Source organism: Indicator indicator, chromosome 19 (assembly GCF_027791375.1).
Source record: "Indicator indicator isolate 239-I01 chromosome 19, UM_Iind_1.1, whole genome shotgun sequence".
NCBI lineage: Eukaryota > Metazoa > Chordata > Aves > Piciformes > Indicatoridae > Indicator > Indicator indicator.
Genome location: NC_072028.1, coordinates 8,691,528 through 8,762,746, shown reverse-complemented (window position 1 = coordinate 8,762,746; position 71,219 = coordinate 8,691,528). Strand labels below are relative to the sequence as shown.

At 44.0% G+C, this 71,219-nt stretch overlaps 1 protein-coding gene across 1 annotated transcript; it reads left to right on the top strand.

The window, feature by feature from the left end:
* Window positions 1-11,428: 11,428 nt before the first annotated feature.
* ZCCHC14 (zinc finger CCHC-type containing 14) lies at window positions 11,429-67,782 on the top strand. Its single transcript, XM_054389790.1, has 13 exons — window positions 11,429-11,992; window positions 26,634-26,757; window positions 51,596-51,669; window positions 55,252-55,323; window positions 55,511-55,620; window positions 59,659-59,753; window positions 59,846-59,900; window positions 61,428-61,701; window positions 63,005-63,096; window positions 64,524-64,651; window positions 65,467-65,607; window positions 65,692-67,170; window positions 67,727-67,782. Exons 1-13 carry the CDS (start codon window positions 11,429-11,431, stop codon window positions 67,780-67,782), a joined length of 3,264 nt encoding a protein of 1,087 aa, XP_054245765.1.
* The last annotated feature ends 3,437 nt before the right edge of the window (window positions 67,783-71,219 follow it).

Here is a 71,219-nt window from a genome sequence, read left to right as displayed (position 1 = left end):
ATTCCAGCATGGAATTTTGGCCAAGTGTGAGTCTGCCCATTGTTGACATGGCAATAGAGTATAAGTAGGACCCATCAATCACACTCTAGTCCTTTACACACTACACCCAGAGATAAATAAAACCATTTAAATAACTGTTTCATTGAGTCAGATCTAAGTCCCAGGAAACACTGATCCATGCCAGTCTCAAAGCTCTGAATTCACTGCGGTTTGCAGGAGGTTTGCAAACTTAGCAGCACAAAAGGTGGCATTTCCCTTGGCAAAAGGCTCCCAAAAAATAATGAAAGAAAAACAAGCCTGGTGAAAGTGTCATTGGTGACACCAAGAGTTTAACACTCCCATAGCTACCTGCATGGCTTTTGTCTCACAACACAAAGCATAAAACCAGGCTGCAAAGTGGCAGATCATAAACAAAGCACAGAGGGCCAGTATCCCCTGAAGGACTGACTGAGACCTGCAGATATATTTTACCTGTAAGTTTAAGGCACAGTTGAACACCGACCTCTGGAAGTGAAAGCTAGTACTCCAATTCAGCAGGTCTCTTCTAAGATCCCTTTAAAATCCTCTTACTTTTAGAATCCCAGTTTCCACAGCAACAAGACACACAGCTCTCTGCGGAGTTTAGGGCTATAAATAAACCTGAGATCTATAGTTGTGATATTAGCTATGAGGGCTTTAAGGAACTGCATGTGGTAATGAAGTGGAAGGATCAGCGCTGAAAGGAAACAGATTTAATGAGGAAAAGATGCTTCCTAACTGGGTTTAGAGTGTGGCTTTGAACAAAGGAGAAGTGACAAGACATGTGGGCTGGTAAGATCCTGCTGATGACACTTTTCTAAGAGTCATCTCGATTTCAGATGGATTGGTGGAAAGGGTACCTCACAACCTCTGTTTTCCATATGTTTTAAACTCTCTGTTTAAGTTGTTGTGGTTAAAAAAAAAAAAAAAAAAAAAGGAGAAATGGCCATTAGCAATTGTTTTCCCAGCCTTGCTGTTTCTGGGGAAGCAATTAAGCAGCTAAGACTGGGCCAGGTTTAACAGCCCATTGAACCTTGCCTGCCACACCAGCGAGTCCGCTGGCTCCGCTTTAGAGAGCGTCTGTATTCAGAAGAGGACTTCAACATGTGCTAACTTTAAACACATATTTTTTATCCTAATTGCTCCTCTGAACTGGGACTGCCTGCAGCAGAAGATGCTGTTCCGTGAGAGGCAGTCAGAGGGCAGGAATTTGGTCTGCTGGATCTAAAGGAGTGCTGTCCTTACCCCTTGACATCAGTGTATAAACAAAGACGCAATCCCAGGAGGAAAGATAAATATTAGCTGTGTTAGAAGCAAAGAGGAAATAAAAGAGCTATTGCATGGCATAAAAACAAGCTTGTCGGGGCAGAGAGAGAACTGGTGGTTTGGAGCTTGCAGAACAGATTTGCATACAGTAGTGAGGAGGAGGAGGAGGAGATGAGGAAGGAGAAGAAAAGGAAACACAAATCAAAGAGTTATTTGGAGTTCCCTCTATTACAGACAGAAGGCCCATGTTATTCAAACAGATGTCCTGCATGTCACCAGCTTTCTGGTGTTTGTTATTTTAAGGATGATCTTAGGAAGAAAATAAATTCCACTCTGAGGCTCCTTTATATCCATTTTAGGCTGGCTGTGGAGAGAAGCCCAAAGAGTGGGGCTGTGGAGATTCCTCCAGGCTGAGCTGCTGAGACATCCTTTGCTTTCTCCCCAGCAGGCAGTTTTACTGTATCACTGGGATGGAAACCCACCAGCAGCACTGTGGAGCAGTGTTTGTACTGCTCGCCAAGGGATCAAAAAGGGAGAAAAAAATATGTCTGTTATGGCATGGATAAACTTGGGGAAAATCCAGGCCAAACTTGGATGTGCCTACATGTAAATAGGAAGCTGCTACCTGGTCAGCAATTGTCTATGGTCCCCAGTGAAGATATCTCCACCTTGGGCTGGGGGAACAGAAGGGCTCTACAGCAAGAATGGGGTAATTCATTTCAATGTGAGCCCTTCAAGATCAGCCTGGGATCTGCTGGGTTCTCCCTGGACTCAGCAGCAGCAGGAAAGATTACGTGGATGATGCTCTGCAGTTGTGCCTCTCCAAATTAGTTGACTTTGCAACCCAGAGTGAAATAGGAAGCAGAATGACATTGCAGTCTTCCATAGAATTACAGAATCATAGCAGGGTTTGGGTTGGAAGGGACCTTTGAAGGTCACCTAGTCCAACCCCCCTGCAGTCAGCAGGGACATCTGCAACTAAAGGAGGTTACAGAGAGCCCCAAACAACCTGGCATGGAATGATTCCAGGGATGGGGCATCTCCCACCTCTCTGGGCAACCACCCTCTGTGTGAAAAAATTCCTTCTTCTATCCAGTGTTAATCTCCCTCTTTTATTTTAAAATCATCAACCCATGAGCAACACCAGAATCAGGTTTTGTTCCTCTTGAAGATGCTGGCTTGCCCAGGGTAAGAAAAGCAAGACATAAAGTGTGTTATTCTGGTCACTACCACAAGTGGTGTGATGGAGAGATCAATGCAGGCAGTATTGTGTGTCATAAATCTGAAGGCAGGACAAAGCACTCTGCTATGGAGGCGAGTCTTACATCAGACAGCTCTGACAGAGGCACAAGCCCCAGTGTGAACTGATGTCTTTTTCTGACATTGCCACGTTCAGAGCAAAACTGAGCTGTAGGAATTTTTTTGCTGGGAAAGAAACATTACAAATATTATCCTTATCAAGAAAAAAAAAAACCCATAAATTAAAAACATTATATGCCCAGCTGCAAGTTCTGGGCTCAGAGTGCATATGTTTAATTCCTGTTCCTTCTGCCCTAGTGACATTTCTGGACTGATTTGTATTTTCCAAAGGGTCTTCAAGCTTCTGTGTTCCTTGTACCACATAGTTTGGATAAAAGCAAAAGAAGATGTATGAAAAACCTTCCCCTTCAAATAATACATTGAGCATAAGATACATGCTCTGGGAAGGACAGCGTGCTTCTCCTTCTGTGATTAATTGATCATCACACAGGACATTTTAGAAATAACCCTTTTAAAAGAAGACATAAAAAGTTGGAATCAATAAGCAATAGTAAAGAAGGAGGAAAAAAAAAAGAAGAGGGCATTGCAGAGGAAGCAGGCACCAGGCCCAACCTCTGAGGGCTCTGTCCTGCTCCTGCTGAAATCAAAAGGAGTTTTGGAGTTGGCTGCAGTGGGAACAGGAAGAGTCCTTAAGGCACTAATTAGTACAGCTGGCTGAATAATGCATAATGAACAGTTCATTCAGCTAATTTCACTGCTTTTTCTCTTCATGAATTGTCTGTGAACCAATCCCTGTTTTCTCATTTTGGTCATCACTCAGAAGTGATTTGTGGGTTTCTTCAGGAAATCACCCCCAGTGCTCAGTTCCAGTGAGCATCACAACAGGTAAACATTGGAAGTCTGCATAAAAGGGTTGGAAATATGGTAGGGCAGGTAGGGCAAGATCCTAGGATCACAGAACTCCAGCATGGTGGGGCTGGAAGGGACCTCTGGAGATGGTCTAGTTCAACCCCCTTGCTAAATCAGTGTTACCTAGGATAAAATTGTCCAGGCAGGTTTCAAATCTCTCCAAAGGAGACCTCTCTGGGCAGCTTGCTCGAGGGCTTTGGCACCCTCACAGCAAAGAATTTTCTCCTCATGTTCAGGTGGAAGCTCCTGGGTTCCAGTTTGTGCCCATTGCCTCTTGTCCTGTTTCTGGGCAGCACTGAGAAGATTCTGGCCCCTTTGTCTTGCCCCCCCACTGTTGCTGAGCTGTTGCTTTCCTCCAGGCTAAACAACTCCAGGTCTCTCAGCCTTTCAAGATGATGTTAACTCTCTTGCCCAAGTTGATATTTCTTGTAACCAAGTATACCATGATCTCCAAACGTTGCAAAGAAACACTGAACTTTATATTCATATTTGGTAAGTGTGCATGTTCCTTTCCTTCCTTGTGCTTTCTCCTTGAGCATTTTAAATGCCTCTGGCTGGTTAATGCAATACTGACCAAAGGCAGAGAGAGGAGGGATATGATTTGAAAACACCCCAAGGAATGTCATTGCAATAGCCAAGTAAATACTTCCAGACTTTCTTTTCCAGCTGCAAAGTGATTTGGCTGTAACAAGGAGTAAATTAACATTGTGTCATGGATGAGAGTTGGAATCAGCCCATGGAAAGGAAAGGACAAATCTACCCTGGGCTGCTGCTGGAGGAGCATCCTGCGTGTGGTGCAAACGTTGACTCCAGCAACCTGGACCCCAACATGGCAAGCAGCTGTGTTAGCTCAAGTAAAAGCAAACCAAAAATTGTTGCAACACACTCTCATTTTGTAAAGAGTCACCCAAAACGTGATTTTCCTGGGGTGAGATTAAAGTGAGGAAGAATTCAGAGCAAGAATCAAGAGGAAATAAGCTGCCCTGTGATGGGGGTGGTGGGGACAGGGACCCTGCAGCTTCACCAAGCTTCATCAAAGGCTGAGACATGCCCATCCTTCCAGTCATGGGACAGGCCAAAGCATGGGCAGGGACAGACAGGGAAAACCAAAAATGTTTCTTTTGCAGTGGTTTCTGAGGCGGATGCAAGGAATAAGAGAAAGGAGCTGGGGGAAGCGTTTTTGGCAGCCAGGGAGTGTGGATTTTCAAGCTGAAGCAAGCCCCACGGGAAACCGCACAAAGCCAGACGGTCTGCCTGGCTTCTGGGGCCAAGAAGGGACGTGCCAGGGCTATCCCGCTGAGGAAGGGACACAGGGGGGGGGGGGGGGGGGGGGGGGGGGGGGGGGGGGGGGGGGGGGGGGGGGGGGGGGGGGGGGGGGGGGGGGGGGGGGGGGGGGGGGGGGGGGGGGGGGGGGGGGGGGGGGGGGGGGGGGGGGGGGGGGGGGGGGGGGGGGGGGGGGGGGGGGGGGGGGGGGGGGGGGGGGGGGGGGGGGGGGGGGGGGGGGGGGGGGGGGGGGGGGGGGGGGGGGGGGGTGGGGGGGGGGGGGGGGGGGGGGGGGGGGGGGGGGGGGGGGGGGGGGGGGGGGGGGGGGGGGGGGGGGGGGGGGGGGGGGGGGTGGGGGGGGGGGGGGGGGGGGGGGGGGGGGGGGGGGGGGGGGGGGGGGGGGGGGGGGGGGGGGGGGGGGGGGGGGGGGGGGGGGGGGGGGGGGGGGGGGGGGGGGGGGGGGGGGGGGGGGGGGGGGGGGGGGGGGGGGGGGGGGGGGGGGGGGGGGGGGGGGGGGGGGGGGGGGGGGGGGGGGGGGGGGGGGGGGGGGGGGGGGGGGGGGGGGGGGGGGGGGGGGGGGGGGGGGGGGGGGGGGGGGGGGGGGGGGGGGGGGGGGGGGGGGGGGGGGGGGGGGGGGGGGGGGGGGGGGGGGGGGGGGGGGGGGGGGGGGGTGGGGGGGGGGGGGGGGGGGTGGGGGGGGGGGGGGGGGGGGGGGGGGGGGGGGGGGGGGGGGGGGGGGGGGGGGGGGGGGGGGGGGGGGGGGGGGGGGGGGGGGGGGGGGGGGGGTGGGGGGGGGGGGGGGGGGGGGGGGGGGGGGGGGGGGGGGGGGGGGGGGGGGGGGGGGGGGGGGGGGGGGGGGGGGGGGGGGGGGGGGGGGGGGGGGGTGGGGGGGGGGGGGGGGGGGGGGGGGGGGGGGGGGGGGGGGGGGGGGGGGGGGGGGGGGGGGGGGGGGGGGGGGGGGGGGGGGGGGGGGGGGGACACGGGGCGAGGGAAGTTCAGGGCTGATTCTCGTTTTGCATTTGGAAAGGCGGCAGATGAGACAGAGTGGTGATCGAGGTCGGGGAGAGCCAAGTCTGTCCCTTACGCCTTCAGCGGGGAAAACAGACCTGGAAAATGCTTATTAAAAGACAAGTCTGTGCCTGCCGGAGTCTATCAGCAGAGGGCAGTGACACTCGCGCACACACATCGCTGCCAGCCTTTCATCCGTCCTGCTTCTGCTGCTGTCACAGCCAAGGACACCTTCCACCACCCCTGCCCAAAGCCAGGGTCTTGATAGGGAGATTTTTAGCAGGGCCTGTTGCAACAGGAGGAGGGGTGATGCTTTGAAACTAAAAGAGGGAGATTCAGGCTAGAGAAAAGGAGGAAATTTGTTCTGCTGAGGGTGGTGAAGCACTGGCCCAGGTTACCCAGAGAGGTGGGAGATGCCCCATCCCTGGAACAATTTTAGGTCAGGTTGTTTGGGGCTCTGAGTGACCTGCTGTAGTTGCAGGTGTCCCTGCTGACTGCAAGGGGAGTGGACTAGATGACCTTGAAAGGTCCCTTCCAACCCAAACCATTCTATCATTCTATCTTTAACTGCAATGGAAGCTGCAAGCCCAACATCTGGCCCTTTTTTAATATTCCCCCCCCCTTTTCCCCAAAGCCCACATGATATTTTTCTCTGTGCTTCAAAGCTGGGGTTTGTTTGTTTTTTCAAAACCAATAGCTTCAGTTCCAGCCTCTGTGAGAAACCTCGCAGGAAACAACCCGTGAGCACACAAGGAGCTGAGGGAACATGCCACAGCAATATTAATCTTTCCCTTCTGTGTGACAGTGCAATGCTATCACTCCTGTCACTCCCTCCATCCCAGCAGAAAAGGAGATGGGGGAGTTTGGGGGGAGGTGCAGGATCAAGAGACTACACTGAGGGAGACATCCAGCAGGTCAGAACAGGCAGCTTTATTTGGAAATGGAGAGCAGGGGTTTAGAAGAGGGCAGACAAGAGGGGCATGTGGGGAAAGGCAGGGGATGATTAGCAGTGGAAATTGTGAGAGGTGGGAAAGAGCAGACGAAATGGAAAGAGGTAGTGCCAAGTAACACAAAGGAGACAGCAGCTCCAGGATGAAAGTCCACAGAGATCACATTCAAAACCACACAGAGTTGGTCTGTCAGGTTTTACATCCATTGATAGATGCTTTCTCTCAGCATGTTGCCCTGGGGCAGCATTCAGTCCTAAAAATGGAGGAGACCTGGCTTAGGGTAGAACCCACATGAGAGAAGGATGCTCATCACAGCTAACTCATACCCAGTGAGAGCAAAATGGCAGTGGATTCATCTATGGCTTAGCAAGTCATTTGTGAGAAGACTTAGAATTTCCAGGCTGAATTTCTGGCAGAAGCACTACAATTTAAGACACATTTAGGAGGCCTAAAAATACCAAACAGGTAAAAACTTCTGCCCATTTAATGACAAGTGTTGAACAGTCTCTTAAAAGAACTGGAGAACTTTTAAAAGGTGATAGACAAAAGCTCTGCAAAGGTTGCTGTGGAGGAATCCTGTAGGCTGGGAGCACTGGGCATGAGATAGACCTGGGTAATGTAACTTGTCTTTCAACCAGGAGCCTCCTAAATAAAGCCTCTCCTCTAATTTCAGTCACAGACATTCTCCTCCTGTTTGCCTCTGCAATGGATAAAAAGTGGAATAGTTCCTTGCACACAGGACTCGGTTGCCTCCCTCACACTGAATTATTTCAGTTAATTTTTATATGCTTTTGGAGATTGTGTTTCGTTGAGTCCAAGTCACATGAAGAAGAAATGAACTTGGTGGATTTAGTTACACTTGCTGTGACGTGCTGTTTAAAGGCAAAGAAACGCTTCAGCCAGGCTCCTTGGTTAAAAACAATTGAGGAATCTGAGTACAAGAACTCAGACCCTCAGGACAGCAGGTGAGAATTGAAGTAGATGTGTCCAGTGTTGAAGAAATGGACCCTCTTCTGACTGAGACATTCACTAACATCCTCTGAAAACAAAGAGGAAAACAACTGCACTCTCAGTTATTGTTTACCGATCACTCCGACAGGAGATCTTCCCCAGCTGTTTGTCTCAAACATGCACAAGGAGATGAGAGAAGATGCAGGAAACAGGAGGATCTGGGGATGAAAGAAAGGCAGTTCTGGAGTCCCAAGGGCTGTGCTCTTACAGGGAACACAGCTGTCCAGGCACCCCTGTACGACCTTCACTCACAGCCTGCTGTCTTGAGTAAGTGGTAACATGAGCTCTTACAAAGTTGATTTATCTTGCTGAGGGCAGTTCCTTGCTTTGCCTGCTGGCTAGCCAGGAATTCTTTGTGGCTTGTGACAGAATTATATGTCATGATCCTTTTGGTTTCCTCAGGCTTCACCCAAAGCCACTCTGAATCAGAGAAAAGGCTCCAAATTCATATTCTACACTTCAGATTAGAGTTTATCTTACTGTCTGGCATCAAAGACAAACAATTTCTGCTCTGGCCATAAACCACAGCAGCAAAATTCACATTCAAGCTTTCATTTGGGCTAAGGCATAGATCTAGTTCCCAATCAGAAAAGTTTAAACTTTCACCTTGCTACTGGCCAGGCAATCACCAGACTTTGATCACAGTGTAGTGTGTTCACAATGAATTAACGCTGGGATAAAGACACCACTATAAGCAGAAAAGCCACCAAAGAACTCAGTGTCCTTATGCCTGCTGGCTGGCCCATGCTGCAATTCAATGCAAACCTTTCCTAAGGGACTGAGAGCACTTCCTCTGTTCTCCACATATCCCTTCCTCTAATGGACAATACTGGGCATGGCAGGAAAAGGAAGCACATATGGTTTGCACTCAATGACGGATCGCTGCATGGAAAGGACACAGAGAGGCTGTGGGATTTTCAAGGACCCTCTCACAGCAGGAGTCTGCAGCACAGAAGCAGGGTTGTGTAGCTTTACAATATATGACATTATGCAACCCAGTAAGAGTCCTTTGGCTGCTTACTCTTGCATTTCACTTCGATAAATGCAGTTGATAGTCCACAGTCTTCCACAGGGAAATAAAAAAGGATAAACTACCAGCATTTGGAATTTTTGTGGTGCAGCAGTCCGTCTTTGCAAGGTGTATAATAAGATTTCCAATAAACCCTCACCCAGAGGAATAAGCATTTTTCTCCTAAGTGATACCAACACAAGTGTTCACAAAACTCATGTGACAGAAAGCAGCCCACATTTGGGGATCCTCTGCATCCCGTAAAGATCAGCTCCAGGCAAAATGCAATTGTGCTTCTGAAAACATCACTGTTAGCTCTTTTGTGTAGCTGTGTCACAGGAATATTGCAGTTACTAAAATAAAACACTAGGTTCATCTTCAGAGAATATTACAATCATATAAAAGTCAAGTCTGGACTCATCATGCCTAGAACTGCATTTCAAAAAGTTGTTCCTGGCCTGCTCCACTTGAAGATCTCTACCCATGTCATTTATTCAGCTGATGACCAGTCTTTCTGCTGGGTTACAAGCAAGACACAGCCAAAGCCCATGGAAGAACAGGACAAAAAAAAAAAAAAGTATCTGTTTCTAGGTTGCTTTAGAGTGCAACCCTCTGAAGACAATAAAGCTACTTCAAAATGTGCATTGCTGCATCGCTGTCAGACAGAATCCTGGTTTAGAAAGGAGAGTCAGAACTGGGGGGCGGGGGGAAGATTTACTGTTTTAAGAGGTATTTTGTGTCTCTTTTGTTTCCATGCTGTATTTAATGACAAATCTGAAATCAGCTGCCAATTTGGCTTTGACTGCAGAGTGTGGCTTGGTTTGGCCAGACCATGCAGGCAAATGCTGGTGCCAAAAGCTTTATCGAGATTTTGGCATCATGTACCCAGGAGGAGTTCATGCCATGATGCACCCTCTGCTCCATCCTGAAGGCTCTTTGCCATCCTAGAACAACAGCTAACGAAAGCAGGTATGGTAGCCATTCCCTCTTCTACTCTGTAAAGCTCCTAATGGCTGAAATGAGGATGCTTTCAACAGGAAAGTCAGGGAGAAAGGTATACATTGGAGGCAGCAAGAGTGTGTCCAGAGAAGGACAATAAAGCTGGTGAAGGGTCTAGAGCACCGGTTTTGTGAGGAGCAGCAGAGGGACCTGGAGCTGTTCAACCTGGAAAAAATGAGGCTCAGGAGAGATCATCTGGCTCTCTAAAACTCCATGAAAAGAGACTGGAGCCAGGTGGAAGTTCATCTCTTCTCCCAAGAAACAGCACAGGAAGAAATAGGCTCAAGTTGTGCCAGGAGAGGCTTAGGTTGGGTATTAAGAGAAATTTCTCCCCTGTAAGGGTTGTCAAGACCTGGAAAAGTCTGTCCAGGGCAGTGGTGGACTCCCCATCCCTGGAGGGACTGAAAAGCCATGCAGATACGGTGCTTAGGGACACGGTTTAGTGGTGACCACTGGGTTAACAGTTGGACTCAATGATCTGCAAGACCTCTTCCAATCAAAGCAATTCCATCATTCTCCAAGAGCACGGGCAGCACTCTTTGAGTCAGTGCACCCAAATGCAGCTACCACGGGAGACAGAATGAAGCTGGTCAGAAATGCTTTAGGAAGTCAGTCAAGGTAGTGCTTCAAGGTACCTCTCCAAGCTGGAAAGGGCCAACCTCTGCCCTCCTGTGGGTGGACAGGAGCCCCAGCCCCAAATTAGCCCCCAAAGCTCCTCTGCGGGCTCATCCTGAAACAAGGTTCTGCCCAGGAAGGGTAGCTGTCACTGCCTCAGGCCTGATACCTACGGCAGTGACACCACCGCGACCACCCTTTAGCCTATCACCCCCCTCCCACCCCTGCGACCGACCGAGGAGCGCACACAAAAGGCGCCTGTTCCCGCCCCTCTCCGATTTAACCGCCGTCTCCACCAATCAACTCCAGGGGAGGGACTAAGGGGGGCTTAAAGCTGGCGATTGACAAGCCCCCTCCATCCTGCGAGGAAAAGGCGGGTGGAGCGTGTCGGTAGCCAATCTCCAGGAGCGCGTAGATGGTTCGGCCAATCAGCAGGACAGTGGGCGGGGCCCGCCGCTGGGTCAGGCCGGGCGTGAAGCCCCTCCGCCGCTCCTTCTCGCTCTCTCTCTGCCTCCTGCTCTTCTCCCGGCTGCGACTTCTCACTGCGGGATCCCTCCGCCGCGGACCGGCGTTGGGCGCTCGCGGTGTTGTCCTCCTCCGCCTGCTCGCTGCCTTCCAGCGAGGGATTATTTCCCGCGGTTGTGGTGGCTCCGCTGGGGCGGCTCCGGTTGCGGCAGCGCGGCCCAGCGCGGCGGGACGGGCTTGCGCGGAGGATGGAGGTAGCTGACGGCTGGCTGAGAGAAGGAGCCGCCCCGTGAGGGAGGACGCGGGAACGCAGAGGCCTGCTCGGGGCCGCCGGGCCCTGCCGGGCGGGGACCCCGCGGCCAGGCCGCGCCTCCGCCGTTCGGGCCTGTTCCCTCGGCGCCGTCGGCGACCACCTTCGGGGAGCTCCGGCTCGGCCCTGCCCGCCGCCGGGAGCTGCCCCCCGCGCTCCTCGCCGCCGGGCCCCCTCGCCCCCCGGGGGGCGGGTTTGCCGGGGGGGCGGGAGCGCGGAGGGGGCCGCTTAGGGGGTGTTGGGGCGCCGGCCTTGAGGGCCCCCTCCGGGGCGCTGCCGCCCGCCCTTGCCGGCGCTGCCCCCCCCAGGGTTTGCTCCCTCCGGCCCGGGGGTAGGCGAAGCACCATGGTGGAGAAGCGGTGCCCGCGGTTGCAGCGGGACGGCGTGTACCGCTGGTTCTCCGAGCTGCCTTCCCCGCAGCGTGTGGAGTTCCTGTGCGGCCTCCTGGACCTCTGCATCCCGCTGGAGCTGCGCTTCCTAGGAGCCTGCCTGGAGGACTTGGCCCGCAAGGACTATCACTCTCTGCGCGACTCCGAAATCAAGGCCAACAACCCCGCCGACCTGGGGAGCCTCACCAACCTGACGGACGAGGTGGTACGCAGCAAACTTTTGGTGTCTCTCGCCCTGCTTGGCTCTGCCCACCGAGAGGCAGCCGGGGTCCTCTTCCGTACGCTCACCCACATCGATTCTGTCATTAACAACTATGGGCTACAACTCAATGAGGGCCGCACAGGGGATGAGTTCCTGTTGCTCTTCACTATGGCATCCAACCACCCTGCTTTCAGCTTCCATCAGAAACAGGTGCTCAGGCAAGAGCTCACCCAGATACAGAATATCATGGCCAGCACCAGCAAGAATCCTAGCACCTCTACCCTCAACACCGTGGCAACCTATCCTGGCTGCCATAAGGTGGGTATCCTGCTTTTGAACACCATCATGGCACTGCAGCAGGGCAAGGGGTTGTCTCCTCAATTCTGATTTGAAACCTTTCGTTTTAGTACAGGCATTGTTTGGTTGATGATGAGGATGGTCAACTAAGGACAGAAAGAGGGGGATGCAAGGAGTTTTTGGGAGCTCATGTCATTTAAATGAGAAGGGGTTCACAGTCTGATAAACAGGCAGCCCTATAAACCTTAACTGATTACTTCTGGCAGTGCATCTGCTGAGGGGACAGACATGCCAGTTGCAGTGATTTAGGAGGGGAGACACATGTAGTATCTAGATTCAGGAACAAACATCTGTTTAACAGTTTCACTGAAAGAAGCTGGAAAGGAAGATGAGCTTTGGGAGTAGCTGTCCAGTGGCAAAAGCATCCCAGTGATTCTGAGTTGTTTAAACCCATGTGACAGCAAACGCGTTTGAGTTTCTGATACTAAACTTAAAGAAACGTTGCCTGTCACCTTGTATCTCTTGGGTATTTATCTGGGTGGCAAGTGGTTCACCGTCATTAACTTGCTGTTCCTTCATTCATATGCCAGCAATGAAGCTAGACAGTAGCGTTTTCAGAGGAGCTGTCAGTAATTAGATACGTTACTGCCTGCTTAAGTGCTCTTAGCCTGCTGCAAATGAGGGAGTCCGACTGTCTTCTGGACTGAATTGAACCTGCTTTAAAGTTCAAACTAAGTACCAGCTAAGTGGGTGGATGTGATCAGTTAACAGGCTGTAGCTTTGAAGAGTGAGGATTCGGTCAGGAAATAATCTTACCTTCTCTTGGGGGTGATGATGTACACCTAAAAGCTGTGAAAATCCCTCTTTTTGGAGTAGAATCCTAAACAGAGCTGTTTCTGAGGGCTGAGCACAGATTCCACGAAGAGCGTTGGGTTTCAGACCGAGAGAAATCTATGCTTGGTCGTCTTCAGAATGCAAATTTCCTTCCGCTTTTGGTTTCTTTGAATACCGCTGCTGTAAAATTCAGATGAGCGTTATTAAACTTTATCTTTGTCTTAATCTTCCCTTCCTATGTCTTTAAACAGTGCTTATTCCTGATACTTTAAGTGGAAAGAACAGGCTATGGGAACACCTCTTCATTCACTTCAAACCTCTGTGAATAAAATATATATGGAAAGAATATTTCACACAAAGTAGAAGGCTATAATTAAAACCAGAAAAAGCTTCCTTGCAGACAGTTAACTGCTTGCAACTTCCCTTATTCAAAAGATACACAGGCCTTTGGTTGGAAAGGAAAGACTGTAAATGATACACAAGTTGTCTCAAAATAAAGTGAGAAAAAAAAAAACCCAAACAAACATGGGGAATAGCATTTTTAGAGAATGCTTTCAGAGCTTCCCAAGTAGTGCATGATTTCTGTAGCTGAAAAACTCTAGCACTATTCATGTCAACCTAAGATGGATGGAGAATCCATCCTAGCATTTTTCTTGCCAGCACTAAGGACTGTCATTGATGGTTGTTTTTTTTTCTTTCCTTCTGAACTCATTGAAGGGTTGTCTCTTTAAAAATATGCTTATTTTTGTTGTTGAGACATTGGTGTTGAAGAAAACTGGTCCCTAACAGAAAAGAGGGAACAAAACAGGTGTACTTTGCTTTCACAGTGTCTGGAAGATGCATTTTGTTTGAACAGATGAGAATTTCCTTCCCCAATGTTGATAGCTGGGTAGTTTCTTTTCCCACTTTTAGAAGAAGCATTTGGCTTAACAGGAGTTGGATGAAGGGAATGGGGGTGGAAAAAAAAGTTGTCTTTCTCCATTCAGCACTGTTTATGCACAAATAAATTCCAATGTGGTGGACTTAGCTCTTGTGATGTTACCAAGTTGTGTAGTGACAACACTTGTGTTGTAACATCTCCTAGGGAAAAAAAAACAATGTGTCAAGAGAAAGTTAGCTGCACTGGGCTACTGCCTGCCAAGAGTCCTGTACTCTCCATCCTCTTTGAAACTGGAAGAGTTTCTTCCTCAGTGTAAGCACTTTCTTGTCACTTTTGTTGCTTTGCTACACCTGGAGCTAAGCTGAACTGGTACTGGAGGTCAGTTCTGTGTTGTGTGAATGCTGTTTCTCAGTTGTAGAATCATAGTATCTTTCTGATTGGAAAAGATTTTTAAGATCATTGCGTCCAACCATTATCTAAATCTGGTGCTAAACAACTTCATTCAGCATCACGTCTCTGACGTTTAAACACCTCCAGGGATGGACATTCAACCACTTCCCTAGAGAGCCTGTTCCAGTGATTGAGAACCCTTTCAGTCAAGAAGTTTCTTTTAAGATCCAATCTAAACCTCCCCTGGTGCAACTTGAAGCTATTTCCTCTTGTCCTAATACTTCTTTCTTGGGAGAAGACCAACCTGGCTCCAACCACCTTTCAGGTAGTTGTGGAGAGCCAGATGGTCTCTCAGCCTCCTTTTTTCCAGTTGTCTCAGCTGCTCCTCACAAGATGTGTTCTTGAGGACAAGTCTCTAGACCTGTCAAGTGCAAACCTCTTTGAGCCCATCCTTGGAAAATGAGCTGGAGAAATGCTCACCATTTGAGGTCCCAAGAAACTTTTGGAAGCTGGGGGTGATAAATAATGGTAAGCAAGTAGAGAGCTCTTTGGGAGCAGGGCTAGTTATTCTTCAGTGTTTGTCTTGTGCTGAGTGTGGGGACAGGGATTAATACTTGTGGGATTTCCTGATTGTGTAGGCAAAGATCTGTTACGATTCCTGATGATACACATTTAATTTGTTTGTTCAGGGAGCTGCAATGAAAAGGTTGAGCACTGCTTTGTTCTCTGTGCAGAAACAAATGAAAGTGTTGCGACTGCTTGCTTGGTTCTGCTAAAATATGACCCAACTTAGTATTAGCTCCCTTTTTTCCAGGTGATCAGAGTTTGCAATCTTCTTTCCAGCCCTTTTCTCTCATGTCTTACAACAAAGTCATTTAAAATTAAGTTGGGTCTTATACTGAAGAGACAAAACAGTTGATAGAAAATTGCTGTACGCATTTCCTGATTCTTCAGGTTGCTCTGGGGTAGATGAACGTTTCAAGTTGCTTGGTGATGCAAGCCAGTGCTTTCTGCTCTTATCTCACTGTCTGCTGCTGTTGCTGATTACAACGAGACTCAAAACAGCTGCCCATAACTTTCTGCTGTAATTTGTGCTTTTCAAGATTGTTCTTGGATTTTGAGTTAACTTTACAGGGAAAGGTGGCTGTGGCTGGCTTGAAGTAGGTCAGTAATTATCAGGTTCATGCTTTCTACTTGATACAAAATGAACACTAGGTTTCCTTGCCCTGAGCAGGGAGAATGCTGCCCTCTCCACAGCATGCTATTGCTTTGGGCTCTGTAAAGATAATTTCTGCCCCTTGTCTTGACCTGTATTTGCTTCTGGCTTTGGTGCCAACACTTGCAGGGCTTGAGCTGTGGATTCTTCAAACGTTTTAGTGGTAGGCAATGAAATCCAAGATGATTTATATGGTTTTGAAACAATTATTTTCAAATATTTTCAAATAATTATTTTCAAATTGTTTTCAAACAAAGCCCAGACAGATCTAAAGAATCAGGTGTTTAAAGTTAATCCCAGGGACAGAAGTTTTTAATGGGCTTATTTTTAAATGGAAGTGATGCAACTGACTTTTCAGGCTGGTTTTGCATTTTAAGATGCCTATTCAGCTGTCCTCCTTTGCCACAAAGGAAAGAGAATGATGTTCTGGCCAGCACTTAGAGCCTGGCATCTGAAAGCTCATTTCAATGCAGATGTGTAGTGCTTAAAGCTGCAAACCTGCTGCTCTCTTTGTAGAGGAGGGGAAGCTGGAAGCATCAGGGCACATGAAAACCAGCAGCCAAACGTCTCCTGCTGTGCGTGTTTGCATCCGGGTGCTTTGATAGGCAAACTGCCTCTGCTGAATTTATGACCCACAGAGAAGGGAGAGATGTCTCAAAACCGTTTCCCAGAATGCTGAACCACTCATTCAGGCTTCTCTTGTGTATGACTTGTGAGAGCAAGCCTATTTTTTGCTGTGGAGGGGAACTTAATGGTTTTAGTCATTCTTTGTTGCTTTGAGGCTGTAGTGATGCTGTCCTTACAAAACCCCTTAGGCATGTGTCTCGTAGATAATGGCATAGCAGGACCTGCTTTGATACTGGAATTCATCCTGACATAATATGAATCTGCAAGGACTAAACTTTGGCTTAAGAAGTCTATATGCATTGGTAACACTGAAGGTGTAACTTTTTTCCCCTCTACTGGAGTGCTGTGACCACATCTGGGCTCCCCAGTTCAAGACAGACAAGGAATTTCTGGAGAGAGTCTAGTGGAGGCTACAAAGATGCTGAGGGGACTGGAGCACCTGTGAGGCGGAAAGGCTGAGAGACCTGAGATTGCTTATCCTTGCAGAAGAGCAGCCTGATGAGGGATATTCTCAATGCTCAGCAAGAGCTAAAGGGTGGGGGTCAAGAGGATGGGGTTAGAGTATTCTCAGTGGTGCTCAGAAACAGGACAAGGGGGCAGTGGGTAAAAACAGGAGCACAGAAGCCTAAGCAGGAGTTAAGAATCTGTCACTTTGGACTATTTCTTGGAGTTTTGTCTACTCATTGAGATAGTTCTGTAAAAACTGAAATAAGATAAGATTTGGCACCTTATCTCTGCTAGCTGGCTAGTGAGCCTGTCAGAGGCATAATCTGGTGGTGGCTTCAGCTGCAGAACCAGAGTCATAAATAGTAGGTCTGACTACAATTTGTTTGCAGCTGAAAGGAAGTAAGTCAGTGACACTGTAGTTGTGTCTGTTTCAGGTTGGGATCTTGTGAATGGGAGAGAGGGCTCTTGCCTACTCAGCTTCCAAATACTGCACCCATGGCTATTTCAAGTTTATAGCCTAAGATGCTAATTTTCACCAGTGCTAATTCTGTAGGCTCATCTAAAACTTAGAAAGAACTAAAGTTTATGTACTGGGAGCTGTGTAGGGCTAGTATTCTAAGGGGTCCTTCTTAAATACCTTCACCTTTCTATACTGTTCCTTACAAGTGATTGATGCTCCATATTCCATCTTCAGAAAGTTTTATTTATCATGGAATGATGAGTTGAAAACTATTACTTAAACTTCTTCACTGAAAGGGTTCTCCAACACTGGAACAGGCTTCCCCAGGATACTAGTTGAATCCCTGTCCCTGGAGGTGTTTAAAAGATAGAGATGTGATGCTGGAACATGGTTTAGCACCAGACTTGTAGCACCAGACTTGGTAGAGTTAGGAAATGGTTGGACTCAAGGATCTTAAAGGTCCTTTCCAACTGAAGCACTTCTATGACTCTGTTAATGCTGGGTTGAAACTGAGTCCTGACAGAGCAAGCAACCTAGCTATTAAGTGATCTGTTAGCTGCCTTTATGGCTTTTCTGCTGATTTGTGGGGATAGAATAAATCAGCCTATTTTTTAGCCTCCTTAGCTCCCTGAAAGTATTTCATAGCTGTAGTAGCTGACTGTGTTAATAGCAGTTGCTAGCTAAGATTAGAGATATTTGTGCACTGCTAGCAGTAGCTGCTATCTCAGGAATTAACTCATTTTCTAAACCACATGAAACTAACCTGGGGAGCTGTAAGGGCAGGTCTTGTAACTTCCAGCTGGTGACGTGTGCCATTCTTTGCATCTCCTTTTAGAGTTCTGAGTACTTCAGGTAACAGAGATTACACACAGTTCTTGATCTGCCAGTTAAATTTGAGGCTTCCATGTCTGGCTCATTTCTTGCTAGTATTCCTGTTTGAAAGTAGTTGTGGCTGATAATTCAGTCTCAACCCTACAATATTTTTCAGAAACCAGCTTAGTGTGAAGAAATTCTTCCCCATGAGGGTGGTGAGGTTGCCCAGAGAAGTTGTGGAGGCTCTAAGCCTGGAAGTGTCCAAAATGAGGTTGGATGGGGCCTTGAGCAAGCTGGTCTAATAGGAGGTGTCCCTGCTCATGATGGGGAGCTTGAAACTAGATCTTTAAGGTACTTTCCAACTCAGACCCATTCTATGATTCTATATAAAGGAATCCTTGAAGACAATGGTCTAGTGTAGTAACTGTTAACTGACACCAAATTCATATTGCCTCAGCATGTTACCTGATGAATTTAAGAACCTAACTCAGTTTGCTTGGGCGATGGACTGTACATCCTAACATCAGGGGCAGAGTAGCCAAAAACTGTTGAGCTAATGATGATGATTTTTCCATGAACTGTTTTCCCAGTTTTTGTGCAGGCTGAATGAAGTTTCTGTTTTAGCAGTGTGTTCACTTTTAACTTAACTCTCCTTTTTTTTTTTTTTTTTCTGGGTGCTAATCACCTTGTAACTATTAGTTATCAGTTAAGCAGCACTGAAGCAGGCCTCATCTCTTCTAGAATAAGAATACCTATTGTAAGGTGTTGGGCATTTTGACCTGTACCAGGGTTGAAACTGGTTTAATTGCATCAATGTACAAGCTGTATGGAGATCCTGCCTGGAGAGACAGAGCCAGCAGTAGTTAACCACACCTAACAAGCATTGCAGTGTCTAACTTCAAAGGGACTGAACAGCATCCTTGTTTGGAAGTGTTTAACCATTTGGTTTAGTTTTTTTTCATATTTGAGTTGCTAAAGCTCATGGTTTAGCTGGGTATATTAGGTACAGAACTGCCTCTTTCTGGTGGAGCTCTGATCTTCTGTGGACCTCAGTGCTGCAGTATCTGTGACACCTCCAAGTGTGCTTTGGTCAAGGGGCATGTTTACTTATCTTCTGTATTCAAATACGGCAATGTCCGTTTTACTATGAGCATTGAGTGCTTTTTCCCCTAAGAAAAGGGGGGGTAGGCAAATTTAGCAATGTTCTTAAGAACATCGCTAAGAGTTTCTTTGAATACACAGAATCTTATTATAGAAACACTCCATCTAATTCATCTGTTGAAATGAGGGCCATTGTCATGCTTAAGATGGAATTTGACTTCACTCTTCAGCAAAACAATTGAAGCAATTTGATTTTGTTTCCCTATTGAGATCTGAAATGGGTATTAAGCCTAGCAAAGAGATGTTGATATGGTCTGGATCTGTATTTCTTTGTATGGGTTTTCTAACAAGCAAACATCTGCATTCCTCTTTCTTGCCTCATGCTCAAATAGTATTTTTTCCTTTGGTTTTGTTATAATTATCCACTAATAAGCTTTGGAAGGGATGAAGTTTCTAACAGGTATTCTGGCCAATGCAGGGCTTCAGGATTTCTGTAAATAGCTGAAGTGATCCAGAAATAATCAGATCAATTACTTAAGAGTAAGATCTTAACTTTAATTAAAGACCTGCCAAGTCATGGTGGTAAATAGTGAAAGTGAACATTTTTTGTGCATATTATGAGTTGTTTTGCAGTGTTGCTGTTTTTCCACAGTAAGTTTTATCACACTTAAGTGGATAGTGAGGAGGGGAAGGTGGGAGAAATGAATTTGTGACTTGTCAGATAATCTGTCAACTGTCTTATGTGAATTGTTGCAGAAGAGGCTGGCAATGAACTGTTCCACCAGAAAAAGGCTTTTGGTGTCATTGCTTGCATTATACCTCATCAGGTTCTAGACTTGCTTCTTTTGACTTTTTATCTCCTGGATGTCCATACTGGCCCTGTGGGGGCAACTTCCTGTCCATATAGAATCACAGAATTGTAGAATCCTTTTCTCAAGGTTCAACAACCCAAATTCCCTCAGCTGCTTCTCACAAGACTTGTGCTCTAGACCCTTCACTAGCTTTGTTCTTCTCTAGACTTGCTCCATTGCCCCAATGTTCTTGAAGTGAGGGCCCAAAACTGAACCTAGTATTTGAGGTGTGGCAACTGAGTACATCAGTGCAGTGGTATCTCTTTCAAGATCTGGTTATATGCAGTTACCTGTTTCAATTTTGAGGTATTTTTAATGATTGGTCTGTAGACTTCAGGCTTGATTTCCTTTTTGGTTTGAAGGAAAATTAAAATATTTGTCTTGTCATCTGTCTTTTTGGAAATATGCCTGATGTACCAGAAATGTCTTGAATTAACAGTGTCAGTGAGCTATTTGCACTTGCAGCCTGACCAGTAAGCTGTAATAAGATGTGGAAGATCAGGCAGATGAAAGTCTGTTTTGTAACAGTGTATTAATATTTTTCTTTTGTTTTCGTTTTGCTGCCTTTAATAGAGTTCTTCCCTTTAGAGTTCATAATCAGGATATCTTTTCAACAGGAAATCCCACGTATTCTGCCTGTTGGCAGCTCACTTGGTTAACTGTTGGAGGCTGGTGGTAGGAAACATTGGGCTGGCTAATATTAAATAATTCTGTTCTCTTTGCAGAAAGCCTCATTTACAGAGTGAGTGCACATCTTTGCATCAACTGGAGTTGCCAGGTGTTTTCAGATGCTTCTTTTGACTGTCTTGAGTGGCAACCACTCTGCACAGTGTAATTAAAGTCCAGTTACTCTATAGTATATTTATGTTCCTAGTATTCACAAAGTCAATTCTTTAAGCTAAGGAGTTTTTAGTCTAGGAAGTACTCAATTTATAATGGAGCCTTGTAGCAGGTGTGTGATTGTCCTGTAGCATTTAAGTACTACATGCCTCATTTCATTCCAGTAATAGCCTCACGGGACAAAAGCATCTGATTTATTATCCCATTTCACTGTGAATTGCCTTTTCACCCTTTGTGTTCAAAGATGGATGCCTTTTCACCCACTTCCTATGGGAATAGGTGTTGGACCTTATGTAGCTGTTGAGAAACCTCTTGGTTGGTGCTGACATCTTTTTTTTGGTAGATTCTGGCTGTTGGAACTGTGAATTTCTAGCACAAACCAAACGCTTCAAGCTGCATTTGGACTGGGATGTGAAGCAACTAAATGTTGGGCAGATTTAAGTGTTGGATGTTGTTGAGGCTTTTACTAGGTATATGAAAAGTTTGGTGTGTTCGCAAGTGTTTCTTAAGCTTCCTTAAACTTCCTGTGGAAAAGACCAAACCTTCAAAAGGATTAGTTTTTAATGTTGTTCCACCAGTATAAGAACAGGCAGGTATTCATATACAGAAGTAAATGCAAAACTGGTGCTTGAGGCCATGGTTTCACAAGCAGCTGGGCAAACTAATGGCTTCTTGCTACTAAGAGGAAAGTGTTTGCTCAGTCTTGTTCTTCCTGCTTTTGTAATTGAACAGATTTTGAATTTCAGGTCCTTGCTCTTGTTTCAGGCTCAGACTCAGCCCACTGGACAATCTCATGTGTTGGCAGACTGGTGTCAGAGAGTCAGCAGTGTTTTGTTTTCAAATTATTTGGGAATCTGAGTTATAGCCCTGTATTGGGAAATAGCAGCTTATCTGCCTCAGCTTGCAAGGGCTGCATGCTTGCCATCAAGCTTCTGCTAAAGCATTTTTGCAAACAGGATTGCACTGTGCTAAAGACCTTGGTGTTAACCTCAAAATAAGCTGCTGTTAATACTCACTAATATGAAACTGGCAGGAGTGAATGAAGTTGACTGGTTTGTCCCTGCCCAGACTTCCTTACTCAGTTCCTGTCAGCACTCTTACATGTTATCATAGAATGATTTTGTTTGGAGGGGACCTTAAAGATCATCCAGTTCTACCCTCATGTCATGGACAGGACCACCTCCTACTAGACCAACTTGCTCAAGGCACCATCCAACCTAGCTTTGAATGCTTCCAGGCTTGAACCTTCCACAACTTCTCTGGGTGACCTGTTCCAGTGTCTTACCACCCTCCTGGGGAAAAAATTTTCCTAATGGCTAATATAAATTCAGCTTCTTCCAGTGTGAGGCCATCAACCCTTGTCTTGGCCCTACATGCCTTTGTGAAAAGCATGTGTTCTTATCTGCCTCAAGCATAGAGGTCAGCTTATGATAAGGAAAAACCTTTTTTAATGGAGGCTCCCTATACTGGCAGAAACATTTATCTGTGGGACATTCCCTGGCTGCATTTGAACCTCATGTGAAAAGGTTTTCACTGTATGATCAGTGGGGGAATGTGTTTGTGAATGGGAGAACTCATTTGTGTAGCTTTGGCTGCCACCCTGGTACTTTCTTGTACCTTCACTTCTGTATAATGCAGCAGCTAAATCTCATACCTAACTAGGTGTACAAATCAATATTTTGTTCCCTGAGATTCTATATCATTATTTCCTTAGATTTTTGAGTCATGTTACCCTTTGGGTAGTAAAATCTGTTGATTTTTAGTGTTGGCTTCACTTCAAACTAAGTCAGCAAATACTTCACTAATAAACCATGTATTTTTGCTGTTCTGTTTAGGTAATTTCAAGAGGAACATAAAATTGCTGTTTTGGTAAAATTCTTGCCACTGTTAGTTCAATTTCTCTCAGTCCTGTTATTTTTATGAAACATTCTGCTATATTAAGTATTAGACATCATCCTGGGGAGCAAAGCTAATAGTTACTGAATGTGTCTTCACAGATTGACCATTTTCCATGTTTTGGGTAGTGGCAGAGCTGCTAAAAGAGAAACACACCTGCTTGCTCCTGGTGATTTTGTTGTGTGGGGTTTTTTTTAGTGGTGGTTGTTTTGTTCTGGTTTTTTTTGATGGATCAAGAGTTTCGCAGAGCTTCCTAGAATTCTTTTTGCTGTTCCAAGATCTATGCCTGTTAGTACATTTCTGATCCTGCAAAGAAATCCCTTCACTCTGCTGAAAAAAAAGGGTCTTGTTTGCTGGCAGGTGAAAAGGGGAAAATGTGCTAATGACTAAAATTCTAGCAGTGACTCCTGATACTGTGACATGTCTGTCTTTGACCCCTGACTCAAAGCATTCTTCTCTTCCTGGTTGACTTCTGGGGTTGAAAGCCTTTGGGGTGGCATTTCATAATCCCTCTGCCTAGCTGTTGTTGGGAAGAATGAGCTTTTTGTTCCCCAACATCAGTTTTGGTACTGTCTTTATAATTCTGTGAAGCACAGAAGAATTCAGACTCAGCCTCAGTCATTAGATAATGATGGATTGTCTTTTATTTTCAGTTATGGCTACTACTTTAACTGGAAATTCAAGAGACAAGGTAGGTTTTAATCTGGAAAACAAGAAGCTCATCTGTGAGCCAGATGCTTTCCTGTTGGAGGGAGCAGACTCAACGTAAGAGTTGAGTAGAAATAGCTTAAGAATCTCTTCTGTACTCATGTCAGTGGAGCATTTCCTTAGTCATGGAATAAGCCTACAGGCTGTTTTGTTAAACCTTTTTATGAATAATCTAATGAACCTATGGGTAGGTGAAAAGGTTTTCCTTTTCCCTGGCCCTCTACTGAGTGTTGTGTTCAGGGTAAGATGAGGCGCATTGGAGAATATTTCTGTCACTCTTAACTCTGAGTTGCTGCTGTATTTGATTAGTCTGCATGGACTGCTCCTGCTGATGTTCTCAAGTAACTTCAGTTGAAAAACCCAGAGTCTCCTGTTTGGATGTTTGATGCTGTGTACTCTCTTAGACCTTGAGTGAGTCATGAATTTTTCTGCATTTATAAAATGTCACTCCTGTGGCTTGTGATAGGCTGAACACTTCTAATTTCTGTTATCCAGCTTATCCACCTTTACTGGAGACTCTTACTGCTTTAGGACTCTTACTGCTTACTTTTTAGGAAACAAGCCTTTCACTGTTCTTGAACAGCAGATGCTTATTCTTTAATGGCATTTTAGCTTTCCTTAGAGGTGTTGCTCCTCTTAGAAGGCCCAAAGCAATTAGCTCAGGACTTCTCAATCTTCTCACTGGAATGCCATGTTCTTCATTCAGAATCGAGTGACTGCTTAGTAGTTACTTTTGCTGAGCCCAAACCAGGGAGTACAGCCATGTTCAGGTATGGGAAGCATTCCTCCCAGAACTTAACCTGACACTGAATTTCTACAGCTGAACTTTGACAAGTCCTTCCTAGGCATCTCCTCCTAAGCTTTTGCCACTGTGTCTCCCAGTATCTCCTGCAGTTCATAGCTGATGGGTTATTGTTCCTCTGTTTTGCTTGGCCTGAAATTAAACCAGAAAGACTGTTACTATTTTGGAACTAAAAAAAACTTGATTTGCAAAACATTTTTTCCATTACTTTTCCTTTCTCTAAACAAATCTAAATCTTTGCAGTATTTGGTATGGTTAAACCAATCCAGTATTGTTTGCAGTATTGGGTATGGAAAAAAATAACATTTAAAATGTGAAATTGAAGCTTTAAGGAGTCTGACTGGTTCTAACACCAGTCCCCTCACTGACGAAGTGTTCCATTTGGAAATAATCAGAGCTTTGTGATTTTTTTTTTTTTTTCCCCTAGGCCAATTTCAAATGGCTCTGCTTTGATGTGTGGCTGAATCAGATTGTGTGAGCTCACTCAGTGCAGACATATGGGCTAAATTAATCTTTACCAAGTATAGAAAAATCAAATCTTTGTGGAAAAAAAATGGATATTGAGTAAACAAAATGCAAGTGTTAAACTGCACGCAATGCTTCTTGTAAAGTTAGTGGAGAGAAGGGAATAGAGCAGAGGCAATGTTTTGTGACAAACTGGAGTTGAAAGCTTCTTCTGAAGCCATGTGGCTATTTTCTTACTTGGTTTCAAGTACTATAAGTGTTTTTCTTACTTCTAAGTACTCTTCAGTGTTTTTATTTGATTGTTTTGAATATTTGGAACCTGGTTTTTGAGGATAACATCATCTTGCCTGAATCTAATTTTCTCTTTGCTCTGTTACTCAGTCTCTCTTCTGACATCTCCCATTGCCAAGAGGATGATGGTGTCATTGCTCAGTCTGCTGGAACTTCCTCTCAGCAGCAATCCACTGGAGTGAGAGTTTAATGAGCTCCAGGAGAGAGACATGTGAGAGCAGCTTTGGTGAAGGCTGGCTTTGGCAAGGAGATCTAAACTATTCCCCACTTTCCCCCCAAGTTTGAAGTTTAATGACTAGTCCTTTTCTAGTAAAACTTTGACATGGGGTTTTTATTCTTGGTGGAAAGCTGTGCTGGAATGGTAAACTTTATTTTTTTAAATCAAAAAGTCAACTAAGAGTGCTGAAAAGGAAAGCAGGTACTTGTAATCCTGCTTTCTTCTGACACTCATCTGTCTTTCTGGATTGATTTCTTTGCTACCTATCAACTTTTTGCAGATGTCAAGTATATACCAAGTCTTTCACTTGTCCTACTGCCTTAAATCTATAAACATCAATCTTAAAATGGAGCTTACAATAGGTAATTGTACAGAGTAGGGATGTGCTATTTTTGGCTTGTATTGTGTGTTCTGATTGTCAATAAGTCTAGTGGCAGGGTGAGCAAAGGATTGTTTTAAGTGTAAATTTTCCTAACTCATGGCACTGTCCCAAGTAATCAGGGTCTAAGTGAGCTTTTTACCTTATGGGGACTTGTAGTGGCTGGTATGGGTTACCATAAATAAAGGATGACTGTTTTTGTCATGTGGAGATGCATGTTTTTCTCCTGTGATTTGTGAAAAGCTAAAATTCATCTTAAATTCTAATTAGAACTCTCCATACCAGGATTTCAGGTGGATCCAAAATGTGGTGATTGAAGTAATGCACTAGTTGAGCATGAGTGCTTCTGTTAGCCTTAACTACCTCTTTAAAGCACACTTTCCTCTTTAACATACTTAGACCCTTGTGTTCAGTGCTGCTAGTGTAACACTTCACCCACTTTTCCTTCTCATTACCTACAAAACAAGCAATCTCCTTGTTTGAAGAAGGCCTTAGATGTTGCACTACAAAGAACAGATGGTTTTATGCTGCTACATGATGGTGAATGCTCTTGTGGACAGCAGCTGAAGTGGGCAGTGTTCAGTTCTGTCTTTTCTAATATATTAGGTTTGTTTCTGTAGTTTTAAGTAGTGGTGAGAATGTTGTGCTGAATGCAGTTGAGAAGGTACATGGAAGGCTGTGAAATCTCTTCAGACGATGCAGCTTTGTGCTTGGGCATTGGTAGTGTGTAATTTTTTCATTGAAATAGGTTCATGTCATCAGGCTTTGAAAAGGAAAGACAGGGAAATAAGGGGGTTTGGGTTTTGGGGGGGATTGTTTGTTTTGGTGCATTGTTTTTGTTTGTTTTAATTGTAATTCATGCCTTGTAATGTGTGGAAATACTTTGGAAATGTCTTGAGTCTGCCTGTGCATGGATGGTTTCATACCATCAGGCTGGAAAAGCTGTTTTAAGATTGAGTCCAACCATTAATGCAACACCTCTAAACCATGGTAACCACTGCCAAACCATGGTCCTCAACACCACATCTGCAGATCTTTTAAATACCTCCAGATAAGTGACAGAACGTGAAAACGATATTTTCCAAGAGCCCCTTTTGCATTTTCCCAGTTAAGAACAGCAGCAAGGAAAGGTTTTAAGGGTCTTGGAATATCTCTGTGACTGACTGCTGTGTGACTATTGTTTAAACAAGAATTATACTTTTAAGTAGCTTTATAGATTAGCCAAGATAATCTAGATTTGTGAATAGCTGCTGACTAAAACAACTTCCCTGAACTGTTAATTGTGGAGTATCAATAGTAACACCCCTGGGTTTTAAAGGAAGCAAGTGTCTCCAAAATGCCTTCAGCATGGTTCCTGTTCTCTCTGGAGGAAGGTGTGAAATTTTGTGCATTCCCTTAGTTTATTTTACTGGATTTTGGTATGGTGTGTTTTTTTTTTTTTGCAGGTCACTCCAAGGTCTGAGACCCCCATCAACAGCGTCAGTAACAGTTTGGAAAATGTACTCCATACATCAACACATTCCATTGAGGAGTCATTACCCAAGAGGCCTTCAGGGAAACACTCCAAAGGTGTGTCCTGTTCTGCATGCCTGTTTCCAGAGGGGCAACAAACTCATATCTCTTGATGGTGATTAGTGTTAGTTTAATTGTGACTGGAGATTGGAAGTTCATTTACTTCTGGGATAGTGTATCAGTGAAAAATGGTCATCGAGGGACAAGTGTGCTTATCCTTCTCATGAGAAATGAGCAGGAAGATTCCTTCTGAGTTGAAATACTGGCTTAGCTCTCATGAAATATTACATTCTCTAAGACTGAGTATCTCTGACACTACACCTCACATCCTTGTAGTAGCAGGCTATTTCTTGGATGAAGCATATGGTGCTGAGTGTTGCTTTACTGGGGAGAAGAGAAGGCATTTCAACCAGCAGTCAGGCTTCCACTTCCACCTTTCTCTTGGTTCCAAAAAATGTGTGAGTAAGAAGCTGAAGGAAGAGGAGTGGAGGATAGAGGGAGCTTCCACCATTCTCATCACACATGCATGTTGTCACAAAATAAGGCTTTATTTTTGTACTGCTATGTTGCATGCTGACCTGGGTGAAAACTGGGCTTAGCAAATTTGGGTTAATGAGTATGCATTCCATTTCCACACTCCAGGCTAAGATTACAACTATTAAAATGTCTAGGTTAAAATGTGACTAACAATATTCTTGTTTAATGTGTATAAAAAGCACTGTTAAGTGAGGAAAGTCTTTGAACTGTGAGCTGCTGTTTTTGTAGAACAGCTTTTGTGAGCTCTTTGTGGCCTTAATAAAAATAGCTCTGTAGGGCAAAACTAATGTGGGGGAAATACACCATCACATTAACAACACTAGTGAAATGCCTTCAGATGTCATTAAAAGTACTGTCCTGGACCATAGAAATTGTTTGGGTTTTTGTTTTGCATCTGGGAAGGGCCTTCAGAGTTCTTCTTGTTTCTCTGCCATTGTCTTCCTGCATAACAACACCCTAGCTAGTGTGTGGCCAGGCAGGCAAACAGTGTCCTGACTTGGATCAGCATTAGTGTAGCCAGCAGGACCAGGGCAGTGATTGTCTTCCTGTACTCAACACTGGTGAGGCCACACCTTGGGTTCAATTTTGGGCCTCCAGGAAGGACATTGAGGTCCTGGAGTGGGCCTAGAGGAAGGCAACAAAGATGAAGGGTCTGGAGGACAAGTCTTGTAAGGGACAGCTGAGGTGGCTGGGATTGTTCAGCCTAGAGAAAAGGAGGCTGAGGGGAGAGCACCTGGCTCTCTACAACTCCCTGAAAGGAGGTTGTAGTCAGGTGTCTGTTGGTTTTTTCTCTCAAGGAGGAAGTCATAGGACAAGAGGAAATGGCTACAAGTTGCACTCAGGGAAAATTTAGATTGCACACTAGAAGAAACTTCTTTGCTGAAAGGGTTCTCAAACACTGGAACAGGCTTCCCAAGGAGGTGGTTGAAGCCCCATCTCTGAAGGTGTTTAAAAGCCTCAGATGTGACACTGAGGGACATGGCTTAGCACCAGGCTTGGAGTTAGGTTAACAGTTGAACTCAATGATCTTAAGTCTTCTCCAGGGAAACAATTCTACGCTTCTGTAACCTTGCAAATACAGTTTAATTCGACACAAATGGTAATCAGGAATGTCAAAGTACATCTTCAGTCAGAGGAACTGTTACAGACTGGGAAGGGTTAAACATCCCAAGGAAATGTTCTTAGCTTGCCTCCTCCACTGGACCTCCTTTGGTCCTTTTCATGACACACTCAACTACAGTCCCAGTAGCTATAAGCAGCAATAAGTGGGGTTTTGTTGTGTTGCTGTGTTTTTTTTACAACAGAATAGTGCTGTAAGGAGCTCTTTCACCAGCTGTTAAAGCTATCAGGGTAGAAGAAAATGCACCACTAAGCAGAAGCATGGCTACATTTGTGGCTTTCATCTGATTAAAAATAGGGCAGAGTTCAACACTTTTCTACTGTATTCAATGATTGCTATTCCAGTACAATATATGCCAAGATTAGTCATAGTACACTGTGAAAATTAATTGTTTTCCTCTGTTTTTCTCTTTAGAATACCTGCTTAGTTTTCAGGGGATGAAGCTTTTAAATTTATAGATTGCCTTTGTGATAGTTGGTAAGAGAAGTTGTGGAACAAATAGTTTTCTTGCTGATCTTCTGCTTTCTGGCTCACCAGCAGCAAAGATTGTGTTGTGTTATGTGATGATCTGCCTGGTAGGGAGCTCTGCCTGCTAAGGTTGGAGTACAACTGAAGATTCCTCACTGAAGTTTCCTAATTCTCATAGCAGACAGACATGTGTCTTAATTTAGCATCACCCACTGATGTTACCATGAAATTGAGTCACAAGACTGTGGGATAGACAGATTGCTTGACCAGTTGTGTGATTTTCATATTGATAGTTTCTAGTGAGGTTTGCTTCAGACAGCTTGAGAGTGCAGGATTTCTTCTCACTTGTGGTCAGAAATAGAGAGCTGCCCCAGCTGGTCATTCATCACTTGGCAGAGTACTGGAGCTGCAAGTGTCTTGGTTAAAAAGGCTGGAGCTGAAATAGAAGAAAAAATGAGAAAGCTTGCAGAAGGTGCAGAATCCTTTGTGCTTAGTTGGATTAGAGACAGTTTGTATTAATCCAGTGAAAGGTTTTTAATCCTGATTTGTAGAAATGTCAGGACTGTAATGCTCTGCATAGCTGAGCAGTGAATGGGGTTGTAGTAGACTTGGACCTGAAGGCTATCAGTGTCTGTATTTGCCCAAATTCAGTTTGAAACCAGCTTTTTGCATGAAAGTGTCGACTCCTGTCCCTGGGGAGGAATTACCCCCTGCTACCAGTACAGGTGAGGGGTTGACCTGCAGCTCTGCAGAGAAGGACCTGGGGATACTGGTGTAGTTCAGCATTACCCAGCAATGTGCTCTTGTGGCCAGGAAGGTCAGTAGTCTCCTGAGATGCATTAAGAAGAGTGGCTGGCAGGTTAAGGGGGGCTCTCTTCTCCCTCTGCTCTGCCATAGTGATTTCACATCTGGAGTGTTGTCCAGTTCTGGGCAGAGAGACAAGGAACTACTGGAGAGAGTCTGGCAGAGACTGATGGGGGGAGCTGAGGGGCTTGGAGCATCTCTGTGAGGAGGAAAGGCTGAGAGACCTGGGGCTGTTTAGCCTGGAGAAGAGCAGCCTGGGATCTTTGCAATGCTCAGCAACAGCTAAAAGGTGGATGGTGAGAGTATGTGTACAGGCTCTTCTCAGTGGTACCCAGTGACAGGACAAGGAGCAATGAGCAGAGATTGTAACTCAGGAGGTTGCCCCTAAACATAAGGAAAAACTGCTCTACTTTGAGAGCGCTAGGGCAGGCAGCCCAGAGAGACTGTGCATCTCCTCTGGATCTCACCTGGACATTTTGATCCTGTGGGGTGACCCTGCTGTAGCAGGGGGTGTTTGACTAGATCATCTGCAGAGGTCCCTTCCAACCCCACCATGCTGGGATTCTGGGATCATATGGCTATGTAGATGAAATGTGTGCTATGAATTGGGCTTTACTCATGTGTTTTGGGGAGTTAGGACATTAAGCTTTTCACAGATGTGCAAGTTACTTTAACTGGAGGTAACTTTGGCAGGTGGAGACTTCCTTGTTCCCAGGGACTGGCTATTGTGCCTGTGAGCTGCAAAGAGGCTTATTTACAGGTTTTCAGGTATTGACAGGTCTCACTGGTCAAGCAGAACAGAGGCAAGTACAGATTCCTGTTACATGTAACTCCAGGAAGAGTGTGCTGTTAGATCTTCCTGTCTTTTTCCACTGATTTTTAGAACATAGTCAGGTTTTAACTCTGATCTGAACAAAATAAATCCAAGTGAAAGTTGGGTGTTTTTCATGTAGGGCAAGGTAAGTTCCAGAGTTCCTGTGTTGCCCTCAGTGTTTTTTCCACAGTACTACAAGAACTGAACCAGTGAAAATACAGCTCTAGAAGGTGCTGGAGTCAGAAATGTTGATTCCAGTTTCAAAGATGAGATTTTGTGCTTGCAAATACTTGCCTGATAGCAATAGACTTGAGGAACAGTGCAGCTGTGTAGTGATGGTGCCTTCTGTAGGCAGGTTTGTATTTCCCAGCAGAATGCCAACAAAGGAAGCAATCCTTACTTAGAAGAATTCTGAAGAAGTCACTGAGGCTGTCTTCAGTTTAGAACATTAGCCTGTATTTTTTTGGGGAGCCACTTTGAATCTTTTCCCAGTAGCAAGTGACCCAGGTGCTTAAAGGGAAGTCACTGGTTAAAAGCGGTATATTCACTAGCAGCTTTTGTTTTGCAGGCAGCCCTGTGCTAGTAGCTGGGGGGGAACTCAGTTGTATCAAAGTCCAGAAAGTTATGTGACTGTGGGAAGTCCCACTTACAGAGCTAATCTGTAACAAGCCTGGGGATGCAGAGTTACTTTGACCTGGTGTGGCAATTCCCAAAGGAGAGTTGCTAGGATTAGCAAAACTGAATGAGAAGTTCAGCTTCTTTTCTGGTTTTTAGAGGGGAGGTGGAGGTGGGGGGGTGGGGGAAGGCACTAGGAATTTCCTGTACACCAGAGATGTTACTAATTACTCTTACAGTAAGGTTGAGCAGGGGGGCTTGGCCATAGCACTGTAGGCAAGGAGTGCTCTGTGCATGTGACATTTTAGCAATGTATTAAACATGGTCAGTGACCACAGCATATTTTCCAAAAGCACAGAGGAATAAAGTACGTTGGACCAGATGGTGAAGTGCAGAACAAAAGATCTTTATAATAAAGGCAGTGTAAGTTGCAAAACATTAGTGTGAAGACTGCTGTCTTCATACTGTAATTTCTCATAATGCTGAGTAAAATTGTGATTTGCCACAGTCTGTTTTACATTTTCTGCAATGGAAGTTGCCCTGTGTTGGTGTTTTTAAGATGTTCATTGCTGCTGGGAGGCTTTGCAGGTGCCACTTACTGCTGTTTTCCTCCGTAAAGCCGTCTGGAAGATGGTTTGCTCAACCGAACAAGCCTCATTTTCTGCAATGTGACAAAAAATTCCCCTATCCCTGTGTTTTCCTGTGTATTTATCTTGCCTTTCTGCTGTTGCCACACAAACCCTCAAAATTGTCTCCCAGCCAGTCTCATTTCCAGTGAAGCAACTGTTGAAAGATGATCCTTATATAGTGAGGCTGAATCACAATTCCTGCAACACATGCATCTAAGGATAGGCACAAATGCTTTCTGTGGAGAGCATAAAGCTTTTAGATGTAAGCTGGGTGCAGTGGGCTTTATTCTCTGCTCTCTGCTTCATTTAGTGTTCCTACTGAGCACCTTAAAACTGGTTGATTTGAAGGTAAGCTATTAGTCCTCATACTGGGTCCTGCAAAGCCTTGATGTGTCCCAGGCTGGAATAAATACATGGAGTAGCATGTGACTGACTGGCCAAAAGGAGCCTGGACCTGAGGGAAGACAAACTTTAGAGAAAATGCATCTCAACAGTGTCAAATTTAATTTTGGACTAATTTGGATGTAAAATACTTCCTTGTCTGCAGTAATCCTGTAGAGCTCTGGTAGGATACAAGTTGAAAGCTAAACTGAGCGTGGTGCGTAGCAAGTTTTGGTGTCTAAGTTGCATTGCAGTAGCTAGCAGAAAAATAAAAGCTATCCAGAACCACTATTTTCGCTACCCAATTATTTCCCTTGGCAAAATGTGTCTGTATGGTTTTGTACTCTTTTTTTGTCTCCTGCTGCTTGACTCATCCTTTTTCCACAAGAAATTAGACTGCAGGAGCTCTCTCAGTTAATGGCAATCAACGGTCTCTTCCTTCTGAAATATTAGACACCAGTTGTTCAGCCTGTTGAAGGCAGGGAGAAAAGACAGAGGCAGGAAAAAAGCTCTGAAATCCGTTTGGTTCAGGGTCCAGACTTCAGAATGCCTTGTTCTGCATCAGTTGTGTAGCTGGATTATTCTATTTTTAAGTAAATACATCATCTCCAATATTGGGTCACCTACTGGTAGGGTAGGGCTTAAAGAAATATTTAGGCTATGATAATCCTTCAGGAAAAAATCTCCCTCTACCAACTGTATATAATTTTTCAGCTGTTTGTATATGTCTTGGTTCATTTTATGCCTGAAGTAGAGCTCTGCTTCTCCACTTCAGCAGTGTTGGGTTGTGAGATCACACAATGCACTGCATTCCCCCACCAACGGTCTCTAATGCACTGTGTTGTTCTGTGACTATCAAGTATGTAGATTGATTCTAGCAATCAAATCCAAGGATTAGTGTATTTAAAAAAAACCCAAACAGTTTTGATGGTGCATATTTCCCCCCCTGTGCTAGAAGATTATTGTATATGAAGAAGTTTCTTGAAGCCTGTTTGTTGCCTAAATCATGCAGCTTGAAAATTGGTGGTTGGGGTTCAGTTAAAGTCGGAGGCTTAACTTTGCAATAAAGACAAAACTCATGGGGGTTTTAGTTAAAAAAAAAAAACCCACACATTTTTTTTACTGATCATGCAGGTATGTGCTGTGCTCATGCAGGCAGATGTAGAAACCTATTTTGTCACCACAGCCAGAGGCCAGGTTAAGCAGCTCATCCCTTGTACTGTCAGAGCTGGGAGCAGTTTCCCACTCCTGGGGTCACTTGGACTCTGGCAAATTTATGTTGTTAACTGTTAATAAGTTAACTTTTGTACTCTTCAGAGGTTGGCATCAGTATTTCTTTGTCATTCTTGTTACATTCCCTTTTCACACAAGACTTCTCAGGAGAGATCTGGGATTGCCATGACAAAGATACAAAGGGAAAGGAGGGGAGAGCAGCATGTGGACTCCACTGAATGAGAAGCAGACTTTGATCTGCTTCCTCATGCAAGAACTGTAATAACCTTTGTGCACATACTTACAGGTGCTTTTTACTGATGTTTGTCACTCATGGCCTAGATTGCTTCTCAAGGGCAGCTGTTTGTGCTTTGCTGGATTTTGACATGACTGAAATGTGTACCCCTTAGCCAAGAGCTGCAGTGAGTAGACTTCTGTTTTTACGTGGCTCTTGTTTCCAGTTCATGACAGGAGACTCCTTATAATGTACATTTCCTATAGGCAGATTTAACTGTGTAAATTTTTTTGTATATTTGGGGTTTGGACTACAAGTCTTGTGAGGAGCTGAGGGTACCAGGGTTGTTCAGCCTGGACAGAAAAAGCTGAGGGCAGACCTCCTGACTCGCTGAGGGGAGGTTGGAGACAGGTGAAGGTCTCTTCTCTCAAGGAACAAGTGACAGGATGAGGAAATTACTTCAGGTTGTACCATGGGAGGTGTAGGTTGGACATGAGGAACATTCCAAGACTAGGATGCTGGTTAATTGGGCTATGCCAAGGAGTTTACCTCCTCAGGCAGATTCCTGATTGTGTCTAATGTGAGACAAATTGTATTTAATATTAATTTGCCTTTTTCTATGGCTCTTCAGAAGTACAGGAGGCAACACTTAAGGATGCACATGCCTAGAAGGACTCTTTTATTGCCAGCTTGTGTCTCAAATCCTGGAAGTGATGGCACATTGGTTGTGGCACATGAGTTGTTAATGCAGATGAAATTGGTAGCCATCACTTCAACAGCTGTGGAAGCAATAGCATGACCTTCTGCCAGTAATGGAAATGGCATCAGCAACTTCAGCTTTTAATTAGAATTGCATTAAATGAGCAAAACCAGTGTTTCCTCAGATCTTTTGATAATGGCTTCACACAGCTCACCCTCTGCAAAAATGTAGCAGAGAATAAAATGAGTTGTGAAAACTTTACCTGATGTACGGCTTGGTGGAACTAATGCCTAAACCTGCAGAAAATCTCTTATAAAGGCAGGGGAGGAAATTTGAAATTTAAAAACTTATTGAAGGATAGAAGACATGTCATGCAGGACTTCAAGAAAAAACAAAGGTGAACAGAGATTGTCTCCTAGCAATTCCTGCTGTTACCCAATGGCAAATGGCTCACTAGGAGTGGATATTTCTGCATCTGCTGCTTGAAGATTGAGGAAGGGATGTGTGAGATGTTCAGAAATGCTCAGCTGTTCATTGCATCTCTTTAGAGCGTAACACCCTTTAACATCTGGAAATATCTGGGTTGAAATAACTCATCTCACTGCCATCTTGAACAGAGGGATAGAAGAGTTGAAAACAAATGGCTTGCTTATGCTTCCCCTGATCTAAATTGGACAAATATCACTTTAAAGAAGAAAATAGGAGTGATTCACTTGTGTTCCTAGAAAACCATCATGTCCTTGCCTCTTCTTGTACATGCTGTCACAAGCATACTAATGACTAAATAGCAATTTTCTTGTGTGTGGTGTGCCGAAGAAGCTTTTGTGGCTGGTTAGTTGTTAGCTAGGAGATGTTATTTCCATTCCCATACCAGTTTATTGTTAAATCCCCCATTTTCAAAAGCACACTTTTCCTGCACCTCTATTTTCTTTTCTTTTCCCCAAAAGGTGACTTCTTGAGGGTAACAGGCTTAAAGCACAATAATTTTATCAATAGGTGGCTGGAGCTTTTACAGGCAGCTGTGTGTACAAGCTAGAAATGTTATGCCTCAGATTTTTGCATCCAGACTTGAAAATTCATGAGAACTTAATCTTAGGGTTTTTGCTTGACTTTTGATGTCAGGATTAGGAATCCCACAGTGGGGTTTTTCTCTGCAAGCTGAGAGGTTGGTAATTTCCAAAAGAATCAGGTACAGCAGGAAAAAGATACTAGACATTAGAGAAATTGGTGATACTGGGAATAGGGAACAATAATTTCTGGTTTCAAGTAGAGCAGTAAATCACAGGAGGAGATGCAGTCTCCTTAGTACTGAGCACTGGCATGACATACTGGTCTGGTTTGAAAATAAGGAGGTGGGTGGAGAGGAAGGATGAGAACATACCATCAAAAAGAGTTGTTTACTTTGCCAGCAGTTCTTTGCTTCTCCTACTACTACAGCAAATATTTCTTTGCTCTGCTTCCCTCCTTTCTAATCTGGAAGTGACCTTATTTAGTAAATGACAACACTTCATTTCCATGGAAGTGATGATGATTTCTCACATTCAGTATCTGGCACAAGGGAACAGATGGACTGCAAAGAAGAAACAACAAATGTAATAATAAAAGTGAGATCTGCAAATGGTAACTAACTGCAGGAGGGGCAGTTGGAGGGGAGGAAATTTGTTGTGGTTTTTAAAGTGTTCCCCTGATCTTTGACTACCAGCTGATGCCAGCCTTGATTCCCAGGTCAGAAGGCAGTGGGTGATTGTACTGTTTATTCCAGACTGCAGATTCAAACTGGTAAGGAATCAGTTCCTTGTGCTCTTTCAGGATCACTGTGCAAGAAGTACTGGTTCTTATGTTCTAGATACAGGTCCCCTTGTCACAGACTAGAATCATGGAATGCTTTAGTTTGGAAGGGCCCTTTTGAGGTCATCTAGTCCAATGCCCCTGCAGTCAGCAGGGATATCTGCAGCTGGAGCAGGTTGCTCAGAGCCCCAGATAACCTGAGCTGGAGTGGTTCCAGGGATGGGGCATGTCCCACCTCTGTGGGCAGCCTGGCCCAGGGTCTCACCACCCTCAGTGGGAAAAACAAAACCAAAAAACCTAGTCTAAACCTCCCTCTTATTTTAAACCTATCACCCTTTGTCCTGTCACAACAGGCCCTTTCTTCATCTTTCTCATCAGCCCTTTTAAGGCCCCAAGACGGTCTCACTGGAGCCTTCTCTTCTCCAGGCTGAACAACCCAAACTCTCTCAGCCTGTTCTCCCAGCAGAGAAGTTCAAGCCCTCACATCATTGTTGTGGCCTCCTCTAGCCTAGCTTAAACAGGTCCATGTCTGTCCTGTACTGAGGGCTGCAGAGCTGGCCCCAGCAGTGCAGGTTGGGTCTCAGCAGAGCAGAGGGCCAGAATCCCTTCCTTCCATCTGCTATCCACACTGCTGGGGATAAACCCAGGAGACTGTTGGGTCTGGGCTGTGAGTGCAGTGATTTACTGTAGAATATTGTTTACCTATCTATCAAGCTAAGGTAGCTCTCACTTCAGGGCTGGCTTAATGTTTATATAGCTTGCTCAGGAAAACTTCGGGTTTGTGTCAAAACACTTGGGTTTTTCTAATGGATGATCAGAAAGGCTCTTTGGCCATTCTGTGTGAGCAGAAACAAGTTCATCCCCTTTGTTTTACTTAATTTCAGAAATAACATCTAACTGTATGTGCCATGACTAATTTGTATCTCCTTTTGCTAATAAGCAAACAAGAAAATGGTGCTTTTAGCACTGAATTCATTATAAATAAATTAAAATGGAGAGAGAAGGGAGTTGGGAACAGTTGAAGCAGTGAAATTGTCTTGAATGAGTTTTCTTCAGAGTTGTTTAAAGGAAGCTGGATTCTTCTGTTTAATGCAGCCTTAATGGAGTTTTCATAAACTGCATCTGTTGAAAAATGCCAGAGTGGAGCCAGATATTGAGACCTGGATTAAAAGATTTGCCAACTGTATTGGTAATGAAAGCAGCTAGAGCTGTTTGTGGGTTGATGCTAAGGAGTAAACTGAGAATAAAATCTCATTTGGGGATTCGATGTTTGGGGGACTGGAGTATCTCTGTGAGGAGGAAGGACTGAGAGACCTGAGGCTGCTTAGCCTGGAGAAGAGCAGCCTGGGAGGGGATCTGATCAATGCTCAGCAAGAGCTAAAGGTTGAAGGGCAAGAGGATGGGGACAGACTCTTCTCATTGGTGCTCAGCAGACAAGGGACAATGGGCACAAACCAGGAGGTTCCATCTTTGCTATGAGAGTGCTGGAGCTCTGGAGCAGGCTGCCCAGAGAAGTTGTAGAGTCTTTTTCTCTTAAGAGGTTTCAAAGCCTCCTAGGCAGCCTGCTGGGGGTGATCCTGCTTTAGCATGGGGGTTGGACTAGATGCTCTCCAGAGGTCCCTTCCTGACCCCCCATGGTGGGATTCTGGGATTGCAGATAATGAAATTTGGGAGATTAAGGGCTCATACTGCCCCAAACCTGTGTAGAGCATAGTCCCCTTATGCATTTGATGGCAGTGCTCTCAAAGGTGTCGCTGCAGTAGCAGAACGGTGGCTCTGATCCATGCGGTGTATCTGCTACAGTGTGCCACACGAATAGAGGCAACCAGTCAGCTTTGGCATTGTTGAGGAGCTTTGTCAGGTTTCATTTCTGGTTTCATTTTCTCTGGCTCTTTTATGCTGGCAAGTCATAGGCTGTAATTATGCAAAACAACTGTTTTGCTTAAAGTAAATTTTATTTCTTAGGCGCAGGGCAATGCTAAGCGGAGAGGTTAACATTCCATTTGCTTTCTGACTTGTTCTTTTATTTCCCTGGATAAAAAGCAGTGGCCTGTGGACTTGCTGCAGTACTTCACTGCCTGGAATGGATGCATTTCATCAGTATATGGTACAGATGCTATTTTTAACAGTAACTCAAAGGGGTAGCCCTGCTAAAATTACATCATTAATACACACAGCTGAAGGGAAATGGCATAAAGCACTACAGTGCCTTAGGTAATTATCTCTATTGTGTTTTCCACTTGTGTGGATGAATTATTCCATGTGTGTCATTCAAACAGGGATACATTTGGACCCACCATATTTGCAAAGCATTGAGATGTTATTTTCTTGTAAGCAGCACTGTGGAAGAGCATAGTAAGTGAACTCTGGCTGCAAAAATAGTAGGTATGAAATAGATATTAGTGGCTCAGGGAGCTCAGAGTTTGTGTTCCTTCCTGTCCCTGTTGTTAAATAGTTCAGGGATTTGATAGTTATTGCAAAAGACAGTGAGGGACTAGAGCTTTAAACTCTGGTTTTGCTGGAAGTGTGTTTTGTTTCGTTCTGTCCTGCATGCTGAAGAATCCAGTGGCAAGTGTGGAGATTCAGAGCTGCAAGACTGAGATTTCCAGTCGAAGGGGATTTGTTTCTGTGCTTTTCCCCCTTAGTTCCTGGGCATTCTCACTGCCTTGGCAAATCCTAATAACATCTACTTTGGTCTTCTTGTCCCTCTTGTATTTGCCTCAGATGTGTTACAGAAACAGTCATCTAATAGTTATCTCAAAACAAGCTTAAATGCTGAATTAGAACTTCTTTTTTGAGCCTTCTTGAATTGCTGCTCAAACCTTGTCTGGGATCCAGAATGAAAGAACAACGATTTTTACAAAAGTATAAAAGGGAACAAGAATATTAAAGCCTGAGACCAGAGACTTGAAAATGTAGGAGGACGTAATTGCCAACAAAAGGAGAACCTCACAGAAGTGGCTGTGCAAGGGGATATTTGTTTCTCACTGAAGCAAGCACTTGAATGTGTTTGTGGCTCTTGGCAAGACTGTATGTACTCAGGTTTTGCCTATTCTAGATCAGTCCTTTAGTCTGCTGTTTTTACACAGTCTGCTTACAGAATATTTTGGGTTTTTTTTCATTGTTAAAAAGGTTTTCACGCTGTAACTCTTCAGGGAAAAAAGCCTGAAGCTGCTATAAAACTCCTTAGTCTTTACTGCTCCCGTTTGCCTGTTGTTGCAGCCTTAGTCATGAGTTTCAAGATGCTGATGCTGTTCTCAAAAATGCAGAAAACAGCACGTGCTTATTTACACGACCATTAAACTATGCTGCTCTGGAGGAGCTGCCTTTCACATAAGGCTGGCTGCATGCATTCATCTGCCTTTTGAGTTTGAAATTCACATTTCTGCTGTATTTTTGTTTTAGAGCTGGAAACTTTGAAGGTAGTAGAAATCCTTCAGCCAGGCTTGGAGCAGCCAGCTACCTGATCTCAGCTCTCTGGTGTTTTATCACCAGATTGCCCTTCAAGCCAGGGCATGCTGGCTGAGCAGCTGCTGCCTTATCGTTGCGCTGACAGGGTCTGTCCGTGCTGGTATACAGTTACGTGCTGCAGCCCACAGTCTGGGCAAGACTCTGCTGTGGAAAACAAAACCCAAACCAACATAGCTTTATAGAATGCCTATAACTAATGTATAGATACATGCAATGGTCAGGTCCTGACTTGGTGGCTTTAAGCTTAAAGTTTTCCTGGGCAAATAAATCCTCATTGGTTGTGTGATTGATTACAACTTTCATTGGTTTTATGCAATGGGAACTGGGTCTTTTTAATAAACTACTGATTATAATTAAGTGGGACCTGGAAGACTTAAACCAATAAAATCTAGTATGATGTGAAGGAAAACTAGCTAGTTTTAGGCAACCTTAATTCAATTTCTGTTCTCCTCATCCCTCTGGAAAGGTGGTTTTAGTTCATGCTTCACTCTTGCACTATTTCATTGGTAGGTTAGTGTGAGAGTGGATTTGTCCATCTGTGTTTAGGACAGTGTTCAAAACTTCAAAGTGCCAGCACAGATTCCCAGCTGTGGTGACTACCTGAATGTGTTATGTTTTTCCCATATGGTTTCCTTTCAGGGAGCATTGATGAGGTTTTGTTTGCTTTCTAATCTCCGTGTCTGTTCCATGCACACATAGGAACTTCAAAGGCTTTGTCTGCCTTGGGTTTGTTTTCTCAGGGAATGCTGTAGTGAGGTAGGGGTTGATCTGTTCTCCCAAGCAGCAAGTGGCAGGACAAGAAAAAACAGCCTCAAGTTGCACCAGGGGAGGTTTAGGTTAGGTGTGAGGAAAAAAAAAACCTTTCTTGAAAGTGTTGTCAAGTGCTCAAAGAGGCTGCCCAGGGCAGTGGTGGAGTCCTCATCCCTGGGGGGCTTGAAAAGACATGTTGATGTGGTGCTGAGGAACATGGCTTAGCAGTAGGCTTGATAGTGTTGGGTTAACGGTTGGACTTGGTCTGAAAGGTCTTTTCCAGCCTAAAAGATTTCATGGTTCTGAGTGTGGGATTTAGTGAAGCCTGGGGTTTCTGGGGTTTGGTAAACTTTAGCAGAAAACCTGTGGTTAGGCAAAGGGCCTACACTAACAAGAGTTTTCCACGGAAAACTGACTTTGCATTTCTCTTCTTCTTTTTAAAATATGAACATAGGGTTTAGATTGGAACCAGTCATCTGGGTTTGGGGGGGTTTGCTCAATTATGTGCCAGGCAAAATCTTTTCTAGGGAAGCATGAGACTTCTCTAGGATGAGCTAACCTTCTCTTCAAGATAAGAAATGAAGCCAATGTTTTGTTTAAAAGTTATCTGAGACCAGTAAATAAAATAATCACTTGAACAGATAAAACCAGACTAAATATACAACTGCATGTTACTTACCCACTAAGTAAAAGTATTTCTATACAAAGCTGAATGTTTCTCCTGATTGCAAAGATGTTTTTCCTAGCTTGGGCTGTGTAATTAGATACAGGCAGCCTGCTTATTTTAATTGCCTATACAAGAATGTATATTTGTAGTTCCTGAAGTTGTCTTGGAACTGAATGTTGGGGCTTACGGTCACTTTTGCAGGAGTACTTCCCAAAATGAGCTGCATCCCTCTGGGAGAAGTCTACTCCAGTTAAACCACAGAAGGAAGATGAGTCATTGGGCTGGATTTCTAAGCAAATGAAGTATAGCAGCTGCATTCAGATCTTACACGTGCTTTGCTCAGTTGTATGAAAATAGTTAATTAGCTGCAGTTACATGGAGAATTAGCCAGCTTAGGGAATTAAGCAGCAAATATATCTGACAAATTAAATTCTTTTAAAAACAAGCAGTCCCCCAGCCCCAAAGCAGCAAAATCTGAGCACATGCTTTATCTCAAACACTGACTAGTGTCTCTCAATTGGTTGTATGATACCTTCAAGCCTTTAGTACTGCAAGTGTTTACCTAAAATCATGCTTGAAAATGCCAAAGTGTTTCCATGGTGTTAAACATAGTTGATTCCTTTTTGGATATGTTCTGCCTGACATTAGAGAGATGCATCTACAAAGATGCTGAAAGGACTGCAGCATCTCTGTAAGGAGGAAAGGCTCAGAGACCTGGGGCTTTTTAGCCTGGAAAAGAGCAGCCTGAGAAGGGATCTTCTCAGTGCTCAGCAACAGCTAAACAGGGCATAGGGTGGGGTCAGACTTCTCAGGGGTGCCCAGTGAAAGGACAGGGGGCAGTAGCCACAAACTGGAACCCAGGAGGTTCCATCAAACCGAAGGATAAACTTCTTTGCTGTGAGGATGCCAGAGTCCTGGAGCAGACTGACCAGAGAGGTTGCAGAGCCTCCTTCTCTGGAGAGATTCCAAACCCACCTGAACATTGATCTTGGGCAAGCTGCTGTGAGTGACCCTGCTTAGCAAGGGGATTGGATTAGATGATCTCCAGAGGTCCTTTCCAGTCCCTACCAGGATGGGATTCTGTGGTCTTTGCTTGGGTAGAGCTACTAGAATTACTGAATAGGTTTTACCTGTTACTGAGTTGTCCCTAACTAATACCAAGCCCCTGCAGCCTTTCCTGGCTCTATATCATAGCTCTTTTTCTTTCCAGAGCATCATTATATACATTTCAACAGCATATTCTTGGTCTGTCAGTATGTTTCAAGGCACAGCAGCTGTTTAGTGACATGTGTTGGTGCTCAGATTTAGTAAGGCAGGGGAGCTGTTACCCAAATATGTCCAACACGGCAGCCCTTTCTGGATAATTTATTCTCTAAAAGCTTTTTTTCTGACATAAAGGAGAAAGGTAAGTTGTCCATGCAGTGGCAATAGCAGGCAGCTCAGCAGCAGTAATGCAGAAGTTAGTTCTCTTGGCCTGAAATCTTGGGTAAGAAGAACCTTCAAGTTAGTGTTTGAAGCTGTATCTTGATTTTTGAGAACAGCTGACTGCAGGGACTGATTCTGCAGGGTTTCACATTTTCCTGTCCAGATGGGAGTCTTCTCAGTGCAGCTTTTTGTTTTATTTAAGCTTTTGAATCCAGTGAAGTTGAAAAACCATTCTTTAGGTTTGATGAGCTTTTTGTGGGTGGCTAAGGTGCTGACAGTATCATTCAGTATTACTCAAAACAATGTATGAATTCAATTAAAATCTTACAAGCTAAGATGTACAGGCATTTTAATATGTCTTTTGTGCAGAAACAGAGAAAGGTCACTTAGTTGGCAAGTTAAATAAGCCGAAGTGAGGAAATAGCAGGAACATGAAAACTACTGGTCTGACTGGGGGCGAGTGATACAATCCCAGCATGTTATTGCTTCCTATATGCTGCCAAAAGTAAGCTAATGTCCTTGATCTTTAAAAAAAGCTGTGTAATTATTTCCTGTGGAATATTGCAGTTCATAGTTTTCAAGTCTTGCTTTTAAATTAAAGCAGGATTAACTTGTCACTTTGGCTCATGTTTTATGTGTTGTTCCTGATCTTAAATATTCTCTAAATTGGAAGAAATCGTTTATTTCTTACCAAAAAAATGGCAGTTCTAAGAGTATTTCTTTTGCTAATGTTGCTGCTAACAGAAATTTTTCGTTATGCTCATGAAGCTTTAATTTCCAGTGTCTTCCTGTGTTTGTAGAGGCAACAGCCAGCCAGAAGACTTTCTTGTTAACTAATAAAATCGTTCTGTTTGGTTACTTTTTTGTTTAGCTCGCTGTAGCTTCTTGTTTGAGCAGACACCAGGGAGAAGCTGCTGTCTGCTCTTCTGCTTTTGATCCTTAAGAGATAGCAGCAGGAAACTGGATGATAGGACTCAGTTACGAGGCTGAGCTGGCTCCTGATGAGTCCAACATACTTTAAACTTGAGTCCTGTTTTCTCCATTTTCCCCCACAAAACCATCTGTCTTACAAAGAGAAAATCAGCTTAGCACTGAACCTTTCAGATTAAGCATGTGGCTTCTTAAGACAAAGGCCAGAAAGTGGCAATGCAGATGTGACATGCTCAATAACTGCTGGCCAATAGTTCTTGGATCCCATACTATGCCTGACTCTATCATTCACAGGAATGGGTGAGAAACAGAGGCCCTTTTTCCTTTTTTTTTTTTTTTTTTTTGTCCTCTGCTAATTTTTCACTCCTTGTTTTGTGTAAATGAAAGCTGTGATGGTCATTAGTCCTGTCTCCTGAGTTTGTGTTATCCAGGCAGAATTAGTTCCTGCAGGATATGTGGTTTCAAGGATTCGGTAGTCAGAAAATAACTGCTCCATTTGGAGGCTCAAGTGAATGTATGGCTTCTTTTAAGAGTATTTCAATTATTTTTGTGTTTCTGGGGTCATCACTAAGTTTCAAAGACACTGTAAATGTAGTGTTGTTCTCCCCTGGAACACAGTCTTTGATGTCTTGGATGGGCCAGGCTTCATGGAGTGTTTTGAAGATATTTGATGTGGGGAGACTAAGCCAAGATTTTACTGTGCTTTTCATATCAACCACAAATTTTTCTGTCCTTTTTGGCAAGGGGGGTGTAAATGCTGTATAACTTATGGCTCAGTTTAAATATTTCTTAGCAATCAGCAGCTTTATATTTGCATAAAGGTTTGGGGATCACTTAAGTGTCCTGATCATGCCTCTTGACATGATGTTGTCTCCATCCATAACCACTGTTATATTATTAAGCTGTTTTCACCTAAATTAACCTGCTGTGTCTGGAGAGTTCTGGGGATGAAATGTCATTTCTCTTCACTACTAATACCATAGTGAAAGGTCATTCTTACACGACAAGGCAATGTAGTGGACTGTAGAGAGAATTGCTTTATCCTTTCTTGTGTCTGACTTTTTCTGGTAGTGAAATAAGGTCATTTCCAAAAAGAAATAAATATTTCTTTACCTGTTTTCCCTTGCTTTTGAGAAAAATAAACACAGTTCTTGATAGTCTTGTGTGGGAGCTTTTTGTTCTTCTCTAGAATTGCTACAGGCAGACGATCTCATAGCTGAGTGATAGGCACTTGTCACTTAAGCTGAATTTACCTCTGAAGCTTCTTAATTGTTTGTTGCAGTTAAATTTCAAGCATGCATTGTATAAATTGCCTTTCCATGTTCTTTCCCTCTCCAGAAGCACAGTTCCTGTAAGCCCAACCATTACATACCAGCCAGCAGCTATTGTTACTCCATGATTTGGATACTGGCTGTCAATTTTTTTGATGCAGATTGGATATCTCTTGAATAGTTTGGGAGTTAGTGTCATGAAAATATCCAAAATGTGGTTTTGCTGGGTGTTGAATAGGGCAAAGTTCAAGTTGAAGGGTTTCAGTCTCATCCTCCTAGTATTTAGTGATTCAGAACCTGTTAGGTCCAAGTTCAAATTGAGACTTCAAGGAATACTCTTCTAGTGAAATCTTCCTTAATCTCCCTCTGAAGAAGACTTGAGGACACATCAACAGGGCCAGATCTTTCTTGGCTTTAATGACAAAATTTACAAGTTACTGTAGTTCTGATTTCATTGAAAGGAGTTTCAATAAATAAACATGAGACCTGTTTTAAAGTCATGAGATGTATCATTAGCAGAGTTCTTGGCAACCAGAAAGATGCTGATCAATACCTGAGTATTTAGATCTCGATTCTCACTAATCTGTTAATGAATCTGGCCAAACATTTGTGTGCTTTGAAAACCTAATATTTGATTCTGAGTTTTCTTCAGGCCTTCAGTATTTCCAATTAATGAATAATTTAAATTTTGAGAAGCAGGAGGATAAGGAAATAAATGTAGCTGATGATAAAACTTAGTCTTGGTTGTGAGAGAAAAGGATCAATGTTTGCTGTAAGAGTGTATCTTAGGTGTTTTGTTTTTATTCTGCATCACAACAGAGAGAAAAAGCTTAAGAAGATCAGAAAGCAGGAACCTTTCTGAAAAACAGACAAACCCCCTTCTCTTGAGCTGATACTTTTAAGCAGTTTTTTTAGCTTCAGAGCAATAGATCAGTTGACCTTTTTGCTTAAAGAAAAAAACCAACTAACCAGACACCCCACCCCCAATTTGTAATCTCATGTGCTTTTTGTTGCCATAAATAAGCTTTGCAACTCACAAATAAGCCATTCCTTCTGATTTCCCTCTCTTCCCTGTATGTATGGGAATATAAATAGTTTGAGGGTTGAGTGAGGAGATTCTGTGGGTTTTTGTTTCCAGTTTTTGCCCAGTCACTTGGGATTACCTTCTGCTCTTTAATGGAGGACAGTAATTGAGTAATTTATGCTTGGAAGGCTTTCTTTTAGCAAAACAAGAGATGATAGCATGTGAAAGTCTTGGTATTGCATTTTTGGTTACCACTTCTGTATAAACAAGGATGTGGAAAGTAATTTATTAGTTCCTTTCTTTTTAGGTAGACCTCTTCAGCAAAAATCCAGCTGCTGTAATTGTGTTTGCTTGGTTCTGTGAATTTAAATTTAAATCTTTAGATCCAGAAGCATCAGTTATGAGTTATGTCCTTGGTCTTCTGTATGACTTGAACTAAAGGATTTTACATATTTTTTCCTACTTACAAATAAACTGGCATTCCTGCTTTTTTTGCCAAGTAACATCTCAAGAGCTGTACAAGTTCATGACACTCAAATTTTACCACCTGAAGGCTAGAGAACAACATTTCCATGCTGCATGCCACAGAAACTGAGCCTGCATGCAGTGATTGAATAAAGAGGAAGATGACTAGCTCGGTCTGGAGTAGAAATTACTTTTTCAGAGTGGGTGTGATAAATTCTTCCTAGTAATTTCAATGTCATTCACTTTACCCCTGTTGCTCAGTTCTTGGGATACACTCTTGGCTTGCAGCCTTATCTCTAGCTTTCACCTAGTGTTGTACAAAAAAGAAAAAGCTGTAGACTCCTGTATGTTTTATTTAGCTAAAGAAAAGTGTTTAAGAAGTGCTGTGTAAAGCTATTGATGAAATCAAAGGGAAAAATATACTTGTACAAATTATGCTGATGGGGAATTCTTAGTGTGGATTGAGACTTTGATCTGTCCAGTCCTTTTCCTGTTTAAGAGGGCCTTGATCCAGAATTTGGGAAAAAGGAGTTGGGTAAAATGCAACCTAACAGATGTGATTTCCAAAAATGATGACTTTTTTTTTGTTTCTTCTTTGCCCACATGGCTGTGTGTTTTGCCCTCACCTTGACCTGCCAGTCAGAGCTAGTCCTGAAGTGTTTGAGTTGATCTTTCACTTTATGTAGCTGCTGATTACTTGGGAGGAGGGGGGCAAGATCCTGCTCCTTTGGAAGGAGAAACTGATCAAGGGCTGGCACCAGGAAGGCTTAGAGGGTTTAATACCTGATGGTGAGGAGGGGGAAGGAGCTTGTCTCTGCCTTCACAGAAGCACTCAACTGGTCAGATGCCAAATGCACTAATAGCAGCTGAAGGGGTAAAAATCCCAGGTTAGGAAAACAGAACTAAATAAAACATCTTCAAGTTTTATCTGGCTATTTTGAAAGTGAGTTGAAAGATGACCCTGTTTGAAAGGGAGAAAAGATGACTTAGTTCTTCTAGTGCATGTGGTTTCTGCCTCTCTCCTGCAGTATTTCAAATGCAAGCCTCTCTTCTTGATACAATTCTACAGACAATTGAAAGTGTCATAATGTGTCTCTCTTGTGATTGAAAGAAAACAGCAACAACTAATAAAAAAAAACCCCAAACACTTAGGGAATTTGATTACAGAAAATCTCTGAGTGAATGAGGATGTTTTCATGCTGTCTGCTGCCCTTTCAAAGTTAAAGTTCAGCAAAAGACCAAAGGTTCAGCTATTGGAGAATGTGATTCCTAGTGACTGTAAGGGCATGCTTAGGGTTGTTTGGGTATGCCCCAGGACACAAGCCACACAGACTGCCTCGGTCTTGATGGGAGCCGCTCCTGCAGCGCTGCAATTCTGCAAACGACCTTTGTATTCCTCTACTCCTTTCATATGCCATTTGTGATCTCATCCCACTGTTTCACTTCCCTGCCTTAATTTCCCAGATAATTATAGAACTCATTTTGGTTAGAAAAGACGTTTAAGGTCATGAAGTCCTGCTGTTAAGCCAGCACTCCCAGGCCACCACTCAACCCTGTCCTTCAGCACCATATCTACACAGCTTTTCCAATCCCTTCTGGGATGGTGACTCTGGGTAGCCTGGTCCAGGCCTTGACAACTGTCAAGGGGAAGAAATTGTTCCTCATGTTCAACCTAAATCTCCCCTGGTGCAACTTGAGGCTATTACCTCTTCTTCTCTTGCTTGTTTCTTGACAGAAGAGACCAACCCCTAGCTAGCTCCAGCCTCCTTTCAGGGAATTGTAGACAGCCAGAAGGTCTCCCTTCAGCCTCTTTTTCTCCTAAACAATGCTAGTTTCTCAGTCACTCCTCACAGGACTTTTCTGTTATGGATAAATTTCTATGACAAAAAGTCTTCTGTGCCCCTCTGCCAATGCAGCAGTGAGGGAAATACCTACAGATACACACACACTGCTCTTGGATCATTTCACAGAGAAGGGCTGGAGAGAAGAACAGATAGAAAGGTTTGTCTCTGAGATCTTGTATCCCGAGTGACACCCTGCCAAGCTGCCCTGCTTGGTGCCTGCCCCATGACAACAACAAAGCCTGACGTGGAGAATGTAGCTGTGCTACTTGTGGATGAATTCCTATTGATTAGTTCCAGACCTAAAGCCCAGATTTAAAGTAGTGCAAATAAACTTGCTTTGGCTATCTCCTGATTTAGAAACATTAGCTGCCTTTTTTTTTTTTTTTTTCCCTTCATTCCCTGGGTTGGGAAGCTTGAGTTTTGCTGAATTCAGCATCCTGAAAAGACAACAGTATCATGTGTCCTTAATTCCTTACAAAGGTTTTTCTGGCCATGGAATCATTTCTAGTGGTATTGAGTAGAGTCAGCTCTTGGAGCAATTTCCAATGCTTTTGAGAGTAAATAGATTTTAAATAAAATAAACAAACTATTGTTAGATAGCAAATTTAATACCCACTTACTCCTGCTTGCTGGATGGCATCCTTTTTCTTCCTGGGTGTTTTGTTTGTTTTTTTTTTTAAGATTGATTGCTCATTCAAAGTTAAGCTTCAAGGTGGGTTTGGAAAGGTTATTTTAATAGAATTAACCACAAGCTAAATAATATGAAAAGCATGTGAAAGGCTACATAACTAAAGCATACGACTGAACAAATTAAACTAGAACTCTAGAAGTGTTGAGACAGATGGTATTTTCCACAGTATCACCTAGTTGGGAGAAAATTACTGGAGAAATTTAGGTACTGATTGTGTAACGTTAGAAATTACCCAGTCAGTTGGCCCTGGAAGCATATTGCTGCTGCACCATGAAGTATATTTCATGCTGCAGAACAGCCCTAATCTTCCAAGATTCAGTTCAGGATCACTGCAGTCAGTGCAGAAATATTTACCTGATGGTTCCTTTGCTAATTGCAGTCATTTTCCAGAGGATAAATTCATGGCAGCAGATGGTATTAACTGGACAAGTTCAGAGCAGAACTGTAGGATGGAAAGGTCAGGTAACTGTCAGCACAACAAAATTCTCAAGGTGATTTAAGGTTTATTATTAACCCACATAGTAAAACAGAAATAGCTTTATTTTATGTTCATAGGTAATCCTCTTTTTGCTTGAAGTACTGTAGAGGGATAGTGAATAGATAGAGGAGATGAGTGCTGTAGAAATGCCAACGATAAGAACAGTTTCAATCAAGTGACACTGGATTTGCTCTGGATGACAAATGTGAAGAAATGCTTGCTCTGGCTTTCTGTGCCCTACTCCAAAAAGAGATGTTGCAGCGTTTGGCACTTGGCTTTCTACAAGTTAATTTGCTCATCCTTTAGCTGTTTCACCAACAGAGTGGGGATAGCCCCCTCAATGTCCACTTTACAATTTTTTTCTAATTCAGAAGCACATGTCATTCCAATCAATATTCAGTACATTTTAACTATGATCACAAGGAAGAGTGCCCTGAATTCTCCACAATAAGTGTCCTGTGGTAGTTTTTTCTTCAGATGGCAAGAAAACCTCTGAACCACTTGCCTGTTTAAACCTCTGTGCTGCTTTTTGCTATTTTTCAGATAGCTCATCAATATCTGGCTAGAAGATTTATTCTCAGCATGTGGTGTAACAGTGCAGTAGGACTCTAGAATTGTGTCAGAGGCATGGGAGGAACCCACTGAAAACTTTAAGAGGAGCAAGTCTCTACAAAAAGTGTGGTATGCAGGAGCAAGTAATAAGTAATGAATGGTCATCGTTTATAAGATCAGGGATAAGCTCACCACAGCTCCCTGAAAGGATGCTGGAGCAAGGTGGGTGTTGGTCTCTTTTCCCTAGTAACAAGTGATAGGACAAGAGGAAATGTCTTCAAGTTGCACCAGGGGAGCTGTTTAGGTTGGACATGAGAAGAAACTTCTCTACTGAAAAGGTTCTCAAACACAGGAACAGGCTCTCCAGGGAGGTGGCTGAATGCCCATCCCTGGAGGTGTTTAAAAGAAAAGAGATGGGGTGCTGAGGCACATGGTTTAACACCAGAGTTGGTAGAATTAGGTTATGGTTGGACTCAATGATCTTAAAGGACTTTTCCAACCAATATGGTTCTATGATTTATGCTATTTTAATTGAGAATTACCTGGAGAAGGAATGGTTCAGCTGATCACTAAAGGAATATTTGTTCTGTAAGATAAAGACAGCCAGGAACATGTGGAGATTGATTTAAAACTCGCCAGTTCTAAAATTTTCAACTGCAAATAAATAGAGAGGGTTAAAAAGGAGGTCTTTAAAACAGCCAAGACTCAGGTTGTAAGACATTTAGACAAACAAGGCACAGCAAAGATGTATTTAAATGGCCAGGCTAAAGAGTTAAGGTCATGATTGTCTTAGGTGGAGGACATCAAGCTCCAGACAGGAAATAATCCATTTTGCCTTGGCCAAAGCCCCACCATGGGGAGTAAGGAGATGTGAAGCTGATGGAACAGGTTGCCTGTTGTGATGCTGTCACTGTGACTTTCACATTGCAGCTGTTTTCTCATGCAGTTATCTTACAAGGAGGTTATCTGTGATTAGCACAGTTTGGAGTCTTCCAAGTAATGTAGTGTATAAATAGTCTTGAAAACAAGTAAACATCTTGTCAGGGGTGATCCCTCAGAAACAAAATGGTAGGGCTCTGGCTTTTGCTTGCTAGAAACACCCAAAGAATACAACATACACACAATAGGCATCTCTTCAGGCACCTGTTGCTTGGAGGTGAAGTTCTAGTGACTTCACTTTAGTATAATTGCTTTTGAATTTTTAAGCTGGTGTACATTGGCTTTTTAGAAGAGAAATTCTGTGTGTATATCCCTATGCATGCAGTCAGAAGACAAGAGACATTTGCAAGAGGAAAAAGTCAGTAAAATCATCTTCATAAAGTTTAGCATAGTGGAATTTGTGATCCCTGTGTATTGGGAAGTAAGTGTCTCCAAAAATTTAGCATAGCAAATATCTGATGCATAAGATCCTGTCTTTAAAAGCAACATATCACATGAGGAGGTGGAAGCAGTGAGCTGTGCTGTTATTCAGCCCTTTCCACAGTAAGATCCTGGTTTTACTTACAACTTACTCCAACTGCAGTCACTGAGGATGAAATTTTCCATGAAACTGCAGTCAAGGAGGCGTCATGATGTCAACACAGTAATAAAACCACACTGAACTCCTTGCAAACTCAACCCCTGAAAACATGGAGTCTTTTGCCCATCTATGTTTCTCTAAGCACCAGTTTTCCCTCAGAGGGATGATGGAATTTGTTACTTGATGTTATTGGGATCAACCCATGCATGTTTGTGTAGGGTTGATGAGTGATATGGTAAGGCCATGAGGAAGTGAAGAACTTTGCACTTAGTTTGTTGTTTGGCTTTTGGTTGAAAGGAATTTTTGCTAAAGCTAGAATTGAAAGCGTGATGGAGTAGTGTTAACAGCCTCGCTGAGTGAGGTGAGCCTGAGCTGTGCACCTGAAGCACCACCACAAGTCACCAGATATTCTCAAAGCAAGTCCTGGCACTACCAAGGAGTCATCACTTTGACGTGCATTTAAGAATATCCTCCTCATTCTCCTTATCTCTTTTGTTTTTTGTAGTGAGTGTTGAAAAAGTGGAATTGAAGGGACTGGCACAGAAGAAGAATGAAAGAACTGTGGAGTATTCCTTTGAGGTAAGTTTTGGTGGTTTGGGTTTGGTTTTACTGTGACAGAAGGGAGGATAATGCTTAAGGAGGAGTTATAGAAATTCTCAAACTTCATTGTTAGACCCCAGAAATTGGTCTAGGGGATCTCCTTTGAGAGAGATGATAGTCAAGTTTTTTAACCAATGATTTGGAAACAGTCAGATGGTTGTTGATGAACATCCATGAATGATGCAGAGATTGGTAAGTGGGACACAGACCAAAAGAAAATACTCACTCTAATGCAGCAAGTTGTAACATAGGATATATTTAAGGGAAGATATCCTGGTATGCTTACAGAATGGTTACATGTGTGCTGGGATGCAGAAGCTAGGAAGAATTCAAGTGTCACTCTGGACAAATTAATCTTAATTTGGACTGTCTCCAGTCTTCTTCTCTGGAGACTTTCAAAACCCACCTGGGCATGATCTTGGGCAACCTGATCTGGGAGAACCTGCTGTAGCAGGAAGGTTGTACCTCCCCAGATGTCCCTTCCAGCCCCCACCATGCTGGGATTTAGTGAGATGAAAACGTAGCATCTTGGAGCACTGCTGAACATATGAGAAAAGAGGTAGGATGGTCATTTATCTTTGTGTTGAGCCTTGAGGGGAGTGCAAGGCTGTGGTATATGGCTCAGGCATTGCTGGGTTTAAAAACGGTGTTGGAGAGTGCAGAAAATAGCTATGGAAATTAGTCAAGGCTTGAGGAAAAGGCCATGTAGCGAGAGACTTTGAGAACTTGACTGCAAGATGACTTTCAATATCATATAAAAGCGTTTTCAAAGGGAAGAAAATATTTTACAGTAAAAGGGGGTGTTAATCCAGCAGGAAAAAAGGCACAACAGGAACCGTTGTCTGAAAATTGAAGCCAGACTAATTCAAACTGGAAGTGAGACTAGTTTGTTTGGAATGAGAGCGGTTAGCCACAAGCTGCTGGGAGAAATGGCTTCCCCCTCCCTGTTTTTACGCAGCTTTTGGAGATTGAGGCATTGTTCAGAGTTTCTGTGGAGGGATGACTTCATTCTGCAAACCTTGGGTGAAGAGTGGAGACTGGATTCTGGGCGCTGGCAAAAAGAATGACAAACTGCTTTTCTCCCGTCTAGTTGGAACAACGTATTCCAAACTTGAGAATGCAAAGCCCAGAAAATGTCTTTGGTTTGCTTAATGAGGCAACGGAGCCAAACGGTTGGTGAGAAAAGGAGAATCTGAAAGAAAATGGACAGTAGAATATCAATTATCTACAACTTTCACAAAAAAAAAAAAGCAGAAGTTACTCTTTAAAACTGCAAGAGAGCATCAGTTCAGCATCTCGTGATGCTGATGGCGTTAACCTCTGCGTGATTTGATTCATGGATGATGTTCTGAAGTTTCCAAGTCCCATCATTGTTCCAAATGTCACTAATATTGCAAAGCATTTTTTTTTTTTTTAATCCCAAGGGGTTTTAAGAATCTCTATGAAATTTTGCAGTTGTCTGGACTCCAGCTGCTTATTACTTTGTAAAGCGTCTTTTTATCTTAGAAATTTGTCTATAAAGACTAGAAATTTTGTAACTGAAAGAACAACTGAGCTGATAAAGAGCTGTTTGCTGGGTTAGAAACCCAACTATTAAATGTTTTGTTGAGTAGCTGGGGAACAGAAGGTCAACAGATAGAGAGCAGTTCAGTGTTTTCAGAGTTGCTTCACCATGCTATTGTTCCCTGCACTTACAGCTCAGAGGATTGTTCTTTAAGGATTGAAAATTAGAAGGAGTCGGCAAAACCTAGGTCGTAACAAAGGTTGGGTTATTATGAAACTAGAAAGAAAGATAAATGTCTTCTGTGTTTTCTGAGATCTCTTATAAATGTAAAAAAAAAAAAAAAGTTTAAAAAGAAACAAACAAAACCCCTTCAAGCTTTGTAAAACCAGAAATTACTGAAGTTTTCTACTTTTTTTTTTTTTTTACCTCAGCCTTGCTTTTTGTATAACAGCTCTGCAGAGAGGAAATTCCTCCATTATGTAATGTATTTTGAAATCCTCTCCTCTCACCAGTCTTTTTGGCAGCATTCTGATGGCTGGAAAAACTTTGTGTATGTTTTCAGTTGTCATTGAAACTAGTGTCATGTGAGAAGATGGCCTCCTGCTTCTTAAACACATCAAGCCAGCTCCTTCTCCTGTAGAACTGCTGAAGATCCATGTGCCATCCACACACCTTGAATTTAAATCTGAAGGGACTTGCAAATGCTCAGTCTCGGGTTGATGTTCTTCATGCCAATAATTCCTGACTTTTGGCTCAGTTAAACTAATCATCTACCAACCAATAAATGCCTCCCTATCTAAGAATGCACTGACTTCATGTTGAACTATTTCCTTTTAATAGGGCATGTACAAGATGGTGTCTAAAGAGCATAGCAAGAGCAGTAACTGCAGGTTTCATTTCCTTTGAGGAGAGTGTCCTGGGAGTGCTGGTGGACAAGGAGTTAACTGTAAGCCAGCAATGTGCCCTTGTGGTCAAAGAGGCCAATGACCTTGCAGGGTGCATAAAGAGTGTGGCCAGAAGGTTGAGAGAGGGTCTCCTCCCCTTCTACTCTGTCCTAGTCAGGCCACATCTGGAGTACTGGATCCAGTTCTGGGCTCTGCGATTCAACTGAGAAAATAAACTACTGGAGAGAGTCCAGTGGAGGCTACAAAGATGCTGATGGGATTGGAGCATCTCTCCGAGGAGGAAAGGCTGAGAGATCTGGGGCTGTTTAGCCTGCAGAAGAGCAGCCTGAGAGCAACAGCTCTCAGCAACAGCTAAAGGGTGGGGGGCAAAAGGATATAGGGCCAGAGTATTCTCAGTGGTTCCCAGCAATAGGACAAGAGATAACAGGCAGAAACTGGAACCCAGGACATTCAGCCTGACCATGAGGTAGAACATCTTTGCTGTGAGGGTGCCAGAACCCTGGAGCGGGCTGCCCAGAGAGGTGGTGGAATCTCCTTCACTGGACAAATTCCAAAACCACCCAGACATTGTGATCCTAGGCAGCCTGTTGTGGGTGACTAAGGAGATTGAACTAGATGATTCCCAGAGGTCCCTTCCAACTCCCAACATGCTGGGGTTTTGGGATCCTGTAATTCTACGTTTTTGTTTTTCATTGGGGTGATTTGCTGCCATCTTCGTGTCTGCATGGCATATGGAATTGATTAATTATAAATAGAGACTGTTGCGCTGTGGCAAGTTGTTCACATTGTGCATCAGATTCTACAAACCAGCTGTTTTCTTTAACAATAATGATAATCATAAAAAAATTTCCATTACTTAGTAGTCTGTCCATTAATGCCGGGTGTCTGCAGCGTGCAGGGGCTGGGTAAACTCCCAAGTGCTTTTTTAAGCCTTCAGAAGAGTTCTTAAGTAAAATAACAGCAATCAGGCAGCAAGGGAGGACCGGGTGATAGTAACTTGTGCACAAAACAAAGTTTTCCTTATTGATATCACATGTTACAAACTTTCTTGCAGTCTTTGTGGGACCATTTGATAGTAATTACTGACCTTTTGGAACCAAGCTTAAACCCTTGGCTGCTTGTTACTAAACTGAATACTTCTTACTTCCAAAGGTCCTGTGGTCTGATTCTTCGGTGACGTTGGTAACCAAATCTTCCTCTGAAGTGACTGAATTTATTTCAAAGGTAAAGGGGGTATGAGAAGTCCTTCAAACCAGAGAGATTGTTTTCTCCCTGTGTGTAATTTTGTTCTGTGTCATTTTTCAGAATTAACGTAATTGCTTAGATGTCGTAAAATGTTTTGGCTTACAAATTGCTGTGCCTCAAATCAATCATCTTTTCACTTACTCTTTGTAATATCCTCCACCTTTAGCTATCTCAGTTGTATCCTGAAGAAAACTTGGAGAAATTCATTCCCTGCCTAGCTGGTCCAGATTCATTTTACCTAGAACGGAACCACATGGATCTGGAATCAGACCTTAGGTATGCTGGGTTTGTTGTGGTGCTGGGTTTCTTGTCTTGACACTTGGGGGTTTTTTACCACGTAGAACTAAAAAAGCCAGGAATTTGAAATAATCCAGAGGAATCTTGACAGGCTTGGGCGGGAGGAATGCCGACTGCATGAACTTCCAACAAGTCAAAGTGTAAGATCCTGCATCTAGGTTGGGCCAGTCTCAGGCACAAATCCAGGCTTGGTGCAGAGTGGGTTGAGAGTAGCTCTGAAGAAAGAGACTTGGGGGTGTTGATTGATGAGAAGCTCAACAGGAGCCAGCAGTGCCCTCATGCAACCCAGAAGGCAAATCGTGTCCTGGTCTGCATCAAGAGCAGTGTGGCCAGGAAGGCAAGAGAGGGGATTCTGCTCCTTTACTCTGCTCATGTTAGACCCTACTTCAAATACAGAGTCCAGTTCTGATGTCCCCTTCATAAGAAGGACACAGAGCTGTTTGAGCAAGTCCAGAGGAGTGCCACAAAAATGATCCAAGGAATGGAGCATCTCTGCTATGAGGATGGACTGGGGGAGCTGGGCTCGTTCAGCCTAGAGAAAAGAAGACTCTGGGGGAACCTTATAGCTGCCTTCTAGTTCCTCAGATCCTGCAGGAAGGTTGGAGTGGGACTTTTCCTAAGGGTCTCTAGCAACAGGAGAAGGGAATGGTTTGAAGCTGTGGGAGAGTAGGTTCAGACTGGATCTTAGGAAAAAGTTCTTCAGTACAAGAGCGATGAGACCCTGAAATAGGCTGCCCAGGGAGGTTGTGGATGCCTCCTCTCTGGAAGTGTTGAAGGCCAGGGTGGATGAGGCCTTGAGTTTATCTGAGAGGTGTCCCTGCCCATGGTGGGGGGGTTGGAATAGATGACCTCTGAGGTCCCTTCCAACCTAAGCCATTCTGTGAAATTAGAGCCTGATCCTAAGCATATTTCTTGATGTTCTCATTCCAGTGCGTAAGAATTTTTCAGGAATTCTTTCTTCAGAAATACAGATGGTAGTAATATTCTGTATTAAGCTTCCTAGAGATCTGACATTTCCTCATTCCTTCTTAAAAACAAAGAGAGGATCTTTGGCTTTGCAGGAGCTTGGTCTGGGCTCAAAAAATAGCCAAAATTGCTTTAAACCACCCACCCCAAAACTCAAGAAAAATAATTGCCTGAAAGATGGGTTGTGGGGATTTTTTCACCCCCTGCCCCTTCACAGAGTTTTCACTTGTCTCAGTTGTTTTAGGTTGTCTTGGTGTTTATTTTACTTGAATTTTAAAAGGTAGTTGTGCAGGTATCTGTTAGAGCTGTTCAATTTTTGGAAGCCATTAACAGCTAAGAAAACTTTGAAGCCTGAGATAGTTCATTATCACAACTCAGCTGGCCACTATCTAATCTAAATCACCATACATGAGCCTCCATACTCAGCACTGATGAGGCCACAACTTGAGTACTTGGATCAGTTTTGGGCCCCACTACAAGAAAGACTTTGAGGTGCTGGATTGTGTCCAGAGAAAGGAAACAAAGCTAGTGAAGGGTCTGGAGCACAAGTCTTGCGAGGAGCAGGTGAGGGAAGTGGGGTTGTTCAGCCTGGAGTAAAGAAGGCTGAGAGGAGTCTTCACTGCTCTCTACAACTCCCTGAAAGGAGACTGGAGCCAGGTAGGGATTGGTCTCTTCTCCCTAGTAAGAAGTGATAGTACAAGAGGAAATGGCCTCAGGTTGCACCAGGGCTGGTTTAGGTTGGACATTAGAAGAAAATTCTTCACTGAAAGGGTTCTCAGACACTGGAACAGGCTCCCCAGAGAGGTGGTTGAATCCCTACCCCTGGAGGGGTTTAAAAGCTGCAGAGAATTGGTGCTGAGGGACGTGGATTAGCACTGGAGTGGTGGAGTTAGATGATGGTTGGACTCAATGATCTTACAGGTTTTTGCAACAGATATGGAAATTAATTATATCTGTATGTAACGTTTTAATATATAATATAATACATATATCAATATATATCATACCAATATAAAATAACTATATCAAAACCCATCATCTGTGGCAGGTCACAGAATTTCTCTCTTTCTAAATACCGAAATAGTTTTCCTAGGAAAATGTGGTGGACTTAAATTAGTTTCAGCCACTACTGTCTGTATTTACAAAGTCTGAAATGAAATTTTAAAATGCTAATGAACTGGTGTTAGGGCTTCTGCCAAACACCTATTTTCCCCAAATCCAGACAGACTTTTGTCCCCCGTTCTGTTAGCAGAGCCATGGTTGGATGTTGTTTTTCCATAGGCAGAGCCAGCAGGTGCATGCCTGGATTATTTTTCATGGCAAACAGTGTTAGCATTTCAAACAGGCCTTTGTATGTTTTGAGGATCACAGCCTGTGGAGGAGAATTAGGAAGGGTGAGAGAGAGAATGCTGGTGGCTGCTGTGTAGCTAGCAACAGTCTCTACAAATCTAGGTTAATAGAGCAGCAATCAGCGTTTACACAGCAACGGTTGTGCCTGTGGAGCAGAGAAAGGAGCTCTGCTCTGAAGTGCTACATATTTGGAAAACTCACACTTGAATTGGTTTGGATTCAAAATTGAATTATGATTTTTCAAGGTGGAAAGCACATGGTCTTTCCCAGTGGTCAGGACTTGTCCCAGTTGTGTTCAGAATCTTCATCAGTGACCTAGAGAAAATGGCTTCAAGTGGCACCAGGGCAGGTTTAGGTTGGATATTAGCTAAAATTTCTTTACTGAAAGAGTGCTCAGGCATTGGAACAGGTTGCCCAGCAAGGTGGTGGAGTCACCATCCTGGAGGTGTTCAAAAATGTGTAGACATGGCACTTCAAGACATGGGTTTAATGGCCATGTTGTTTGGGCCTGATCTTAGAGGTCTTTTCCAATGGAAACCCTTCTGTAACTTGGGTAAGAGTAACTTCCAGCACCAGTATAGGTAAGGAAGGGGTTGACATACTGGAACTGTATCTAGTTCCAGACTCCCCAGTTCAAGAGAGACAATGAACTACTGTAGAGAGTTCAGCAGAGGCTATGAAGATGCTAAGGGGACTGGAGCATCTCTGTGAGGAGGAAAGGCTGAGAGACCTGGGGCTATTTACCCTGGAGAAGAGCAGCCTGAGAGGGGATCTTCTGAATGCTCATCAATAACACCACACCTGAACAGGAGAAGAAAATTCTTTGCTATGAAGGTGCCAGAGTCCTGAAGCAGGCTGCCCAGAGAGGTTGTAGAGTCTCCTTCTCCGGAGAGATTGCAAAGCCACCTGGACACTGAGATCCTTGGCAACCAGCTGTGGGTGACCCTGCTTTGGCAGGGAGGTTGGACTAGATCCCCAGAGGTCCCTCCCAAACCCCTCCAATGCTGGGATTTCCTTTCTCTCTGTGTACAGTTGAATTCTATTCTACTCAAAGCTTTTTCAGAATGACAAAGATCTGGTTGACTTGCTCTCTGTCTAAACCCACTTTCTATACATATTCAAATCTGCAGAAGATTTGGCAAAAGGGCTGCACAAAAAGTTGACAGAACACATTTATACATTGCAAAGTTTTAGGAGATGCCATTTTTCCTCCAAAAGAGGCACAGCCATCCCAGGGAAAACTTGACATAAGCTTTACATCCTTTTTTCTCCCTGCACTGCCAGACTCTGCATCTGCTGTTTATATCTTGAAGAGGAGAAGATTCAATAACAGATAGATTTATACTGTATGGTCTTCAAGTTCATGGATTTAAAAGGCAATTTTCAAGTTTATATTTGGACATTTTGGGCCCTACCAAGTGTTCAGTGTTCCTAAACTGAACTGAACAGAGTGAAAGCACCACCATGGTTACACGTATTTAAGCAGTATTAAGGAGAAGAATATCCATATGTTTCATGTCTCCTCTGATGAAGCATTCCAGTGTTACTCATTTGAAAGGTCCGAATTTCAAATTCACTTTCAAAATGTCATATATATATATATATATATATATATCATCCACAAGCCTGCTTCCAAAGGCAGCTGCAAATGAAATCTAACAGAGCTGAGAGGATTTGGTTTGTTTTTTGATGTACCCACAGGTACTTGGCACCCTTACCTTCCCATGTGGTGAAAAATGACCACGTTAGAAAGTTCTTCAGCACTTCATCTCCTTCACAGCAACTTCAGAGTTCAAGTAAGTTTAAACAAAGCTTAAAAATGGAATTTTCATATTGCTGTATATTTCCCAAACTGGTGCTCTTGGTAACTTCTCTTCCCTCTTCCTAGATTCTGGCAACCCCTCTCTTTATAAAGTGGGAACTACGCTGGGAACATCTGGAAGGTGAAGTATTCGTTTTGTTTAGGTTTGTGCTGGGTAGTTGTACAGCTCCATTACACAGGTCATGATCTGTCTCCCCTTGGGGGATCTATTTGCCTCTATGCTTCCATTTTCATCTGTAGAAGATTTTAAGACATTCTAACCTTACTGTGTGGTTTGCCCAGGACAGGGAAGTGGTGAGAATATTGGTGTAAGGTACAGCTGGCATTTGTGTTGTCATTTGTTCATTCTTTACATGCCTTAAGAACACATCTTAAAATAATAAACACAGGATACGATAGTTACTGCAAGAGCTCAGTGTAGGTGATTGCTTGATAGAAGGTTTTGCAGTGAGCTGATGGCAAAGACAACAAATCACACTACTGTAGAATGGTTTGGATTGGAAAGGGCCTTAAAGATTGTCTAGCTCCAACTGGCTGCCATGGGAGTGACACCACCTACTTGACGGAATTTAGGTAACTGAGAGTTTGCAAGACAGAATATGATACAATTCCTGGAAATGAAAGACAGAGTTCAAATTCAGCTTCAAAAAGAAAAGATATAAAATGTAATTACCATTGGACCAAACATTCTAGAACTATGAAAAAGTCTTTTGTTATTTCATCCCATGGCTCTTTTGTCCTAAGAAATGTTCAAGGAAGAGTTCAGGGAAACTTTTTGACTAGAATTCTATAGGAGATCAGACAGCTGTAGTGTTCCTGCTGGCAGTAGAACCTTTAAACACCCATTTTAAGGAGAGTTTCTCCAAGTATTTACAGCTATAGCTAGCCATTGGCATCAACACTTCAGTGCTGAGCTGTGGTGATGGATGATTTCTTTGTGAAGTCATCATGGTCTCAATCACAAACTTTAAAGGAATAATGATTGTCTGAATTTTAGGCACAGATCATCTGATCATCTTTGTGAGCAAAGAGAGACCAGAGCATCTCTGAAAGGTTTTTTTCTCTACAGCATATTTTAATGTTTCCTTGAAGCAAGGTTTTTCCCTTCAGAGGAAACCTCTTCCAGGGGAGGTAGAAACAGCCTTGGGGAAAACAGGAAAGAAATTCTCTTGCTATTTGTTAGGATTTAACAAACTCAGAACTTCTCTTAAGAGGCAAGTTTCATTTTCTCCCACAAACCCCAGAGCCCTCCAGGGAGCCAATATTGGGGGTTACTTTTCCACTTCCACATGTAAAGAACAATTTCCCCAGGATTATATTTGGGCTTTTTTTTCTTATTTTTAATAATGCAAAGCTGAATCACAGCCACTCTCGCTAAACCTTTTTTAAGTTGCAGAGAAGTAGTAGAACATACCTTATCTGTGGTTATATAGGAGGAAACCCCTGCTTAAGGTGAAGATCAGGCTTATTATTTGACATAGACTGCCCTGGGTTTATTGTGCTGCAAGCATAAACCTCTAACTTGCACCAAACAGTACAGGTGTTACCAGAAACCCTGGACAGGGCAGGTTCATGTGACCATAGTAGCTGCCCTCTGGGGGTGGCACAGATTCAGTGTGCTCAATCAAATGATGTTGCTCTCTTGCAGACCTGTCTGTGGTGTGGCTGGCATTCAGTCTTCTCAGAACCACGTCCAGCACTCAGCTGCTGCTCCTGTTGCACTGCCCCACTGTTCCCACGCGGGAGGCACCGGCTCGTCGCTGGCCTATCGCACCCAGATGGACACTTCTTCTTCACCCATGTTGATGTCTTCCAGTCCACAGACCCCTCAGACACAGGAGCAAAATGGGATCTTAGACTGGCTCAGGAAACTGCGGTTGCACAAATACTACCCTGTCTTCAAACAGCTCACGATGGAGAAGGTAGGGCAGTGGACTAAGAGGGAGACAGCTTTCAAATTATCCTGAAATTCCCTGCCGTGGAGAGAGGCTGCAAACATCTGTATTGAGAATCATTGAAGCTATTGGAGATTGAAAGTTTGCAGTCTCTGGAAACAATAATATTTGGATGAAAATGTTATTTGTGTTTCAATCTGTGCTGTGTCCTGGGCCTGGGCTGTTTGACAGCTGGTGCTTGCTTCAGAATTCTTCACTAAATGCTTGAAATCCAACCCACATGCTGTCTTGGGAGTTCTGCTTGGGCTCCCTGTGCAGTAGATAACTAAAATTTATTGATTTGGTTTTTGTTTTGTTTGTGCTTCTTGACTGATTTTTTTTTTTCCTCCCCAAATATTTGGTTATCCTTTGTTTAAAAACTAGATTCACAGAGGTTTCTGACACAAAACATTAGCCTGTGCTGCACAAACATGCAAGTGACTGTGAAAGGTTTGTGTTCTGGAGTTGTGGAAATAAAATCACATATTTGCATAGCAAGAGTCAGGAATGATACCTGTGTGTGTGCTGGGTTTGGTCTAAGTAGAATACTTTACCAGCATTTACCCAGCTCCATCTCTAAAATTCCTGTCCTCTGACTTCTCTTTGAGCCTTGAACGCCCTCCAGTGGAGTAAGTGCTTTGGTTGGGCCAGGTCTAAACCAGGATGGCTTTGTGCTTGCTCCTGGTAGGATGTTGTATGTGTTTAATAATCTGTTACCAGTCTTCTGATTTGATTTTGTTCATTTTATGAGGGGAAATACTTTTTTTTTTTTTCTGTAATAAGAGAACAAAACTGTTCATGTTCTGGTGTGTTTTTAAAAAGCACAGCTTATCATGCATACTTTGCTGGCCTTAATTCTCATCACAGTATGTTATAAATGTCTATATTTCCATACTCTATTTATATTTCATTATAAAATTTAATTTGGGATGATATTTTTCAATGACAGCACATTGATTTCTGTGTTAAAAGACACAACTAGGAAAGCTAGAATTATTTTTTTAAGAGGAGCAGATACTTAAACTGAGCACCAAGTTCTGTTTTAATGTGCATGAATGACGTGTGAGCAGTTAATACAAGCACAGACCTAATTACATTTAATCTGCAGACATTCTCTCTCCCATGCCAGTCCCCCACACTTTTTTTCTACCCTGATTCTATAATTTAAAACTGGAGTTTCCTTGAATTAACATATGTTTTAAAAATGGCTTTTAAGTTGCCTTTCAGAACTGATCTGTGATGAAAAAGAGGCTGTAAACCTCAGCACACTTTTTTTTTTTCCTTCTACAAGTTTCTGAGTCTTACTGAGGAAGACCTGAATAAGTTTGAATCACTCACTATGGGAGCAAAGAAGAAGCTCAAGACCCAGCTCGAGTTGGAGAAGTAAGTGAAGGAGGGGGAAGGAAGGTCATGAGGTAATTAATGCAAATTCTACAAAGGTCTTTGTTTTCCAACCATAAACCAACCAGGATTCCCACATGTAAATTTGGGTCACATTTGTCTCCCTTCCTCTACAGCTGTGTCAGTTGCTTTGAAAAGCTCTTGAAACAAAGACTTACTGGGTAATCTTTAGTACTTGCTGGTTTAACTTGTGTAATAGGTGTTGTAAAGCAGGCGTGCAAAGACTGTTCAGATTTTGGGCTTACCCACCTACCCGAGGTTCATAGGTAGGGGGGAATCAGGTAAGCAAGCTGCTGAGCTGTAGGGTTTGCCAGCTCAGGTGATGCACACAAAAAACCAGGATGCCTGGCAGGACTTTTTCCTTCATTAAGACCTGCCAGTTTTTTTGACTTCCAATCCATGTGGATGGAGCATAGGATGAGAGCCTCCGTGGTGGCCTGCAGTGGCCCAAGCCAGCTATGGCAGCTGCAGCTCCTCAGGCCTTTGCTGACTGCTGGAGCTGGGGTGCAGGATCTGGACTTCTGATATTGTATGGGGACAAACCACAGAAAGTCAAAGCTGTTGCAGGTAACCCTGGTCTCAGGAAGATCACAGCTTTATGTGGTGGGGGTGATACAAAAAAAAGCCTTTGGAGAAGCTGATGCAACAAGTTATATTCTATATTTTATATCTTCACTTAGAAGGAAATGTTTATTCTGAAGCTAGTGGAGTTACTTAGAAAGCAATTTAAAAACCAAAATCCATGCCCATTTGTTTAAGCTCTGCATTTTTCATCAGCCTTCATTTTTCCAGAGTGTGTTTGCCAAATGAAAACTTCGGACTGCATTTGGCTTCTCTTTGGGTTTGGTGTGCATGATTTGGGCATGGGTGAGAGAATTGTCACCATTTGGTGATCACAAAATCATAGAGTGGTATGGGTTGGAAGGCACTTTAGAGATCATCTACTTCCAAGCCCCCTGCCAGGGACACCACCTTGCTTGCTCCAAGGCCCCATACAACCTGGCTTTGAATACTTCCAGGCTTGGAGCCTCCACAGCTTCTCTGGGGCAACCTGTTTCAGTGCCTTACCACCCTCCTGGGGAAGAGTTTCTTCCTAATGTCTAATCTAAATCCAGCTTCTTCCAATTTGAAGCCATTACCCCTTATCCTATGACTAGGATGATTTACCTTGTACAAACAAGAGCATTAATATTGTAATCAGATGGCAAATAGTCCAAATGTAACTGCTGGCACGAAGCTACGGGCAGGACTGATGTGATTTCCAAATGTTCCCATTTGAAATGAGCGGATTGACATTTAGTGGATTATTTAGTGGGCTGTGTTTGCTGCAGTTTCATTCTGAAATTGATTATCTGTTATGCTTTTTGCCAGTTTCTGTTTCTCCATAACATTTCTCTGTCACCCTACAGAGAAAAATCAGAGAAACGGTGCCTGAACTCCACAACACCTTCGGCAGTGACCAGCAGCGGCGTGGCCAGGGTTCCCCCTACCACCCACGTAGGGCCTATCCAGAGCATTCGTGGCAACCATGCTGCAGGTAAGAAAGAGAAGCAGAGGACACTGCTATGCTCTTGGGGCTGAACATCATAGCATCATAGAATCATTTTGGTTGGAAAAGACCTTTAAGGTCATTGCATCCAACTGTCAACCACCACGGCCATGTCTATGTGTTTTTTGAACACTACCAGGGATGGTGACTCCACTAGCCCCTAGGCAGCCTGTTCCAATGCCTGACCACCCTTTCAGTGAAGAATTTTTTGCTAATAACCAAACTAAAACTCCCCCAACTTGAGGCCATTTCCTCTTGTCCCATCACTTGTTTCTTGAGAGAACAAGTGGCTCCAGCCTCCTTTCAGAGAGTTGAAGAGAGCAATGAGGTCTCCCCTCAGCCTCCTCCAGATTAAATGATCCCAGTTCCCTCAGCTGCTCCTTACAAGACCTGTTCTCCAGACTCCATACCCACTCCAGCACCACAATGTCCTTCTTGTAGTGAAGTGCCCAAATCTGTACTCGGGTACAGGTCATCTAGTTCAACCCCATCCTTGCACAAGAGCAGGCTCATTCTTACACTGCTTTTTCACCAACCTGTTGACAACTAAAATGTCATTGGCTTAATGGGAAGCAATCAAAAAGTAGTAGGAGTGCAATAAAAAGTAGTTTCCTCTTCACAGTGCTGCTAGTCAGCCACTGTTATATCTCCAGACTCCTGCTGCTTAGCCAAGGTGCCTCTCTAAATCTCAAGCATCACTGTGTGTTGGATGGTGCCATGAGCCAGATGTAATTAGGTCCTGTCAAGTAGGTGTTGCTATTTTGTTTGCATTCCCTGACCTCTCACACACCCTGTCCCTGTAGAGCTGCGAGTGGATGTGGATCAGCCAGCCCACCCACTGCCCCGTGAGGGCAGCTCTTCTGAGTACTCCAGCTCCTCTTCCAGCCCCATGGGGATCCAGACAAGGGAGGAGAGCTCGGACAGCGCCGAGGAGAACGAGAGACGTAAGCAGAACCAACCAGAGGGTGCCGGTGGTGCCCTTTTTTGTCTGCTGAAGCAATTGTGTTTACAGATGTTTCTGTCCCCAGGTTTGGAGATTCACCTGGACGGCTCAGAAAAGGAGAAGCCAGTGATGTTACTGAACCATTTCACTTCCAGCTCTGCCAGACCCACGGCCCAGGTCCTACCAGTGCAAAACGATGCAGGTTCCAATCCATCTGGCCACCACGCTCTGCCCATGCAGATGATGTCGGCAGCCTCTACTCACATCACCCCCATTCGGATGCTAAATTCAGTGCATAAATCAGAGCGTGGCAGTGCAGACATGAAGCTACTTTCATCCTCTATGCATTCTCTTTTATCTTTAGAAGAAAGAAATAAAGTTTCCTCTGGATCTAGGGGCAGTATAAAAATGGAAAAGAGCTTTGGAAACGCAGTGGTGGATGTCATGTCTGCATCTTCTCCGCACCAGCCCTTGCAAGTGCTCTCAGGGGCTGCTGAGAGCAGCTCGCCCACATCTACTATTAACTTTGGTCCACGAACCAAAGTCGTGCACGCTTCGAGTCTGGACAGAGTGATGAAAACAGCTCAGCAGCCAGGATTAATAGTAGAGACCAGCACTGCTGCCACTGTAACATCCAGCACAGTCTTCCATGTGGCTCGTCCACCCATCAAACTCCTGGTGTCTTCGTCTCTTCCTACCGATTCTGCCATTGCTGGGCAGACTTCCTGCTCCAGTAATATGCAAATAACGGTGTCCCCTGCAATAATCAACCCCCGGACTGCTCTCTACACAGCCAACACCAAAGTTGCCTTTTCTGCAATGAGCAGCGTGCCAGTGGCGCCCATGCAAGGCAGCTTCTGCGCGAACAACAGCAACGCAGCCTCCTCCAGCAGCCACCCCTCCACTTCCTTTGCCACCATGGCCAACCTGCCCAGCTGCCCCGCACCCAGCTCCAGCCCCACGCTCTCCTCTGTCGCCGAGAACAACTTCTACAGCAGCAGTAGCAGCAGCAGTAGCAGCAGCAGCAGCAGCAGCAGCAGTGGATCTGCAGGGAGCATCCCGGTACCAAACCAGAACCACCACCACCATCACCACCAGCAGCCGCAGCCGCAGCCACCCGGCTGCATGGTGTGCAGCTCCTGCGGGTGCAGCGGCAACTGCGGCTCCAGTGGCATGACCGTCAGCTATGCCAACTATTTCCAACACCCCTTTTCAGGACCTTCAATGTTTACTTTCCCATTTCTGCCCTTCAACCCTTTGTGTAGCAATGGCTACATCAACACGCAGCAGTACAACAGCAGCACCACCTTCCCCGTGGTCCACACCGCCTACAACAGCGGCATGGCGCCCGACTCCGTCATGGCGGGGCAGTCGACGTTCGCGGTGCCGCCCATGCAGAACTTTATGGCAGGGACAGCAGGGGTGTATCAGGCACAGGGAATGATGGGAAATGGCAACGGTTCCAGTCACAAAAAAAACGGGAATCTCTCCTGTTACAACTGCGGGGCCAGTGGGCACAGAGCTCAGGACTGCAAACAGCCTCCCATGGATTTCAATCGGCAAGGTAAAAAAAAAGCAGGAGAAGGGATGTGGCTTATATGGAGCAGGATGCCCAGGGAGGTGGTGGAGTCACCACCCGTGGAGGGGTTGAAAAGACCTGTAGATGTGATGTTGAGGGACATGGTTTAGTGGTAGTGGCTTAGCAGGAGCGATGAGATTGTGAGCTCTGAGCGAGCAGTTGGTCCTTTCCAACTTCAGCAGTCCTTTGATTCTGTGGTTCCTTGATTCTGTGATACCTTTCCATTTCAACAATCCCAAACGAATTTTGACCAGCCCTAAAACCACATCTAAACTGGTGATTTCTGCTGTGCTTTGATTTTTCTTTCTGCTAGCTGCAGACATATGCTTGTCATCCTCTTCTGCACTCCACTATGGTGCTGCAAGCTTGTGGTGTGGTTGGACTTGATGATCTTAAAGGTCTTTTCCAACCCGAACTATGGTTGTGTATGGGTGTGTAATATTGCCTTACATGGATAAGAAGCAGGTTGCTTTAAAGTTCTGAGGCATAATGGGTGTGAAAAGGTTGGTGATGGTTAATTCTTCTGCTTCCTCTCCCCCAGGTACGTTTAGGCTGAAGTATGCCCCTCCCTCCGAGAGTCTCGACTCCACAGACTGATATTTAATCTGGCACGAAAATGCTGTAAGCCATGGAGATAAAAGGAGATTGAAACACAAAACTGAGACGTCCAGTTGCTGTTAAGCTTAATGTATTTTATAATCCAAAGGTGCTTTACTTCATTAGACTAGGTAGGAAATCTAGCTTAGGGGTGCATCAAGCCCATTTCAATTGCCAAATTCAAGCTTGGATCTCGTTGTTGGAACTTCTGACTACGTGTCATCAGACCGATGCGGACTGGGTGGATGGTGGAGCTGGCCAGCTGCATTTTCAGTTGCAAGTACAACATCTGATGTACTTCTTTTTAATGTTTTGGTTTTTTTTCTGGAGAATGTTGCCATATGTGGACTTTCTGAGGTGAACGATTTGACTCCAGGGCAGCTACGTTCTGAGGTGGAAGCGGCCATTCACCAGAAGGACTTTGGCACCCCTGGGCTAGGTAAAATGTCTACTTTTTTTCAAAAGTGATCAGGCACTAATCTCTGGGATTTTTAAGGATTGCACTACAGAAGAATGTAAAACTCTTCAAGCTTTCTGCACTTTTAGCAGACAGTGTCACTCTGAGACCAGTGCAAGAGGCAAAGAAGTTCCAACTCTTTAACAATTGGCACCAGCAGGCTACAGGACTTAACTAAACAACACAAACCTAAAGTCAGTCTCTGCTTTCCCTTCCAAAAGAACACACACAGCAGTTTCCCTTCCTTCTGGAAACAAACTTGTGCTTCATTGTCTCACTTAGTACTAGATAGTGCTGGGTTTCCAGCAGTGGAATAAACTCAGTTTTCCAAGGGTCCAAGTCCCAGAGACTCCAGAGTCATAAAAGGCTTCAAGGATATTTTCCAGTAATACACAAAATGACCTTTATGTCCTCTTCCTGTATATAGGTCTCTTTCACAGAAACCTTATTATTCTGCTTTTGTAAATGAATTTTAAACCATCCTAAACCTCCCCTCCCCAGTTCCAGAACTCTGGCAACAGAGTTTGTAAGCTTTTGCTTTACTTTATATATATATATATTAAAAACAAAAACAAACAAACAAAAACCCAACCCTGACTCCTACCCTGAGGCTTTTGCTACAGGATTCAGAAGTGGTAGAAGTCAAACATGTAAAAGGTAGTAAACTTCATTATTATCAAGACTTTGAAGGATTTATTGTCAGCCTCCTTCGTTGCAATAGATTGTAGATGACTAGCTTTGGTGTTAACTACTTAGCATACATAATTTGTGGGTGACAAATCTAAATTAGGACTTGAGAGGAATCCAAACAAATCTTGAACTGCTCATTTGAAAGAGTTTGGTCCTGCCTGGTTGAAAGAAGAACCTAATCCTCATGGCTCACCCTAGGAATCCAATGGCATTAAATAGGTGAGGCCTTCTCTTTAAAATGTCTGACAGAGGTATTTGCATACTGTAATTTGGAAGACACCTTTAAAGTCTGAAGCCTTGTTTACAGGTGGAGGTATTTCTTAACCCAGCTTAAACCACACCAGGATGAGGAGGATTGATAGTGGCACAGCTGAATTTGGCTGGGAAGTGAGGGAAGTCGTGCCCAAGGAGGAGGTTTGGAAGTGGTGCAGAGCTGCCCTGAGGAGATGTGGCTTTAGCAAACACTGGTGTGAGGTGGGGTAACACAGTGGCTTGACCATGAAGACCTTCTTGGACCTTGTTCATAGGAAATGGAAGTTCTGGGCAATCCTTCACCCTCAGCAGGTGGCTGTCAGCCTCGCTGGGAAGACACAGTGACACAGGATGGCCCAAAACCAAACTAGGTCCAGATAGTGATCTGCAGCTCATAGCAGGTTTGGCTTTGTGGAAATCAACATACAAAATTTGCATTAAAAAAAATATTTTTTTTTTTAATTCCTATGCAAAGAAAAAGTAAACCAGATTTGTGTATTCTCAGGCCAGCTCACACTCCCCACAGTACCACACACCCCGTTTGCTCTGCCCGTCTTGGAGGGACATCACCTGTGCTCCAACCTACAACAACCTTCAGACCCACAACACTCAAGTGATGAAAACTGACAATGCAATTTACTTTGCCTTAATGAGCTTGAGACACTAGTAGGAACAATCTGTCCCAACACCCAGTTTTCAGTGATGATGTTTACGACGAGCAGCTTGGAGGGGCTCTCCCGTGGCCTGGAACATGTGCTGAAAGCCAAACCTTAACAGTTAGAGGTAGTTTGGTGGTTTTTTTCTGCTTTTTGAAAACAACATTTTAAAACTGAATTGTATTTAAATAACCTGTATTTCCACACACATCCAAGTGTTAAAAACCCTTTCAAAGAACAAAAATCAATAGCAAAAAAAAAAACCCTAACAATAATTCCCTGTACCAGTTGTGTTCTGTTTTGATGCCCAAAGCTGGGCATCTGGTGTTTATCAGAGAGTTGAAAGTGTAATGAAAGGACTGCAAACCCGAACTTCTGTTCAGCAAACTGTTCCATTCCTGTCTGCAGAGCTTCCTTTGGGTTAAGTTCAGACTGATGTTTCTTCAAGTGGCTTATGTGTACTTTTAGGTACTGTTTTTAACTGTCTGGTTGTAGAGTAAGTTCACGTTCAGAAGTCTTTTGAGTACCTTAAAACAATGAATGTCATACAGAAATGTTTGCTGAGCCAGCAGTGATGGCAGAGCCTGCCCTCCATCAGAGCAAGTTGTGGCTTCAGATCTGCTCCTGAGTGCTGCCCACTTTGTACCAAGAACAGCCAAAGCTGGTAAGTCCAGAGCACTTTAGCTCCATAAAGTAACCCTTAATCTCTTCTTAAAAAAGGCACAAATTCATCTTTCCCCCCTGAAAGGAAGGCAGCTCGTTTTAGAAGAGGAGTTCCAGCTTCCCTGGCTGAACCAACCAGTTGGTAAAACCTATTTTTATATGCTGAAAGATGGAGATTTCAAAGAACACTGTTTATTGCTATCTTTGTCCTGAAAGTATAAAAATAATTAGTTCTCAAAATGGATTTCACTGTGGAATAGATATCATTTTTTTTAAGTGTAGGGTGGAAGGGAATCCCAAGTCATCTCCCTGCAGGGGCATGGAGAAGTTAGCGAGGAGCGTTCCCTTGGGGGAGTGAGCTACATACACACAGGGGAGTTTTGGAAGTGTGTTCCCCTTGGGAGTGTTGGTGAAGGGAATACTGGAAATAGGGTGGAATTTCCAGCAAACTCCTCCTGGCGCTGGCAAATGTAGTATTAAAAACTCTGCCAGGCTCTGTGCAGAACAGCAGGAGAGCAAAGAGGGAAGCCTCATTTTAGCAAGTGAGGTACTGATCAGAGTTCCATGATACTTCTCCTTACAACACCATGTCACCAGGATCATTAAATCTTGGCAAATTAATTGCCAGGCTTCCAAAAACAAGGGTCAAACACTAAACCTTTACCATTACCCAAATTGTGCTTCGTGCTCTTTCTTGCTGGCAAGCTTCATTCAGGGTG

Bases quoted from the DNA above. Each gene is read 5' to 3' on its own strand.
- ZCCHC14 (XM_054389790.1), top strand. From the start codon at position 11,429: ATGGTGGAGAAGCGGTGCCCGCGGTTGCAGCGGGACGGCGTGTACCGC. The intron at 26,758-51,595 runs GTGTGTCCTGTT...TGTTTTTTGTAG, and splicing joins TTCAGGGAAACACTCCAAAG to TGAGTGTTGAAAAAGTGGAA. The intron at 67,171-67,726 runs GTAAAAAAAAAG...CCTCTCCCCCAG, and splicing joins CATGGATTTCAATCGGCAAG to GTACGTTTAGGCTGAAGTAT.